The sequence below is a fragment of the Pinus tabuliformis genome, chromosome 7 (genome assembly GCF_031772625.1).
Source record: "Pinus tabuliformis cultivar Carrire ecotype Pingquan chromosome 7, CPIR1, whole genome shotgun sequence".
Lineage (NCBI taxonomy): Eukaryota > Viridiplantae > Streptophyta > Pinopsida > Pinales > Pinaceae > Pinus > Pinus tabuliformis.
In genome coordinates this window covers 1210770941-1210843029 of record NC_142293.1, presented here as the reverse complement: position 1 = coordinate 1210843029, position 72089 = coordinate 1210770941, and the positions used below count along the sequence as shown (strand labels likewise).

The 72089-nt window shown below is 38.7% G+C and overlaps 1 protein-coding gene and 1 pseudogene across 1 annotated transcript; one reads left to right on the top strand and one right to left on the bottom strand.

Moving 5' to 3' along the window:
* Window positions 1-18257: 18257 nt before the first annotated feature.
* On the top strand, window positions 18258-58705 carry LOC149251764 (uncharacterized). Its single transcript, XM_089459560.1, has 2 exons — window positions 18258-20623; window positions 57874-58705. The coding sequence occupies exons 1-2, from the start codon at window positions 18866-18868 to the stop codon at window positions 58258-58260; spliced, it is 2145 nt and encodes a 714-aa protein (XP_089315686.1). The 5' UTR covers window positions 18258-18865; the 3' UTR covers window positions 58261-58705.
* LOC149251765 (small ubiquitin-related modifier 1 pseudogene) lies at window positions 27858-28181 on the bottom strand (annotated as a pseudogene).
* Window positions 58706-72089: the final 13384 nt, after the last annotated feature.

Below are 72089 nucleotides of genomic sequence, written 5' to 3'. Positions count from 1 at the left end.
TTGAAAAACTGAAGGAAAACACAAACCCTAGCAAACCCTAATTCTACCAGCTAGTCCTATTGATGCAAAGGAGAGAATGCAAACCACTGAAAGAGATGCCATTACTTCTATGAAGGTAAAATACATGTGTCTATCCTACCTCTATCTGAAGAAAACATCTTTTTGTACTCTTGATTAAGTCGTCAGTTTCATCATGCATATGCTTTCACTGTTCTTTGACTGTGCAGGGGTGGATCAAGGAGGAGAAATGCTTGGAAGAGGTCGGGAAGGTTTAGAAAGGGTCTAAGGAGTCCCTAACACCCTTCCAGAGAGTTTCACAAAGTTTGGCTATCAAAAAACCTCATTTGTGAGCTTCTACAGGAAGTCTGCAGGGGTTCTACAGGATGTTCAGGAATTTCTACAGGATGTTCAGAAATTTCTACAGGATGTTTAAAAATTGGATTTTGGAGGATGAGTGAGTGAGGGAAGATGCATGAAGGGATATGGAGGTAGAATAGGGGTCTGAAGTGGCCCAGAGACTGGTGGATGGAGTGGTGAGAAGGTGTAGATGGCTAAATTGGCTCAAAGAAGGCTGAAACAATGATTACACAAAAAGGTAGGGTTACGTGGGTAAGAGGACAGATGTGAGACGAGGAATCTAGCTAGGAGATGGAGCAGATGGCTTTGATGAAGCTTAGGTGGATGAAAGAGTGGTAGAGATGCCCTGCACCGTATACATTCAACTGAATCAACAAAGTCTTGCAAGTAATCAAAGTCCTAGCTAATCTAATCTAACTAACAATAAAGTGAATGAACAACATCTTTATTTGGAAGAGAACCATGTATATCAACTATGCAATGAAACATTTCAGAGATCTGAACACATAACCAACTTCTGCAAATGAAAACAGTACACTAAGGATTGCATGGTCAAGCAAACTAGTGTTTTTGTTGGGGCAGCACTGTTTCTTCAATTCCAGCCCCTGATCCAATAAGGATAAGGCGAAACAGAGAGTGTTGTTGACCCTTTTCTTGGAGCTTTTTGCTGTTATTATCCTACCAACTAAATTTGAACATGAAAAGCTACTTTAGCCATCAAAAGCAATCTAAATAACAAAGCAAGATTTAAATCTAAATAACAGATTTTATTTTAAGAATGCAGCAAAGACACATGAAAGTAAACAAAGGAGGTACTGGGCACTTGAGATGGGCCCAACCCCAAGAGCTACAGCCTCCTAAGAGAGATTTAGAGCTGGTGCAAAGCTGGATTCATCTTTATTGAGCAAGAAAAGAAGAGTTACATCAAAACTGTCCACAAGGGAAAGCTTGAAAATGTGCTCAAATGCAAAGCTAATCTACTGACTAAAATCGAACTACAAACTAGCTAACTTCTGCCTACAAAGTGACTAACTACTGGCTAACAAAAATGATTCACTGAAATGAGGCCCTAAGCCCTCTTATTTATACAAATTGAGGACCCAACAGTCCTCCTAAACTTTAGGGACTCCGCTGCCCAAAACTTGCAGTTAACAACAGTCCTACTTGACTTGCTTGGCTGCCCTTGTGATAATCGATTTGGTGGCCCTTGAACTCCGAGCTGATGGTGGAGAATTCGAGGTAAGGGCCCATAAATGAAGGGGACACCTTCCTACAAATCCTCTCCCTTGTTCTCCCACGAATTTGGCTACCAAGTGCTCATTAAAACCTTTGATTTTGTCTCCAAATTGACCAAAAAGACTACACAAAGCACACATTAGACTTGTTGGCATAATGACTGTAGTGTCCTATCTAGGGTGCTAGATTAGGCTATATTTATTATCGACCGGGGTCAGTAAACTTCGAGGCATGCGTCTACATTCTATAGACATAAAGGATTCCTAACTAAGTGTTCGTGATGGTAGGTTACAGAACTTCCTTACGGAAGGTTGAGGTATGCTCCCTATCACCTGGACACTCAGATCACTCAATTCATCTACCTATTTTAAAAACACTGTGTATTACTTAAACCAAGATTTCAATCCCCTTACGAGGATGCTGTGCATAAAACCCCTGTTCAGTGAACACTCAGCATTCAATGTTTATCATTCATGAAAGATTGAAACATACTAAAATCATAAGCACACTTAAAATTCAAATATATGAGAAACAGGGTTCATGAATATGCTTTTAGAAATAACGAAAGATCAGATCCCTTACAGGATACAATTCAACGATCTCAGCGATGAATCCTTCAAGCTATCATCATAAACATTACTCATACAAATTTCTAATTAAATCAATGAAAACATAAACCAAACTCTAATCACTGTGCATACTATTGAATATTCAGAAGTTGCAAATGAAATGAAATGACAGTATACCCGTTCCACGCAGGGCCCGTCCGCGTTTCAAAGGTATACTGGACTGTGCTCAAGCAACTATAGAATCAACGCAACAATGAAATCGTGACTGCAACCGTGTTTTTGGTATTAAGTTCAAAAGCTCTGTTTTCAAAACGATACAATGATAACCCTCCACTAACAACACATAACTGTGTTTACATATGTTTTACAACGTTTACATTTCGGAATGAATGTACATTCGTTATGCGGCTGTTGCCGCTTTTGCTATGGCATAGTTTTTAAGTTGTTTCCATTCTGAACCGATTCCAAAAAGGAACAAAACTAAATCGGTTTAGAACCCTATGCTGTTGCTGCTTTTGTCGCCAACATGCTGTGCTTTGACCATCATTGACCGCGCATTCAGGAGCGTTGGTTCTGCTGGAGGATAGGTGTTCGTCCATGCTTGTACATTCTATTTTTCATCCCTACCCTTTGCTCTAGCTTAGTTGTCATGCCATATGTCAAACAATAAACCAATTACAGGATGTTGCAACTTCTTGTAGTCTTTTTATCAAAAATCCCTAATTCTTTAACATAAAACTCATAAATCAATTCTAATGCATTTAACAACTATAATACTGTTAACTAATCAATTTCAAGGGGTCTAAGAGATGTATGAAGGAAAAAGGTAGGCAAACGATGTGTTTTAAGAGGAAAAAGGAGGTCAAGGAATGGTACCAACATCTCTCCCTGACTTAATGAATTAGCATGACCTCATGCTAACCCCGATGTGCTTCCTCTGAACTCTGTCCCTGCCTGTACCTCTGCTGCCTTCAACAATGTATCCACATTCTTCTTCACCTGGGCATCTTTCTGACCATGGAGCTCATGCTTTAAACTCTTGTACTTTTCCTTGAGGACCTTCTTTTGGTTGTACCATTTAGTGGCCCACTTACAAATATCTGTTTGTTTAGCTTCAAGTTCCTTAATTTGTTCCCTTAACTTTTCATTTTTCTGTTGAGTCTCTTTACTCTGTGCTCTGAGCATTTCATTTTCTTTCTTGATAACTTTTTCCAGCATATTGGCCTCCATTAGTTCTTCCTTTAACTTCTCAATTTGCTTCTCCAGCTTCTTCTGTTTCTTTATGGCAGGTGGTGAATCTTTTTCTTGCCTGTTATTGCTTTCAACCTCCATCTCAGCTCCTGGTCCAGGTTGTGAGTGGGCACTACTTTCAATATCCATCGGCATAGGTGCATTTGATTCAGGCTGGTCTTCTTGTAGCTGGGCCTTTGATGTTCTCCTGGTTCTTCTTGAATAGGTGGTAAAATTTTTATCTTGCTCTGCTTTCCGAGCATCCTCTTTTCTCATTTTCCTCGTCCTTATACTGCTAACAGGTGGAGGCACCTTGCTTGCTTTGTGTATAGGAATTTCTTCATCGATATCATTCATAAGTCCTGAGTTTTCCTGTGGTTCTTCCTTGTCCTCTTCGTCTTTAATTTGGTTAGCAGTTAAGAACTCCTTCCACGTTTTCCCTCTTCTCTGTAATTCATACTCAATAAGAATTTTAATTAGCCCAAAGTGATATAAGCTCTTGTCTTCGTTACCTTTCTGCTTTTGGATGGTCTTCGACATTTTGGTTAGGTTTTGCAAGAGGAAGTATGGCAGACTGATAACACATTGCCCTTTCAAATGTAACAGTAACTTGATATGGTACAAGTAAACAGTACTGTAGCGGCCTTCACAAGTTACAAACTTTTGGATGATATAGACCATCTCGTCCCAGGGATGCACCAGCCAACTCCTTGGGACGCCTTTCTTCCAATTAACGGATGAAACCCTGGATCTGGACATAAATTGAGTCCATGATTTCTCTTTAAATTGCTTTGTCTTGAAGTACTTCTCCCCTTCTGGGCTGATCCCTAGGGATTGAGCTATGGTGTCTTCCGAAACTCTGAATGAAAAATTACCTATCAGAGCTTTCTCTCCGTTGAATGTAAAAGCGAACTGTTTGGTGAACTCTTCATTACTTCCACGAAATTTCTCTAAAAAGGGCAGCCACTGTATTTCTTTAAGAATTGAAATGCAATCTTCGTGATACTGGGAACTGTCAAATATGCTTGGTTCGACCCTATTGGTCATTTTGGCAGAGAGTTGTGCTCTAACTCTTCTTTGTTTATGTTTTGCAAATTCAACAAAGAAGTTTTGATTTGTTACCTTTTGTCTTCCGCCCAATACTGCTGACCTGGTGGCGTCCTCGGCTCTTTAACACTAGCTCCTTTAGTAACCCAAGCAATGCTCGATTGACTGTCTTGTAATTATGGTGGAGGTCGAACCCAGTTAGCTACATTTTCCTTTCGTGGCGCTTGCTACTTTCAGTCTTTACTGTTGAAGTCACAGGAGTTGAATGCTAACATAGAACAACTGAAAATGATAATGAAATAACTGGCTTAACTCAATTCATAACATATTCATCTTTCGAAACAGAGGAATGGTTGTACTGGTCGTATGGATGCCATCATAGAAGCGCTAGAAGCATATATGAAGTACTGGGATATGATTTCAGGTAGTCGTTTGCATCATTTGGCTTCGTCGGGTGGTTAAATCATAATTCGGCCATTTCAAACATAATGAACAAGCCCGCATGTCATTTGGTTTCCACACAATTCACCACGTGTCCTGCTTCTGTTGGTACCCAGCCAAATAGAAATGTTGGGATGGCTGTAGGGTCTAATTGGTTAGTAACAGAGATTGAAAAGGTGATATGAGAGGGGATTAACAAAATCATATAAGTATGAGATGGGTTGGAGTATTGGAAGATGATAGAGATTAACAATAGGATAAGGAGTGATAGGTATGGAGGTGTCTCTGAAATTGATCGTAGCAGTCACAGTTATTAAATTTAACATTAAAAATTAATCTAAGAATTTAAATGTTAAGAATAAGGAATACATTACACTTTTGTTGGTTGTTCAAGCGATGCATTGGCATGCTAGGTAGGACTAGTCTCTTTTGACTATTCTTTGCTGTTCATAACAGGTCCCCTGAGATAGATTCGAATGCAACAGGTCCCTCTGAGATCTGGAAAATGTTCATGCAGCTTCTTTGAAATCCGGAAAAAGAACTATATGTATACAGGTTCCTTGTTGAAACTCGATGAAGCTTTGTTGAGGTAATCTTGAAGTAACAGTCTCTTAACAGGTCCCTTTTATGTGTCTTGAACAGGTCCCATTACTGCTGGTGTTGGTAACATGGTCTTCTGGACAGAACAGGCCCCCCTGCATAATGTTTTTAACCAGGTCCCTCTAAGATAAAACAATGACAAAACAACTTCTTTATTGAAATATGGAGTGCTGAAACAAACTTCTTTGGAAATTTGTAGTGAAGAGATAAGAAATCTTTAAGAATTTACAATGGGGAGATAAGAAAACAAAATGTTGATGCTTCTCTCCCCCACTAAAGTTTTGACTTGTCCTCAAGTCATTATTCAGTTGATAAATCAAACAGGAAAGAAAAGAAAAGGAATTCTTACCTGCCAATGAATTGGTTTTCAAGTAAGAATTCGGGGTTAGAGTGTGCCAGAGTCTGGTTTTCACATCTAACCCATTTTTATTATTTTTTTGTTGTGTTTTTTTTTTAGATTTTGTTTTGTTTTGTTTTGTTTTGTTTTGTTTTTTGTTTTTTTTATTTCTTTTTATTTCTTTTGAATTTCTAAATTGAAATGAAATGAACTAAGGCAGGGATACTGCAGCTGGAGGCTGCAGTATCTCAACCTCTCTTTGTTGAGATATTGTTTGGAGAAAATTTTGCTTGCTGATGGGCTTAGTGTAAAGTTTCAGGCGATGACCGTTGACAGTAAAGGAATGACCTTCTCCATCAATAGTTTTGAGCTTGACTGAACCATTGTCGTAAGCCTGAATAATTTGGTATGGGCCCATCCAATGTGTGGTAAACTTGGCTTTATGATCTCTGAATTTAGAGTCAAAAAGTAAAGCCCAGTTTCCTTCCTTGAACTGCTTCTTCTTGATATGTGCATCATGCCACTACTTCCTTTGTTTTTGCATGAGGATTGTGGTTTCCTTTGCTTGCTGCCTCATTTCATCCAGCTGGTTCAACTGCTGAATTCTTTCTTGTTGTGCTTGGTCCAGGTCAATTTGCAAATCTGCAGCCAGTTTAAAAGTATGTATTTGAAACTCAATAGGAAGCATTACCTCTTTGCCATACACCAACTGATATGGTGTAAATCCTATAGTATTTTTCCACGTAATTCTGTAAGCCCAAAGTGCATCTTTGAGCTTCTCTTCCCAATTCTTTCTGTTCATTGCCACAGTTTTAGTGATGATCCCTTCCAAAGTTTTGTTTGTGGATTCCACCTGCCCATTGGCCTGTGGATGGTAAGGTGTACTTCTTCTGTGCTTGATTTGGTATTTGTCTGTGATGTCCTTCACTAACTTTGAAGTAAATTGGGTACCTTGATCAGTCACTATTTCCCTTGGTACTCCATACCTTACAAAAATCTCTTCAAAAAGGAAATTTACCACTGTTTGTTCGGTGGCTCTAACTAGTGCTTTTGCCTCAGCCCACTTTGTGACGTAATCAGTACATACTAAGATGTACTTCTTACCATTGGAGGTTGGGTTAATGGGTCCTATAAAGTCTAGAGCCCATTTTTCAAATGGCTCTAGGTGAACTTGGGGCTGAAGTGGCATCTCATCTGTAGCTGTTGGCCTGCCCATTCTTTGGCAGCTATCACAACTCTTCACGTACCTCTTGGAATCCTTAAAAATGGATGGCCAGTAGTATCCAAGACTAAGAATTTTGAATGCTGTTCGCTTAGCTGCAAAATGCCCACCACACAGTTCATCATGGTAAGATTTTAAAATATCAATTATCTCATCATTTCTTACACATCATCTAATAATCATATCATAACCAGTGTAAAATAAATCGCCATTAATCCATGAGTATCGAGCACTTTGTTTGACTAGTCTCTTCTTTTCCTTTGAAGTAAAGTATGGAGGTGTCCTTCCTGTAGACAAATAATTGGCCAAGTCAGCATACCAAGGATTCACTATGGAAATTGCAAATAAATTTTCATCTGGGAAAGAATCTTCAACCGGAACAACCTCACCTGGATTTTGCAGTCTAGAAAGAAAATCTGCCACCTGATTCTCTTTACCTGGTCTATCTAACACTGTGATGTTAAATTCCTGTAACAATAATAACCATCTGGTGACTCTGCCACTAGTTATTGGTTTATTCATTAAATGTCTAATGGCAGAATGGTCAGTATGTACAAAGACTTCATAACCAGTTATATAATGTCAGAATTTATTCACAGCATATATGATGGCAAGTGTTTCCTTTTCTGTGACTGTGTAGTTTGATTCTGCAGGTGTTAGATTTTTTCTAATGAAATAAATGGCATAATTACAAGATTCCTCTTTTTGGCCTAATGAGGCACCTACTGCAGTGTCAGATGCATCTGTAAAGATATGAAATGGTAGGCTCCAGTTAGGCCCTCTTAAGATTGGTGCGGTTGATAACTTCTTTTTGAGTGCTTCAAATGCTTGTTGGCAGTTCTCATTCCAGTTGAAAAGTACATCTTTTGTTAGAAGCTTAAACAAAGGTAAAGCTATTTTACTAAAATGTTCAATAAACCTCCTGTAATAGCTTGCATACCCAAGGAAACTTCTTACCTCTCTTTGATTCTTTGGAATTGGCAAATCAACAATGATCTGGATTTTTGCTGGATCAACTTTAATGCCTTGAAAAGAAATATAGTGGCCTAATACTATCCCTTCGTTTAACATCATAAAGCACTTTTCATTGCTCAGGGATAGATTAGCTTCAATACATCTTTTCAAAACTCTTTCAAGGTTCTCTAATGCATGTTCAAATGAATTGTCGTACACTGAAAAATCATCCATGTAAACTTCAACACAATCATGAACTAAATCAGCTAAAATAGCTAATATAGCTCTCTGAAATGTAGCTGGAGCGTTGCAAAGTCCAAATGGAAAAACATTATAAGCATAAGTGCCCCAAGGACAGGTGAATGTGGTTTTGTCCTGGTCTTCTGAGGCTATCCTGATCTGGTTGTAGCCACTGAAACCATCAAGAAAAGAGAATGATGATTTCCCAGCTAATGTGTCTAACACTTGGTCAATAAATGGCAGTGGGAAGTAATCTTTGAGCGTTGCTTTGTTCAATTGTCTGTAATCAACACAAATGCGCCACTTACCATTTTTCTTGGGCACTATAACCAATGGGGATACCCACTGACTATCAGAAATAGGATATATAAAATTAACTCTCAACAGTTTTTGCAATTCTTCTCTGACAATATCCTGGAGCATGGGGTTCATTCTTCTCTGCGGTTGCCTCACTGGTTTGATAGTACTATCTGTATAAATATGGTGAGTGCATGTGTCGGGGTGAATCCCATGCATATCGGTGTAGTCCCAAGCAAATGCTTTCTGGTATTTTCTCAATGGTTGAGTCAATTTCTCTTACTGAGATGAGTCTAGGTGACTGCCAATGTTCAGAGTTTTCCCTGGACTAATCTCTATGATCTGACTCTGTGTGTTTGTGATGGATTGAACTGGAAAAATATCGTGGAATGTGGTTTGCAAAGATTGAATGGTGCATGTTTCTTGAAAATTTTGGGCTAAAAGTACATCTGCAGCATGATATTGGTCGTTTCTCAAATTTTCGGAAATATCAGGTTGAGAAAGGAACAATTCTACCAAATCATTATTATTTTGTTCTTGGAAATCATAGATTTGGTCGATGCTAAAAACAGATTGTACTTCTTCTTTATCATTGTATTTATCATCAAGCCATAAATTGTGTGCTACTGCTAGTGATTGTGCCGATGGATAAAGAGTGAGTTGTTTTCTTTCAGTCCCTCTTGAAATGATCATGTTGCCTGATCGACATCCTACGAATGCATCAGCAGTCACTAACCATGGTCTACCAAGAATGATAGGGTGCCCTCCTAAATTGTATTTGGGTTGAAGAACTAAGAAGTCCACTGGGTACTCCCAAGAGTCTAGTGAAACAATTATGTCCTCCAAAATCCCTTCAGGAATCACTTTAGACCTATCAGCTAGTTCTAGAACAATCGTTGTGTGTTGCAAATTTATAAGCTGGAGTGTTCTCATGGTTTCAAGAGTCATGACATTTATTGCGGCCCCAAGATCTATTAAAGTGTTTGGGATCTGTATGTTGTTAATGATTGTAGTAACTCTGGGGATACCAGGATCAACATACTTCTCCATTGAGATGGTATTTATCATAAGGCCAGCTAAATGTCCTATAACATGAATGGTTTGTGGATCAATTCTTTTCCTAGTGGGCTTCTTAAGGTACATTTCTCTGATTGCTTTAGTATATATGGGAATGTCTTTTATGGCTTGCAGTAGCGGAATTTTTATATAGACATTCTTGAGCTCATCTAAAACATCAAACTATGGTATAGACATTGGAAGTTTCATTTGGACCAATCGGTCTGGAAAAGGTGGATGCAATGGTTGCATTTGCTTATCTTTGGTATCATCGTTTAGTTTTCTTTGATTTGTCGTTTCGTTTTCATTTTCTGTTTTTTCTTCTTGTTTATCAGTTATTGGAGAATCTTTGTGGAGTACCTTACCAGACCTCAAGTTGATATTTTGCAAGGGTAGTGTGGGATATGAGGTTCCCTCTTCTACATTGTAGGCTGGCCTCTCTGCTCTGTTATTTGGATTTGGGACAGTTTGAGCAGGAATTTGAGTAGGTCTGGGAGGTTGTGAGTTAGATGGAAATTGCAGTTATGGTGGATTTATTGATGGAGGAGCAGGCAGTGCTTGTTGAGTAGGTTGAGGTTGGTAAACAACTTGCTGCTGAGGATACTGCTGATATGGTTGAGGATGTGATGAGTATGGCTGATGATATTGTTGATATGGCTGCGGATATGGTTGGTATGATTGAGGATATGTATGATATGATTGAGAGTATTGTTGAGATGGTCTCCATTGTTGCTGTGGGTGATTTTGGTGCTGCCATGGCATGGGTACATTCCATGAATTCTGAGCATACATTTGATCATTTACAGGAAATTGCAAATTTTGATTTGGAAACATACCTTGAGGTGTTGGCCTTGGCTGCCATGGTCTCTTTGTGCCCATGTAATACACATTTTCGATCTCTACATTAGCTGCCATATTACAGTTCTGCAAAACCTTAACTTTAGGACAATTAAATATATCATGATTTTCAGTACAGAAGGCACAAACTTGGATGTTTTCTAATGGGCAGTCTTTTAAGGCATGTTTCTTCCGGCATTTTGGGCAGAAGATAGCCATTATCTGATCTTCATCTTCTTGTTTCTTCTTAGCTTTTAGAGTGTCAATTTGGTTCCCTAAGGTGCTTAACAGATCTGTTTTAAATTCTTCTAACAGATTCCCTATTTCAGCCCTTGTGACACTTGCTGAAGCAGATTTTGTGACTTTGGATGACAGGGTTCTTTTGCCAATTTTAGCTTTGCTCCTTGAATACTTTTCGCATAATTCAGCGATTTCTTCAAAAGGTAAGGTAGAAATGTCACCTTTGCCCATCAAATTAAGATCATCCATGTATTCCTCTCGGATGCCTTTCAAGAATATTGTGCGAATCAAATTAAGAGGCATAGTTCGATGTTTGGATTTTTGTAAGTTGTAGATAAACCGTTCTAAGTATTCCTCTAAGGTTTCATCCTCTTGTTGGCTCATTCTAAAGATATCATCTTTGGAATCTTTGGATCTACAATAAGGTTGATATTTCCTTAGAAATATTCTTCTCATGCCATCCCAATCAATTATCGCATGCTCACCAAGCCTCATGAACCATCTTAAGGCTGATGCCTTTAATGTCGATGGGAAGAGTCTAAGCCTATGGGCATCATCTGTGTAACCGTATGTTCGACATACAATGTCAAACTCGAACAAGAATGAGTCTGGGTCTTCCGAAGCCATACCATAGAAGTTTGGTAGCACGGATGGAGGTATGTTTTTCATTTTGATCTCATCATCTTCTTGTGGTTCATGAATAGGAAACTTAAAGGTTGACTCTTCTTCATCTCTTCGTCCTTGATTTGGTACTGATCCATCTCCTTCCTCAGCCATTTTAATAGGTTCCTCTGTGTCGGTGTCACTTGTTTTAAAGAGAAAATTAAAGAAAGATTGTTCGGTCACTGTGCTACTTTCTCCTTGTATAGAGGATCTAGGAAAGTGTTTCTTCTGCGATTTATGTGCTAATAAAGTTTGCCTTTCGATGAGAGTAAGTCTTTGCCCTGACTTTTGTTTATCCTCTAATGCTTGTATGGTGACTTCCTCAGCTGGTGTTGTATTTCCTAAAGAGTCTGCTCCTGATGATAGGTTAGTTTTTGGATGGGCGGTTTTGATGAATCTACCTTGATTATCTCTAAATCTAGGCATAAATGAACATGATTTCTAAATCTATGTTTTTGCTCGTTTTTGTTTATTGAATTTTTTTTCTTTTTAAATCCTTTAACTACGCCTCCCCGGCAACGGCGCCAAAATGTAGTGTCCTATCTAGGGTGCTAGATTAGGCTATATTTATTATCGACCAGGGTCAGTAAACTTCGAGGCATGCGTCTACAATCTATAGACATAAAGGATTCCTAACTAAGTGTTCGTGATGGTAGGTTACAGAACTTCCTTACGGAAGGTTGAGGTATGCTCCCTATCACCTGGACACTCAGATCACTCAATTCATCTACCTATTTTAAAAACACTGTGTATTACTTAAACCAAGATTTCAATCCCCTTACAAGGATGCTGTGCATAAAACCCCTGTTCAGTGAACACTCAGCATTCAATGTTTATCATTCATGAAAGATTGAAACATACTAAAATCATAAGCACACTTAAAATTCAAATATATGAGAAATAGGGTTCATGAATAGATCCCTTACAAGATACAATTCAACGATCTCAGCGATGAATCCTTCAAGCTATCATCATAAACATTACTCATACAAATTTCTAATTAAATCAATGAAAACATAAACCAAACTCTAATCACTGTGCATACTATTGAATATTCAGAAGTTGCAAATGAAATGAAATGACAGTATACCCATTCCACGCAGGGCCCGTCCGCGTTTCAAAGGTATACTGGACTGTGCTCAAGCAACTATAGAATCAACGCAACAATGAAATCGTGACTGCAACCGTGTTTTTGGTATTAAGTTCAAAAACTTTGTTTTCAAAACGATACAATGATAACCCTCCACTAACAACACATAACTGTGTTTACATATGTTTTACAACGTTTACATTTCGGAATGAATGTACATTCGTTATGCGGCTGTTGCCGCTTTTGCTATGGCATAGTTTTTAAGTTGTTTCCATTCTGAACCGATTCCAAAAAGGAACAAAACTAAATCGGTTTAGAACCCTATGCTGTTGCTGCTTTTGTCGCCAACATGCTGTGCTTTGACCATCATTGACCGCGCATTCAGGAGCGTTGGTTCTGCTGGAGGATAGGTGTTCGTCCATGCTTGTACATTCTATTTTTCATCCCTACCCTTTGCTCTAGCTTAGCTGTCATGCCATATGTCAAACAATAAACCAATTACAGGATGTTGCAACTTCCTGTAGTCTTTTTATCAAAAATCCCTAATTCTTTAACATAAAACTCATAAATCAATTCTAATGCATTTAACAACTATAATACTGTTAACTAATCAATTTCAAGGGGTCTAAGAGATGTATGAAGGAAAAAGGTAGGCAAACAATGTGTTTCAAGAGGAAAAAGGAGGTCAAGGAATGGTACCAACAATGACTAACCCAATTCACTCTATTAGCATAAATATAATAAAAAACATGCAATAAACTAATGAGAATGGTGGATTAAGTCAAATTAGGAGGTTGAATGAGCCCATATAATTATCCATTTTTGGGGATCATCAATTGTGCCAAGCGATTGTTGGGGATAACCACCCGAGGGTTTTTTGCTACCTTCGGGAGGCAATTGCCCTTCAATTTGGACTGCCATTGTGCCCCCAGAGCGGGAGAGGTGACTTGCTTGTTCTTCTGCTGCCATGCAAAACCAGAAGGGCCAGGAGCGGATTGTTGATTGTCAAGAAGCACAGATTTGAAGGAGGGGAGGGCTCCCCCTCCCCCTAGGGGAGTCAACATGGGTCCGATCAGTGAGTAAGAGAAAGTGATGTAGGGCTGAGAAAAAGACATGTACATAATGAAGATTCCCTAGCCAAAATTCAGAAATCTGCAAAACCCTAACATACCAAAAACTTTAGTAAAGCCCCACTGATTCTATATTTATTATTAATTTACATTTTATATTTTGTTTTTTGTTTGTTTATTTTACATTAAATATATATTTTTAAAAAATCGTAAATATATTATATTATATCATAAAGTACTATACATAAATTAATTAAATTTTCCCTTACAATTATTTGATTAATTATTTTTATATATTTTATTTATTAATATAATAAAACATGTTTTAACTTTATGAATATATTGTATAAAAAAATATTCTCATCTTTTACTTATTTACTTCCGCATATTTTATTCCACATAACTTTTTTGCTCCATACATATTTAGATTATTCTCATCTTTCTATTTTATATTCAAACCACATAAATTAATTCTCAATCATAATATCACTAAAGAAATTGAAAGTTAAATTGATTTTACATTTTGATCTTTTATTTATAAAACATCTTTAATGAGGCTTTATTCTAGTGCAGGGATATATTAAATAGCTTTGCCTACGCTGAAAAGACAAGTCACCGCTGTGTCCCAACAACTAAACCGAGGATGGAGAGGTGACGTCATGTTTAATCCTTGGTAGGTAAAACCTTACCCAGCAAGATAAATGTTATCATAATCTATAGTTTATATATTATTTATAAATAAATGTTATCATTATCTATAGTTTATATATTATCTTTCATATATATTATTTATAGATATTTTTGACGTTGAAGATTTAATTTATTATATATTATCTTTCATATATATTATTTATAGATACTTTTGACTTTGTAGATTAATTTAAAAATAATAAAATTACACAAACTTGTGCTCGTATTTGTTCTTTTCGTTAAAAGAGGTTTAAGTAAAAAACACCATGATTTGAGACACATTACGCAATTCACATAATTAAGAGTCAAGCCATTACAGCTAGAGTAATGGGAAATATAAGCTACACCTAATGAATCATATCATTAGGTTGGTAGGCTAGTTAGGTCTAAGTAGGTTAAATTTCAATAATTAATTACGGGTCACGTTGATAATAATGAGAGGATAAATGTTTTTTCAAATTATAGTTCATAAATTATATATGTGGTTTTATTATTGTTAAATATTAATAGTAAAAATTATTTTATATTATAAATTATGTTTAATATATATAAATAAATATTTGTTTATTATAAATTAATTTAATTTAATTTTAATATTTTTTTTAAACACTAAAAATTTAGTGAATTTCTATTGAATCTAAATTTTAATTTAATTTTTGCAAGCTAAATTAGTTCATAATTGTGTAAAATTTTTGAAAAGTGTTTCACTATGCACGCATCTTGAAAAAGGGTATCTTTATTTTAAGATTAACTTGTTTTTATGTGTTTTCTATAATTTAAGTATCTTAAATATATTATTTATTTTAATTATCTTAAATTTATTATTATTATTTTTATAGATTAAAATTTTATAATTTTGTATAATATAGGAAATTCTAGACTTCTTATGCTAGCTTTAAATTCCAGCTAAAACCATCTAAGGCTCAAACAAGGTTGGTATAAAGATATCAAGCCCTGATTAAACCATTGGGAGATTGACAAGAATGTTGCATTGCAAAACATTAATAACATTAAAAATATTGTTACTTCTAAGTTCAAAGAAAAAATGTGGTGTGAGAAAAATTTAGCAGCTAAAAGAAAATTAAGATATTATAAGGAGGTGATCAACCCCACCCTAGAAGATCAAAAGTATTTCTCTGTTTTAATTAGTTCAAAGGAGAAAATTAACATAGCCAAGATTAGAACGAACTCTCATGAGCTCCATAGTGAAACGGGTCATTGGGCAGTTCCTAAAACACCATGATGGAAAGGTTCTGCCATCTCTGTGAGAATACAAACATCGAGGATGAAAATCACTTCCTCTTAGAGTGCCCCACATACAACCACATTAGATTTGTGAGATTACAAACATCCGGGATGAAAATCACTTCCTCTTAAAGTGCCTCGCATACAACCACATTAGATCTCAGTTTCAAAATCTTTGTTGCAACACTGACCTTTCTAGCCTTATAAGTTGTCAAAATTACAATGAGCTCGTGAGACTTCTCTCCAAACTTTTTGAGCATAGGAATAAAATCTTAAATCAAACTAAATAATTTTTTTCTTTAGGTCCGATAGACCAAAGTTTGGTCCCGTGGACGTTAACCACCACCACCATCATCATCATCTTTATTTAAATTTTAAAATAATTTAATTAATAATTTAAAATGAAAATAAATAAATAGAAGAATAGATAAACATAAATTTTGATTTAATTTTTTACTAAATTTAATAGATAAAGTCATAATTTCTCTTCAATTTTGAATTATAAAATTTTGATCTATTTCACATAAAATGAAATAAATTAAATTTAAATTTTTGTAATTTATATTTTGAAAAGTACAAAAACTTTAGATAAAAATCACATCATAGAATTTTGTCCAAACATTTTAAACCATTATTCATCCATTTCAAACCATCAATATGATTTTTAGCCAAAATTTTCTTCCTTTTCAAAAAATAAATTATTTAAATTTAAAAAAATAATAAATCAAAATAAAATTTCAATTTATTAAAAAAAAATAATTCAAACACAATTAAATTTAAAAAATAATTGGCACTCAATTAAATTTACTTATTTTTTAATTAATTAATAAAATAATTTACTAAAACTAATATTCCAACACAATTAAATTTAAAAAATTTACTAAAACTAATATTCCAACACAATTAAATTTAAAAAAGAATTCTCTGGAATCTCTCCTCGCTAAAAGCCATTGGAAATGCAATTGGGAAATTTTACTGCAGGTGCCCAGAAACAGAGGAATATGCCAGAACCACTTATGCACACATCTGTGTGGAAATGGACTTCAGCGCCAGATTCTCAGCTGAAATAAACCTAACAAGTAAAGACTATGTGTGGAACCAGAAACTCGATTATGAAAGTGTCCTCTTCAGATGTCGATCCTGCTTTGAGACAGGCCATCTAGCCAAAAATTGCCTAAAAGCCTCCCAGAAAAATTCTGCTAGAAAAAACCACCACAGATCTACATGGTGGGAAGGAGCATAAAAAGAACACTACAGTGTCATCAAAGAAGAATACTCTAGAGAAAACTCTGAATCACCAGAAATCGGGCAAGAAAGAAACAACTCTCAACACAAGCGGGGAGAAAGTCCCGCCCAATAGATCAACAGTTATGAAGATTCGAATACCGCACAAAATAAATCTTCATTTAACAACAAAGCAAATCTCCTAGACCAAACTTCTTCTCCGACTATCCTCAAAAGGATGAACACAATAGATCGCGAAGCTAAAACACCAATGTCCCAAGAACCAGAAGAGATGAAAGAGATGCAAGATAAAGGAAGTTGGAAGACCGGAGAGAAAAAAAAGAAAGCTACATCACCAATCTCACCAAGAAAGACGAGGAGCCAGATAATTAAAAACTAAGAAAATTATAGGTCCGATAGACCAATTTGGTCTCAGTGGACATTAACCATCATCATCATCATCATCATCAAAATAATTTACTAAAACTAACATTCGAACACAATTAAATTTAAAAAATAATTCGAACGCAATTAAATTTACTTACTTTTTAATTAATTAATAAAATAATTTACTAAAACTAATTTTATTTATGAGAGATTTTTTGGCGAAAATCACATGGAATACCATTTGTCGACGCGTTTCGAACCAACTAGTGTGGTTCATCATTGGTTCGAAACGCGTTGACAAATGATATTCCATGTGATTTTCGCCGAAAAATTTCTCATAAACTAATTTTATTTATTATTTGATTCACTGATAAATAAATAAATAAATATCTAATATAACATCCGTCAACTACTTTATATATTTACAATTGAAATTTTAATTTAAATAAATATCTAAGATAGCATCCATCAACTACTTCATATATTTATAATGGAATTTTTATTTAATTTTGTAATAAATTATAAATATCTAATATAATATCCATAAACTAATTTATATATTTATATTAAATTTTTATTTTATTTTGAAATAAGTTAATAAATTAATTAAATATTTTTAATTTTATTTTGCAATATTTTGATATATTTATTTAAATGTTTTTTAAAAATATATTTTAATTTTAAAAAATTACCATTTTTATTTTATTTTGAAATAAGTTAATAAATTAATCAAATAATTTTTATTTTATTTTACAATATTTTGATATATTTATTTAAATGTTTTCTTAAAGAAATTACAATTTCGATTCCAAAAAATAATAGAAATTTCTACATGATTTAAAGAAAATTTGACATTGTTTTTTTGAAATCTAGAATACAACTATTAAAAAATAAAATTTTGTATGCTCCAAAAATTCTTGATAGTGTTGATTATGTTGTAGCCTCGCTAAACAATGCAATCAAAATATCTATTAATTAAATAAATTTCTTATTTTTAAAGAATATTTTAAATCTTAAGAAATGTAATTTATCCTAGTATTAATTTGTTCATAATTAATTTTGTGTTGACTTATTGGAGGGTTGAAAAATGTAGTTCTGGACCTAAAAATGTGGTTATTCCATTAGCACATATGAAAACTTTCCAAAGTCATGTGACCATGAACGAGCAGGCACGAGCCCCATGGCAATAAATTGAAGCCGGCTCGGTTAAGGGAATGTCACTTTTAATTTATTCGTGCCCCACTCGAACTATCTACAATCCCATCATATTGCTTACGAGTTATGAGAAAGAGTATTCGTCCATGCTCGACTGACTAGGAAGAATGTGAGTTGGATTTTGTCATAAAATACGGGGAGAGAGAAAGACTTGGTGCTGTAATTGTAGATCTGTGCTGCCAACTCAGCTGGCACACTAGATTGAGCTTTTGGTTTTCAGAAAAGTGCTGTGGGGACGAAGAGGCTGACAGACCTGAAAATGATACAATCGGATTGATAAAAATTGAATTGGAATTTGGATGGAACTCCCTTCTTCCTCCCGAATCGCGGGATCTTGGTGGTGGTGGTGATGATTATGCAAACACAATATATGTCAGCGAGTCCATCAATGGCGGGCACTTTACAACCAAGAGAGCCGAGGCACATCTGGAAGGGGCATGTGCTTGGTATTTAATTGGAAGAGAAGAGTCCCAAAAGGAAAGAGTAAAGCTTTTGTTTCAGTGAAGAAGAGGGGTATGGAAAGCAATAAGAACATGGCAATGGAGTGGATTTGGAAGCAATAGGGGTATGGGTTTGTTAGGATAGAATAGAATAGGGATTCGAACCTGGGACGCTGCGATGGAGCGACAGCAGCAGCAGCGACAAGAATTGCGCGCAGAGGAGATAACGAAGTATGCGCACAGCCCAGTGCACTGTGCAGTAGCGGGGCGGGATTATCCGGCGCTTCGGCGGATCCTCTCAACACTGCCGAGATTGCCCAAGGCTGGAGAAGTGACCACGGAGGAGGAATCGATATTGGCAGAGCAACGGGCGGACATCGTGTCTGGTTGCATAGATCGGCGGGACATCCCGGGGCGGGAGACGGCCCTCCATGTAGCCGTTCGGCTTGGGGATTGTACAGCCGTGGAGATGCTGATGGCTGCCGGGGCCGATTGGAGCCTACAGAACGAGCAGGGTTGGAACGCCTTGCAGGAGGCGGTATGCGCGCGCGAGGACGCCATCGCAATGACGATAACCAGGTATTATCAACCCCTCGCCTGGGCCAAATGGTGCCGACGCGTCCCCCGCATCATAGCCACTGCTGGGAGAATGAGAGATTTCTATATGGAAATAACTTTCCATTTTGAGAGCTCCGTTATCCCCTTCATAGGGCGCATTGCGCCGTCAGATACTTACAGGATCTGGAAGCGCGGTTCGAACCTCAGGGCTGACATGACCCTTGCAGGGTTTGACGGTTTTCGGATACAGAGGTCCGATCAGAGCTTCTTGTTCTTGGGCGAGGGCACCGAGGACCCGAGATTGTCTGCTGGATCACTTATCGTCCTTACTCACAAAGAAAAAGAAATCAGCAATGCGCTCGAGGGTGCCGGGACTCCGCCATCCGATGCCGAGGTCGCGCAAGAGGTTGCCCTGATGGCGCAGACGAATTTATATAGGCCTGGCATTGATGTTACTCAGGCTGAGCTCGTTCCTCATTTGAATTGGAGGCGGCAGGACAGGACTGAAATGGTTGGTCCCTGGAAGGCCAAGATCTATGATATGCTGCATGTGATGCTCAGTGTCAAGTCCCGGAGGGTCCCTGGGGCGATGACTGACGAGGAACTCTTTGCAGCAGAGAATGATAAGTTTGCGGATGAGCCGGTGGGTTATGAGGAGATGCTGACAAAGGAGGAGAAAGAACAGCTGGACCAAGCTCTGAGCATGGGGAATTCGGAGGCCATCGAAGATGAGGGGGCCATATTCTCTGGCCCTGTGGATCGGGATGAATGCCATCAGAATGGTGGGTTGTCGGGTTCTGCAGGGGATCCTGATGCCTCTGAGTCCTCCGAGGCCTCTGAAGCCAACTGTGATAAAGATAAGCGAGGTTGGTTTGGGTGGAGCAAGAAGATGACAAAAACTGATGGACTGAAGCGAACATCACTGAATTCACAAATTAATAAGCTTGATAAACAGCTAGAGAAACCCCTTCCTGAATGCAATGGCAGTGGCACTTTAGTTAATGAGGATTCGACAAGGATACTGAGGAAGTTCCCTAAGTTAGCTCCAGAGAGCAGTCAGAAATCAGTCGACCACCAACCATCTGAATTTCAGAAGGATGATGCTGTAGGTAGTAGAAAGGGAAAAGAGAAGGCTAGTAAAAGCATTAATAAGAAAGATTCAAGTAAAAAGAAAAGGTCCAGTGGAACAAATGACATTAAGCAAGAAAGTGAATACAAGAAGGGGTTAAGGCCTGTGCTCTGGCTGACACCTGATTTTCCTCTCAAAATAGAGGAGTTTCTGCCTTTGCTTGACATTTTAGCCAGTAAGGTAAAAGCTGTCCGGAGGTTGAGGGAGCTGTTGACAACCAAGCTGCCTCCTGGGACTTTTCCTGTTAAGGTAATTGCTGAATTCCTTTCTTAATGGTACTGCAAATTGAGTTATGTCTGTTCCAACAGATTTTCTATCGGAACCTTAATTGCTTTATTTAGATATACTTGCGAGATCCTCATGTGAAGCCACTTAGAATTAAAACATTCGAGCAGGAAAAGTCTCAATACAAAACCAATTGTAATTAATTTTTTTAGGATTAAACAATGTAAAGATAACAAACATGTAGTTACCATACTAAACAAGCATTTGGTTACTGGATCGATCAAGATAAAGGCTACTTCTAGTTGTTGATTCTTAGTTGATGTATGCCATTATGGGATAGAGTGCGGTCACAAATCTCTTCAGGACTAGGAGAAATTAAGTCTGCTTATCAAATGGGCTTTACAACTGGGGCGGTGACTGTAAGCGACTACCAGCTAGCTAACCACCAATCATTATTCAACACCCTTTGCTTTGCACTGACTCTTCATTTATGTTGACTTTCTCTGCTCAGACCAATCAGTGATCTGAATCTTGGACTACATTACCTCCTGCACCTCAAACATCCCTTCTCCATTTTAAAGGATGTTGTTGGCACATATAGTATTTATCTAGTAATATACCTGATTTGGACATTCCAATTGAAAGTTATGCCCAATTTAAGTTAATTTACTGTTTTTGTTCTTTCTGTGTAGACAGGTTTATAGGCAAACTTTTATTGATAATTTCTTCATAGCTTCTGCATCATATCTTTTGGAATTTCAGCTAGAAATAGAATGAAATGTATTCTTTCCAATAAACCTGCTTGCACTGAATTCGGATCTGCCAAATATGAGATATGCAGGATTTAACATGACGTCCTAATTTCTCAGGGTTTAATCAGATATCTTCTTTCCAATGGATTGGGTCTCATGAAATTCAGGCTTCCATAAATAAAAAATCTGCACAATTTATTGCAACCTACTTTTTTTAGTAATTTTTTTGGATTCGATTTAAACCCTAACTTCTATGGACTGCATCTCCTAGCGTTCTGGGCCAAATCTCTTGAAATTTTAACTAGAGATAGCTGGGAGATCAGTTCTCCCAAAAAATTAAGCGAAACTCAATTTGAATGTTCCAATAAAAAGTTGTAGTTGCAGGAAGTTAATATACTCCTTTAATGCATCGGTTTGGGAGATGTTTCCTCTAATACCACTTGTGATGATCCAAATTACTCAAAACAACATAATAAGTACTGAATACACCAAATTTAGAAGAGGGACATGAGTCCCAAAGTATGATATGTTAGATTTTCTTTCTGTAATAATTTCCAAATACACCATATTTAGAAGAGGGCTTGACTCCCAAAGTATAATGCGTTAAATTTTCTACAATTCTCAGTCAGTCTTCTCCAGTAGTGATAGCACTCTAGCTTCATTAATCTTGGTTTTTATGCACAACAGCAGAGAGAAGGCAGTGTGTGTGAGGGCACAACACTGGTAGATTAGAGGAGGTGCAGAACAGTTATTTAGGGGAGAGGAGAGGGTGCATGCATGCACCAACCTTCGAACATTTTGAGAGTCAAACTGCTGTTCAGATTTAGCACTTCAGTTAGCTCTTCTATTTCGGAGTTTGTTACTACATCCATTATCTATTGTCAGAATAGTGTAGAGATCCCTAGGGAGTGTTAGGGTGCTTACATAAGGAGTTGAGGAGGTCCCAGATCACAAGGAGAAGTGTGCATGCATGCATGCCACACTCATCCTCCAGTTGAATTGTGCACTGTCTCTGGCTCTTCTATCCATGCAACAGAGTGCACTGATTGTGTAGATTAGGGTTATGGTTTGACTGAGTCAGCATGGGTGCTTTGTGCATTTACTAGAAACATTGTATATTCCCTCTTCTTCTTATTCTGTAAAGGAGATGCAGTGTGTGCCACTTTGTTGGTTGACAAGTTTGAGTAGTTCTGGTTAGACCTACTTTTTACTGATGCAAGTGAGATCTCTGATATTGGCTAGAGGGCCATACGGCATAACCACTTCGCCCAAGGAAAAAATGAAAAACCTTAAAACAAAGAGGACATTATTGCTAGAGAAAAGGTGTCAAATATTAACTTGCAGGTGTGAGAGAGGGTTGGATGAGTGCAAGGTATTTTATTGTTGTACAACTATTGTTATTATTTTTTTAACCATAATTTGGAGATATTTGTGTTGGAATCACAATTGCTGTTACACCAAAACCTGCAGGTTTTAGTAAACGGACACATCGCCAGTGTTAACAGATCCTTGAGAGGCTGTTAGGCACATGTCACAAAACACATGGGGAGTGCTGGCTTTCTTTCATCCAACAATCTCCCCACCAGCGTGACCCAGGTGTGTTTCGAACTTGAGACCTTTGGCTCTGATACCACTTGTTGGAATCACGATTGCTATTGCACCAAAACTCGTAGGTGTTAGTAAATGGACGTATTGCCAGAGTTAACGGATTCTCGAGAGGCTGTTAGGCACATGTCGCGAAACACATGGCGAGTGCTGACTTTCATTCGTCCAACAATTTGCATTAAGCAACATGGGGAGTGCTGACTTTCATTCGTCCAACAGTTTGTATTAAGCAACATGGGGAGTGCTGACTTCCATTCGTCCAACAATTGTATTAAGCAAAATCTGCAACGTGGCTTGCAAGTTGCAGCACATATAAATTTGGCTATTTTGTAGATTTTCCACCTCCCTTCAAAGAACATGGGGGAGAGAAGACGGATTATCCTTTAACGGGGGCTTTTTATGCCAATTTCCTCAGTACATGAATAGATTCTAACAAACTGATTAAAGAGGTTAATACAGAAACAGAGCATAGTTAATGCATGTTTTTTCTAACCTCTAATTCGAGTGAAGCCAAGAGTTGCCTGATTGCTACTGCTTCATGAGCAATCTGGTCCCTATCAGATTCCCTTCCTTTTGTAAGAGGAGGTGCGAGATTTGGGGCATTCTTTTGCAGGACTTCAGCAAAAGAGAAGGATTTTACAGGCTTAGAGTGAACCTGCATTTTGGTTTCACTTGATTTTCTTCTTGCTGAGCTGATTCCGTTTCTTCCCCCTTTGTTTTCTCGGCATACTATTCTTCCTCCTCTGGCTCCTCTGCAACTTCTTCCTCTTCCTTTTCTCCTTCTTCTTTGTCTCTTCTGCTTGGGTATTAGCCACTAGATCCTGAGGGGATGGGTCTCAACTGATATCAGGTGGAGCTCATCGAGAGTTGAGATCCAATGCTGGTTCTTCTACTATTCCTTCTTGGTGTCTTCAGGGTTTATTGAGCCATCTAGATTCCCAAGTGCTTCAAATTTATTGATGCTTTTTGTTGATGGTCCCTCTTGTGATGGCTTTGGAGGGGATGGTCCCTACTGTTGGAATTTCTTATCCCTGTTTGTAACTCTCTTGAACTCAGGTCCCTTCCTTGATTGATACTCTGGAGGAGGTTCCTTAACTACTGCATTGAAGGAGGCTGCTCTTCTTGCATTTTGGACAATTTTTAGCAAAATTTTCATAAGCATGACATGCCATTTGTTGGAATTTCCTATCCCTGTTTGTAACTGTCTTGAACTCAGGTTCCTTCCTTGACTGATGCTTTGGAGTAGGTTCCTTCCTTAACTACTGCATTGAAGGAGGCTGCTCTTCTTGGATTTTTGGGCAATTTTTAGCAAAATGTTCATAAGCATGAGATGCCATGCATTAAAGAAGGAATCTGCTTTGGTGGTGACTCCACCCATCAAGATTGATTTGCAGGGCTTATGGGAGTCCCTTTCCCAAATCAAACTATTTGCATATTCTTGCACAAGAATATAAGTTCCCTTTGGGTTCTGCATGGTTAATGAACCAACCAATTTGTTTCCAATCATTCTAAGGGAGCTGTCATCCCAGGAAATTGATGCGAGTCAAGGTAATCTAACCCAAACTTCGGCCTGCTGTAATTTCCTGGTCTGGATTGAAATCAAGGTTCCACAAAGATAGTTACATTCCCCCGGATCCCATGAAGTATGGCACATATTTGACAATCAGACCCTGCTCTTCCTTATTTAGAAAGAAAAAGATATAAAACTCACGACTAGAGGCAAATGCTGTTACCTGTCCATTGATTTTTGAGGACCACTGTTCTGCTACCCATGTATCCACAGCGTTTGGACTAGTCCGGAGGCTTGTAAGTTTTCCAACTAAAGCCCTTGTAGATAGAATGAGTGCTTTCCTTCCTGGCTCGAAATACAAGAGTTCCAGATGAGGGAAAATGGAGTTGTTTTAGCTGATGTCTTTTGCTTGGGATCAGAGACTGGACTAGAGCTTTGAAAGCCTCAGGTTCCTTGTAGACATCTCCCATAGTTTAACCTTTACCCTGTGAGGCGGTAGCCCTTCTTTATGATTTGATTTAACACCTAATTCATGCAGAATGTAGTCTGAGGCTTCAGATTGTTGGCGGGTTCCTGGGTGCTTCAACGTAGCGGCTAAGATCTGAGGTGGATTACAGGTTTTCAGTGCAATGGTGAAGTAGATCAATGGTGGCTGGGGTAAGCCCTAGCTGTTGTGATATTGCTCAAACACAACATTCTTCCTTGATGCAATTTATATTAGTGTACAACTAGTAGTCAATGAACACATCAACATTGTTGCTATTTCTGCAACAAGTCTCTTACAGTATTTGATTGCTTTAAAATGCACACAAGGACTCAATTCTAGAATTTGATCTGATTTGAGATGCTGAAGTTAGGCCCCCCTCCAAATGTGGTGCAGGTAGTCATATGTGGCATATGTTTGTTATTCAGTTGGTTATTGTTTTAGAGTCTGTAGAAGCATATTTTTCAGCGCCCTATGTGCTAACACCTGGTAGATGTTCATGTTTGAATGTAATATCCCTTAGGGGAAAATTACCCTTAGGGTTGAAAAGTGTCAAGCCAGCGGTAACTCCACGAATGTGATTGTTGATTTGCATTAAGATAGAACATGGATATATACATGGAGAGGGAGACTATTGGGTTTCATCTCCCAATGTCTCTTTATCTTCCAATTCCCTTTATTTTGATATCTATAATATTCACATGGATTTACCTAATCCCAAAGATTAGGTGTCAACAGTCCCTCGCTTAATCTGAAGGGATGTTGGTGAGTCCAAGCATCATTCTAAATCTTTCAAACTTTTCCTTTCTAAGCGCTTTGGTGAAGTGTTGAAAGCTTGACTAAACTAAGAGAGGTGGGGGGGGTGGGGTGGGGGTGGTGAATCAATTTAGTATATTCAAGGACATTAAAATTCTTTTCATTTATCTCATTAACTGATACATAATATAACAACTTAACAAATAGTAACCAACATATGAATATGTGATCAACAAGTAATAAGCAAATCACACTAGATACATGAACACATAATAACAACACACATTGACACCAGATATATGTGGAAACCCATAAAGGGAGAAAACCATGGTTTTATTATTCTTGTGATTTAAAGGCAAGCTCCCACTGGTGAATCAATTTAGTATATTCAAGGACATTAAAATTCTTTTCATTTATCTCATTAGCTGATACATAATATAACAACTTAACAAATAGTAACCAACATATGAATATGTGATCAACAAGTAATAAGCAAACCACACTAGATACATGAACACATAATAACAACACACATTAACACCAGATATATGTGGAAACCCATAAAGGGAGAAAACCATGGTTTTATTATTCTTGTGATTTAAAGGCAAGCTCCCACTCCTTATTACATCTGATTTCCTGTAGGCCCCAACCTATAGGAGGTTGCTACCTCCATTTTCTGCAAGCTGCAACATGCAAGGAAGCTCCAACTCCCATGTGCTTTCTGTAGGCTACAATACACAAGAGGCTCCTACCTCAACCAACTCCAACTGGATATTTATCAAGCTTCAACTTGAAAGGAGACTACCATTCCCTTATGCAAACACGAAATAACAATGTACTGGTTTACCTGGTCATAAACTTTGCATATCTCCATCTTCATTTCTGCATCTTCTTCCCTTCAAATCTGCTTCACAAGTGCCAGGCAACTAATGCATAATAGCTCAATCAACTTCCACACCTCCTGCCAACATCAAATACCAATCTTTATCATTAATGCATCACAACAATCTTTGCCTTTGCCTTGGAGTCTTGCCTTTGCATCACAACAATTAAGCTTAATGAACAGTTTTACATCACAACAAATTCTTTAATATAGTAACCTCTGCAACATTATCAAAACATTTTAATGTATCACAACTCTTCCTCCTTCTGCTCCTTTGCCTTCTCTTACTGCTTGCTGCTCCTTGTGTTGCTGTTCTTTGTGCTTGTTGCTCCTTTGTTTGTTGATTTGCAGCTATAACAACATATGTCTACCTCTGCTTATTTAGCATTGATTGCAACCATGCATGCTTGTTGTTGCTCCTTGCCTGCTGCTGCTCCTGCATCCCTTGCTACTCCTTGTGCTGCTCCTTTGCTTGCTGCTGCTCCTGCATCCCTTGCTACTCCTTGTGTTGCTCCTTTGCTTGCTGCACATTTGCCATCAATGACAATATTGCCAACAATCTCCCCCTTTGGCATTGATGGAAACATATTTTTCCTCCCCCTTTCATTCTCAGAAGTGTCTTTCTTCCTCTGATTACCTCCCCCTTTGACATCAATGGAAAGGGGATTACAAATGTCTTGTAGCTTGGAAGAAAAAAAATCCTCAGTGTAGTGTAGCGGTCATCATGTTTTATAACTTGCAATGTATTGTTCTGCATGATTGAATAAATGTTGCTCCAGATGGCTTATTAGGGCTCCTTCATATTGGATGAATGCTGCTCCAAAGTTAACCCTACTCTATATGACATGGAAACATTGTAAGAGCGGTGCAAAATATTGTTGTGAGAACACTCTCAAAGCAAGAATACTGTTGAGAGAACACTTTGTAAGGAAAACATGGTATGGTTCCAGTTTATGACTGTATATTTGTTTATATTCTCATTATAGTTGCCAAAGATTCGTATTACTGCCAAAGGACCATCAAGCTGCAAGCTTTTGCATACAAAGACATATATCTATCTATCTATCTATATATATATATATATATATGTATATTATCTCTGGGCACATTATTTAGGCGTATATATATATATATATTATCTCTGAGCACATTATTTAGGCCTATGAAAATTAATATTACATGCCGAAACTAAGTTCAAAATAAGTTTTGACATATTTCCAAATTCAAACCATCGTGACAAGAGGTTGTCATCTAGTTGACAACCCACTTTAACGCCTTCCTCCTATTTGATGAAGCATGGCATCAATCTCATCTCCATCTTCCATTTCAAGTTCTTCAAGAGTTTGCTCCCCTTGTAAACGCTTCCCATCAAATAGAAAAACTATGGAGTTAAAATCAACGGATTGCCTATCACAGTAAACATTCATTAACTTCCTCAGTTGAGTACTAAGTTTGATTTTGCAAAATACTTCATTTCCATCCTGGCCCTTGATCTTGAGATTAATGCGTGCACCCTGGTCCATGAGCTTCTTCTCTTCCTCCACGCTCACCGCACCAGCACCCTGGTTTTCGCCATTGTCAACGCCAGACATGGTTGGTTCTTCTGCTACAACAATTTTTCCAAAAAAAAGGATTGAAAAATTCACTCAGAGTTGCTAAAACCGGTGGCCGAGATTTAGGTTCGTATCTCCATTTACCTATGATATATAATGCCACCAATTATAACGGATACCTCAGTAATAGATTCCCTTGGCCTGCAATTACAACGGATTCCCCTAGGCGATAACACACTGGCTCTGTAGGTGGCACTGACTATGTAACCGTTCTGAATACGCTGAATTTGCCAGTATTAACTTGTAATGATTAATGTGCCAACCCCTCCAATAACCCGTTATGTTGGTATTAACGTGCTGGGTGCATAATGCATTCATAACGTGCTGGCATAATGCATTCATAATGTGCGTGTCTATTGTGTCTATGGTTTCCTCTGGCAATGTAAGTAGAAACAATCCCTTTCACAAGCCAAGCTCCAGAGATATTAATGTTTTCCATGTCTTTGATCGTTGAGACTTTAAGAATAACAAATGTGATTTCCTTAGCTGTTTTAAGAAATAAAATATGGCAAGGGGTAAATTACTTGGAGATAAAATCTGGTCTTAGCGAATTAGAATAATCTTCATGATGCCGTTGTTGGAGTCTTCATTTGTAGCGTTCTGTAGAGACCGTTTGCAACGTTCTAGAGAGAACGTTTCAGAATTGATGAATCGTGCAGCATGGATTGCAGTGCAGTGGCAACGTTCTCAACGTTCTAGAGGCAAGAACCTTTGATCTGACGCTGCAATATGCTTCAACGTTCTTTGCAGCGTTTTTCAACGATGCTGGGTGTGTAATCAATGTAGCTTAGAGGTATCGGTCTACCTGATGTTGCTTAGAGGTATCGCTTTGCCTGACGTTGGTCAGAGGTATCATATTGTAACACAATTTAGAAATATAATGCTGCCTGCTTCAAAATAATAACGCTTCATGCTCCAGAATAATAATGCTCCATGTATTAATGATAATAACGCTTTGAATGCTCCAGAATAATGCAAATTTGGATGCTCTAGAATAATAACACAACCTCCATATCTTCTCCATATCTTCGGAATGTCGTGCATGCCATGTATTGGTCAGTGGTGGAAGATCACGCACAAATATCTTTGCCAGTAGAGAATTAGGCTGGGATGGAGTTTTTGTCCGAAGAATTAATTTGTTCTCAGTTCTCTCAGCCACCATAATCCCTAGTAACCGCGGGGATCGATGGTGGAGCTCTCTAGGACGAGAACTTGATGATTTTTGAAAACCCTGAGTTGGGCGTTGCGAATTTTGCATTTGAGGAGGGTACATCAGCGCAAAACATCAACTTAACATTCTTGGAAAACATCATCAAACGTACCATATTTAAGATTGTCTTGTTCATTCTTTCAACTACTCCATTCTGTTGGGGATTATAAAGCACGGTTGTTGGATGTTTGATCCCGTGCTGGTGAAGATAATTTTCAAATTCATTTGAAGTATATTCTTTTCCATTATCAATATGAATAGAGCCAATATGAGATTGTGCATCATTTTCAATCCATGTATAAAAGTTCTTGAATGTTTAAAAAGCTTCATAATTGTTCTTCAATCAATAAACCCAACACATTCTGGTGTAGTCATCATATATTTATTACCATTTGCAGAAGGAACAAACATTGGGCCAGACAAATTAGAATGGATGAGTTCAAGTTTTCTATGTGCTCTGGAATGAGAATCATGAAAACACTATTTGTTGTGCTTTCCTAAGATACAAACATTACATTGCTTAAGTTTCCTAGGGATAGTTGGCAAATCAATAACACCATTTTTTTTCAACAAACGAACGCTGTCATAGTTCAAATGTCCAAATCTAGCATGCCATAAAAGACTTGATGGAAGTGTACCTTCATCATAATGAGAACCGTATGAAAAGTTTTGTGCATGAGCAGAGGTTCCTTGCAGCTTCAAAAGTCTTTCTTCTTCTTTCCCAGTCATGACAAATGAGTGATTTGATGCTTTTCTGACCTCAAACTTGGCATCAAATATGTGAATGGAGTGTCCTTGCTGACGGATGTGGACCAAAGACAACAAGTTTCTCCTCAGTTCCGGGAGGTATAGAACATCATGTAGAAGAAAGTCTGGAAGACTAGGCAGTTTGAGCTTGATGGTGCTGAGCCATGATGGCTTGAATTTTGACTTGTTTACAAAGTATACTGCTCCATCAACATTATCAGTGAATTCTTCAAAAGAAATCTCTTTTGAAAGTCATGTTGCAAGTTGCTCCTGAATCAAGCAACCAATCATCTTTCCATGAAGCAACTGAAGCATTGAATAAGTCTTCAGTTACTCTAATGTTGCAATGTGCCACAACATAATCAACAGACTTAGGTGCTTTTCTTTTCCCTTTACCAGGTGTTTTACCCTTTTCTTCATTTCTTTCCTGCTCAATTTTGTTCCAAGGCAGTTTACATGTGGAAGCATCATGCCCATTTCTATCGCATCATATGCAATGAAGATCAGATCTTTCTCCTTGGAAATGTCTGCCCCCCCCCGCCTCCAAAATTCTTCCTTCCTCTTCCTCTTTGGCCACCTCTTCCTCTAGAAGAATCTTATCCTTGATTCTTCTATTTTTTTGCAAGGCACACAACTTCTTCAGAAGACTGAGGAGTTGTCTTCTTCCCAAAAGCCTTCTCTCTTTCAACAAACTTTTGCTCAAGGGAGTCAAAGGTAATCTCCTTAAGTTTGCCACTTTATTGTAATGACACAAGATAATGTGAATAAGTGGGATATAGTGCCTTGACATAAGCTATGAGAGGAATATATATTTCAACACCAGTGGCTTTTATGTCATGCATAATGGATCTTACTTCTGATGCTAAGGCAAGAGGGTCATCATTTTTCAACTCAAGATTGAACAATTAGATCACCAGTTGAACAATTTCAAGTTCAGAGTGTGAGTCATATAATTCTTTCAATTTCTTTAGGCTTCAAAAATATTTGAAAATGGCGAAATATGACGACTCACCTCTTCATTTACAGACGCTGCAATCAAGGCATAAGCTTTGCTGTTGTTGTTTTCCCAAATGACAAGCTCCTTGTTTGAAGTGGGATTTTCCGGTGCATTGCGTCCTTCTCTTTCGCAAACTCCTTTCGACAACTCATTGAAAATCAAGGTGTGTTTAATCTTCTTGGGCCACTCATGGTAGTTCTCTTTTCTAGTGAGAACTACTCCCACTATAGATATGAGTGAATGCATCATCAAAAATACTATCTGCTTTTGATTCAAAATCACAACCTTACTTGATGTCTTCCATTAGGTAAAAGATTGATTTAATATACAAAAGGGAAAGCTTTAAATGTAGGCATCACCACTTATAATATGTCACCACTCATCACTCATAACATATGACATATAATATATACTCCATACATACTCATATCACTCCATAAAATATATATGCCATAACCTTCATAAAATCTTAACCTCACATATTAATACCAAACCTTTTAAAAACTACTCAACGCACTTTATATGTCACTTCATGCATACCACTCACACCGTTTATTCCTTTTAAATATACGGATTTTAAAAAGGAAATGAACGCTCATATATGGCCATTAAAAGGAGTTCAACGAATTTCTTATTCCATCCACGACCCTTTTAAAAATCCATTATATCATTACTTGGAATATGGTAATAAGAAAATCTAAACACAGGTGCACCGTTTCACCGTTTTGAGGGGAGACAACGCACAATATTCATTTGTTTTTTTTAAATCAACACAGCATACCATGTATGACTATTCCATTAACAAGCAACACCATTAGGCCCTCGTATCATACAATCTTCAAAAAAGGAGCACACAGCAAGTTTGAATTAAACACCACAGTCACGGTTTTCAGCCCTCAACAAAAAATTGTTCAATCACAGAATGCCTAGTCTCCAATACATACATTCCATGGATTTGCATAAGCAGTATCAAATGAAATTGCAACATATACCATATCGCATACCAGCCAAACGACTTTACGGTCTCAGCATTCGACGCGCAGAGATAAACTGCTACTCCTTTCAACGCATATGAACCAGCACCATTCCAAGACTTCAAATTAATGCCTCTGCTCTGATACGGTCATTAAAATATGAACCGTTTTTTTTCCAGGAGCTCAATGCACAGGTGCAGCAGAAAATTCAATGCAGCCATTAACACAGGCAAAGAAAAACGGATACACAGGTTGACACATCAAATGAGGACAATGGCATGAGGTACAGCAAAAAGCTAATTTGGGAGCTGGCTGTGATACCATGTCAGGCCAGGAGTAACTCCATGATTGTGATTGTTGATTTGCATTAAGATAGAACATGGACATATACATGGAGAGGGAGACTGTTGGGTTTCATCTCCCAATGTCTCTTCGTCTTCCAATTCCCTTTTTTTTGATATTTACAATATTTACATAGATTTACTTAATCCAAAAGATTAGGTGTCAACAAAAAAAGCACATGACAAGATTTGTATGGTAACTAGTATCACAGTATTCTTTTAATTTTTGCAAACAGTGGCAATATTGAATTCAATAAACAGTGTAACCAGTATTTAACTCCAACAACTCATGCACATGAAGCTAATCCAGCAGTACATAATGGGTTATAAACCCACAGTCCTTCCAATCTCACACCGCAGTTTAGATGCACAACAATTGATAAAACCCTACTGTCCTAATAATCTTGGTGTGAACTGACAGCTGGCCTCAGTAATCAGCCAAGACTTTGCTGCCTCTTTGCTGCCACAGTCCAATCAGCCAGACTTTGTTGCCACAGTTCCTTTCACTGAGATGTTCTGATGCTACAAACACACCTCAGGGGCATACCGCTGCCACAGTTTCCTTGGACAATGTGAGTCGCCCCTCCAGCAAAACCTTGAACCAGACTATGCTGCCCCAAACAGTCCTTTGCTGCCGAAACTAGACTTCAGGAGGGTTTGCGGTCACGATTGTTACCTCAGACAGATTCTGCGGCCACAGATCAGATCTTGGAAATGAGACACTGCCACAGTTACACCTTCAATATAGGCTGTAGAGTCTAAGAAAACCCTCAGTAACCCTTCGCTGCCACCAATTTGGCTTCTGGAACCCTCTGCTGCATCAGATCCAACCTCAGAAACTTCACAAACCTCAGGAAACTTTGCTGCCAAAGATTTATCCATATAAACAATTGCGTTGCCTCAAGAAAGTCTCCTTAAAGGAAGGCCACTGCCTCAGGTAGGGTTTCAGGGCTATTTTGCTGCCCAGTCTTCACTTGATGTCCCATTTTGCCCTTGGAAAGCCTTGAACAGGCCTGCGATGTCACAGATTAGCCTTTCGCTGTCCAAACTTTCCTTTGCTGTCCCTTGCTGTCCCAGAATGGCCTTGAACAGTCCTTTACTGCCCAGACGACGCCACAGAATTATACCCTCAGAAACCCTTGTTGCCATAAAATAGATGAAGGATGCCTTAGAAAATTATGCTAGATAGAATAAAGAGAAAGGATTAGATAGGGTGGAATCTTGATTCTTTCACCACCGAAACCATTCAGAGAAAAGGGGTCTTAAAACCCTCCAAGAGCCTGAGCCATAAAATCAGAAAGATCCACAATCTACGATGAGTAAAATGAATCTCATCTCTCCTTTTTATAGATCCCCTTTGGGGTCTTCCCTCCTAATTTCAATTTGAGGGGCTAACAAGTTTCCCTCCTTTTTGCCCCAAATTTGGCTTTTAACGCAAGCTTTCTTCCAATTTTCACAAATTATCCAATGTTACCCCAATCACATCAAGTAATGTGTTTCCCTTTTTACAAGTGATTATAGCCTATGGGGTTGGATAGGGTAATTCGCCCTTGGGTAATTTAATTAGAAGAGGGCATTACATTGAATTTGATAATAAGTTTGCCAACAACAAAAATATGATAAACTTCTCAACAAAGAGAATTAAGTGAAATTTGTTGTAAGTTCATATATTCGAACGGAAGTCAAATATAAATATTCTTACATTCAAATTCGATCCAAAATATGTCAAATTATTTGTCAAGACTTGGAATATCGTAAAACATCATTGTATTTTTAAAAGCATGATATTATATATATATATATATATATTTGTATGTGTGGTTCACATACACTGGAGATCGGTGGCCGCTACATCCACGGAAACTATTTGGGCAGATCCTCCTGAAGGGATCACTTCCCGCTGGCTTATTAGCAGAGCCTAACCTCGAGAGTGTAGAGGAGAATTGACCCCGTGACCTCCAATTAGCAAGGTGCTTTTAACAACAAGAATTTAACCAATTGAGCTAACCCTCGGGGCTATATATATAAGGCATTCCTGCTATAGGCCCAAAAAGCCCCTGACAGCTTCCCATAAAAATAGATCAGCAAGAAAAGTAGGATCTCAAAAAAAGAAAATACGTTCTTTATCCTCAAAAAGACTCAAAACTTTGCTAATACAGTCCTTTAGCTGTGCATATGAAGAGAAAATATAATCTGCCGAGAACATAAACTTTCCAACATCTTTGATGAAAATATGCATTATCTAGGTCCGATAGTCATGAAGAAATTCTGTTTAGTGATCTTCTTTGCTTGTTGTAACCTTCCATCTGCCGGAGTCCATGTCCAAACAAGCTTACCGTCTGCTGTTTGATTCATGAATAAGTGATATGTGAGAAAGAGGAAACTAGCTGTTGCACATTCTGGAAAAGTGGCTGGAGGGTGTAATTATGAAGGCTGGAGAATTCTTTCATCCAGTTAAGCACAAGCAAAGAGTGTCCATAAATGTGAAGATGTGAAACCCTTTGTTCTTGAAGAAGATGAAGTAAAAGCTTTAGGGCCATAAGCTCTGCAAAATTATTTGTAGCTGGTCCCAGATTTGCTGAGAAGGAAATATGATGGGAGAGAGAGAAAAAGACTACCCCTAGCTTTCCCCTCGGGTGGGAATTTCTTTGTGCAGCCCCATCAAAGAAGACCCAAGGGTTGTCAGATTGGATTTGTATGTCAGGGCGAGAAGGCTGCAGCTGGGATCCTGGTGAGGACGGAAAAGCATTTATGACAGCCAGATTCAGAACTGCAATTTTGAGGGATGAAGGCGCTCTATTTTCAGAAATTGCTTAGTTTCAATCCCCAGCCAGAACCCTCGTGCAACAGAAAGAGGGAGAGCTTTGTGCTGTGTGCTGATAACCAATTTGATAAATCTTCTTCAATAGTAGATCCTTCCCATACATAGGACTGACCTTCGAAGAGATGAATTTTTGTCCACAACACTTGCCTAAATGGGTAGTGGAGAAAGAGTTGACTGACTGATTCAGCTTCACGAAAGCACAGTATGCATTGACTGGGGCTATGGAAGGAGTGCTTGTGGATATTATCCTATGTTGCAAGAGTTTCCAGTAGCCGCGTATTTTGGGTACGGGGGAACAAGTATCTGGTACAGCTAGAATCTTTGCCCAAATTTACAGGAAATGTCAAGTGGGGAGAAACAATAATATAATATATTAAAATTTAATATATATTAAAAATAAAAATAAAATAATTAATTTATTTCCATCCAAAATTTGCCAATTAAATTGCATCCTGCAAATTCCATCTTGCAATGAAATATGTAAAATATTGAAATTTGAAACACTGCCAGAAAAATTCAAAATATGAATCCATCAACAATTTGCCAATCAAATTCCTTGCCAGCAAAGAAACATGCGGAACTTCCTAACTGGAAAAAATGTTGTTATTACTTGATTATTATGTGATTTCATGCAATGCTATATATATTCAACTTTGAAATTCAAGTTTGGAAATTTATAAAATGAAACTGATTAACACGCTACTCTCTCTCTCTGACCATCATTGTAATTCGTTAAATCTTATCATTAAAGATTCAAGATAGATTTCAAGAAAGTAGACTTATTTGCAGTTGTTGAACTTAAAGATTTGCAACAGAAGCTGCCAAGGGATGACCGGCAACTGGCTATATTTTGTTGAAACCTTTGCTACATCTCCACATCTTTGTCACTTTACAGAGCTCATGCAGTCCAGCCCCTGACCTGGCCGAAACTTGAAAATTTTCTCAAAATAGGTACCCGAAACGTCAAAATTTGTTGCAGTGAAGCTCCCGAAAAGCTCCAAAGTACCCGCTAAAGCTCCAGTGGTTTTGGAGTGTTTCCTACAAGCTCCCAAGCTCCCAGGAGCGCGGGAGGCTGGGGGCCGTGCTTTCCAATGCCTGGGAGCAGTACCCATGTAACTATGATATTATCCCAAGTTTGTTCTCAAGGAGAAGCCACATAAAAAGTTTTGCTTTTGCTGGGCATTTTAGTTTCTGAAATTTCTTCTCCCACCGAGGATCAGAGGGCTGCTGGTTCCTCTGAGCCATATAGAGATAGCTTGTTTTGGAAGGATTATGTGCCCAGACCCCCCATGCAACAGAGATGAAGAACTTTATGCTGTGCTGATAAATAATTTGATAAACCTTCTTCAATGGTAGATCCTTGCCATACGTAGGATTGACATTCTAAGAGATGAATTTTTGTCCACACTGCCTGCATAAATGGGCAGTGGAGAAAGAGGTGACTGGCTGTTTCAGCTTCATGAAAGCACAGTATGCATTGGCTAGGGCTATGGAAGGAGCGCTTCTGGAGATTATCCCAAGTTTGTTCCCAAGGAGAAGCCACATAAAAAGTTTTGCTTTTTCTGGGCATTTTAGTTTCTGAAATTTCTTCCCCCACCAAGGATCAGAGGGCTGCTGGTTCCTCTGAGAATGATAGAGCCTGTTTTAGGAGAGTATCCCCTGGAAGGATTATGTGCCCAGATGAGTTGGTCCAGTTAATTAAAGAGGTGAACAAAGGAATTATTGAGAGAATGGATGTAAATATCCCAGGCATTTGCCTGATCCCCGTCTAATCGAAGGCCTGAAGAAGAATCCCATCTTTGAATGCCTTGAAAAATGTCCCTACGGGAAACTTGGTTTAAAAAGTGGAAACCCTCTCTGTTTAGCCTACTTATCAACTGATCAGGAAGGATATGATTATTGAGGTTTCCAATCCATGGGTCCTTCCCCATTAGGACCTGAGATTCATCACCAATTTTCCATCTCAAACCCTGTCCAATGAGTGGGAAAGCCTGCATATAGCTTTCCATATAATGGAACTATTCCTTGAAGATTTAATGGAGTCCTGTTCCAGTTTGATACAGTGAAGGGACTTATATATTTGCTCTGCATAACGTGGGCCCAGAGATCAGATCCTTGTCTTAAACACCAAATACTTTTGGCAGCAAGTGCTTGTGAGCAGTGTTGAAAATATTGGTATTGGGAAAATATCGGAGAGGGTCCAGAAAATATCTTATTGGCAATATCGGCGAAAATATCGACAAAATATCGGCAAATATCAGGAAGCATAAAAATTGTATAATATATTGATTTTTTTCAGATTTTTAAACATATAAAGCAATAACAACATGAAATAAACACATTGGCACATAAATATGAAGAAAGCACTGATATATATGATGTCAAATAGAAATGATACATCAAAGGCGATACCAAATCTTGCTGATCCCTGATAATTGTCCATTCAAGGACTCAAATGTGGAGAACCAATACAAAATAACATCACATATATAAAAGTATCTCATCATCATGAGTTATATGTAGCGTAACAAATAAAACTAGCAGGCTAGCAGCTATCTATCTGAAATCACTGCCATCTCCCCCTTTTACGGGAAAACATGATGGGCTGTTTGCCAGGCCTGCCCCTAGTAGTAGAAGGCCTTGACCCTGCCTCTGCACCTAATGGCAAATAATGAGTTCTAGGTATGGGGCTATGCTCTCCTGTATCTATAGCAGATGGTGTTGATGCTGATGCTTCTGCAGTGTCCTCCTCCTCCTCCTCTTGCTCCTCCTCTGAGTGCTGCTGCTGCTCCTCCGAGTCCTCCTCCTCTTGCTGCCCCTGTTCTAATGGATCATCTGCCACTGGCTCTAACCATGAAGGTGACTCCTCCAAGATGGGCTCCTCAGACTCCACCCTCCATTGAGACAATACATCAATATTGTCTAAGGAAATAGCATCTGGATCAATTGGTGATTCTATTTGCCTCACTCGGAGTCGGATGTTATAATGCACATACACCAAATCGTTGAGGCGTGCAAACTCCAACCTTTAAGAGTGTCAAAAAGAGTAATGAGTCTTGACTTTCGACTCTTGACACTTGAAGGTCATAAATTAAAAATTACAATAAGTGTAATTGCTCAACTGAAGGCTGGAGCCCAAAATTACACTGGTTGCGCTTTTTTGCGTGTATTTTCTCAAATACACTCCAATTGCGCTCACACCCTGAAGAGCTACATGTTTGACTCAAGATTCGTATGGCCAATTTCTGCAAATTTGGTGCCCTTGCACCATAGCTTCGCCACCAAATATCTACAACAAAATAATGAAATAAAAAATTCAAAAACTTAAAACATAATTAAACTTTCAAATAAAAGTTACATAATTGAATTTAAAAAAAATAGAATTATAAGTAAGGAAATTCTAAATTGAAAATTCTAATTTCTAATGAGTGATGACTTGTCACTTACGTGGCATGAAGAGGGTCCTTTCCCTAATAGCATCATCAAAGCCAAATAGGCCAACACAATCCCGATAACACTGTATCTCACAATTTATTTTACTACGAAGTTCAGGATCAGGTACCATCCTCTGAATACAGGAATGGAATGAAATTGTCTCATTGTTCTTCAAGCTTAGATCAATGAAATCTTTGTTGTTGGTGGTGATAATAGCTATGGAACGCTCAAACACTCCTTGGCAACAAGCACATAGCTCTCCCCTTCCTTCTCCAACAATCAGAAATGAAAATGATTCATAAAAAACTAAAATCCGAATTTTATAACTCGCGTGGATATTTTCTACTGTTTCCCGGCGATAAATTGCATCGTCGCGTGATATTTTGCTCGGCGATATTTCGGCTTGCCGAAAATATCGCGATATTTACGAATATCACCGATATTATCAACACTGCTTTTGAGAACCAGAAGAGATTTTTTAGCCCCCATCCTTCCTGGGCCTTAGGAGAAGCGATCAATTTCCATGAAGCTAAGACAAAGGGTCTTTTATCCTCCTTTCCAGCCCATAGGAAATGAAGGGAAAGCTGTTGTATGTTATCAAGAATCTTTTTTGGGATCCAAGCCAATGAAGATTAGTAAACTGGAATGGCCCCAACAATGTATTTCACAAGTACCAATCTGCCTGCCAAGGAAAGCCGCTTGTTGCATGAAACATATATATGTTTCTCAATTCTTACCAGAAGAAAATCCCAATCTATGAAATCTACAAGAGATGTGCGTATGTTTTGTACTCAATGGCATTGGCAAGATTCATTGAGATGACATTTTGTCAAACCTACAAAAGATGTGCATATGTTTATTTGCCACACCTCCTTAGCTATATATAGGTCTCACATGATAAAGGAATTCCTCAAGCTTTTATATACCATACACGCCAGCTACTTTTATTGGAGAGGATGCCTGAGGTGCAGCGGATGTTGTAATCTATGGTTACATGTAGTGATTGGTCTAGTTTGGGAGAGTCTAGTGATGGGAAGAGTCTGAAGTAAGGGTGGGACTGATGATTGTTGGGTAGATTGCAAGTGCTTAATTGCATTCACAATCCCAGTTATAGAGGTCATCCGATATACAAAGCCGATTCTCCTTTTATTAGAGAGATTTATGAGACATTTGACAATGTGTTGTTGTTAAAATTGGCAACTAGGGCCAAACTCCATACGGGTCACCTTATTTATGGCCGCTGATATTTTTCTTGGATTCCTCTCTTCGAGAGGTGTAGGATTGATCTAAATATCATCTGATTCTGACATGTATATATGGAGATATGAATTTATTTATATTCTTGACAATTTGACAAGGTCGGTCAGCAAGCAAAACAATCATTTTCACTCCCAACTTAACCTCAACGTTGCATATAAAAGGAGGAGACCTCGTGGCATTATTTCACCATCTCATCTATTCATCCTTCTCTCTCCTCTATTGTTTGGGTACGCATCGCTGGAGCAGAACCTCTCACACGTGCAAAGAAGGAAGTCTGATTTTCTGTTTAGGGCAGCATTGACCGAGTTTGACCAAAGCTGCAGGAAGGTTTTGGACAACCTTCTTCACCTCTCTTTGACCCTGTGTTGACCAGCGTTGACTGTGCTAGGGCTGGCTGCAGGCTTGACTGCTGTTGACTAAAGTTTGACAGGGATTTTTGGACTGTTTTGGGCTGCTTCTCCTTGCTGTTGGAGGCCGAGTTATCTGGGCTATTGACCGAGCTGATTGAAGGTCAAATCTGACCTGTTTGACCAGCTTTGACTTTGCTGGTTAGGGATCGCTGCTGCTGTCGTAAAATATTAGTTTTGTATATTTGTACTATCTCTCTCTCTCTTTGCTTAACTATTGAATATTATAAGAAGAATTGATCAAGGGTTTTCCCACATTGGGGTTTGTACTTGGCTGGTGCCACATCTTGTAAATTGGCAACTAGGGCCAAACTCCATACGGGTCACCTTATTTATGGCCGCTGATATTTTTCTTGGATTCCTCTCTTCGAGAGGTGTAGGATTGATCTAAATATCATCTGATTCTGACATGTATATATGGAGATATGAATTTATTTATATTCTTGACAATTTGACAAGGTCGGTCAGCAAGCAAAATAGTCATTTTCACTCCCAACTTAACCTCAACGTTGCATATAAAAGGAGGAGACCTCGTGGCATTATTTCACCCTCTCATCTATTCATCCTTCTCTCTCCTCTATTGTTTGGGTACGCATCGCTGGAGCAGAACCTCTCACACGTGCAAAGAAGGAAGTCTGATTTTCTGTTTAGGGCAGCATTGACCGAGTTTGACCAAAGCTGCAGGAAGGTTTTGGACAGCGTTTTTACCAAGGTTGACTCTTCTTGAGTGCGGATTGGGTTAGGCTGCCTCTCCTTGGCAGGCCGCAGTTTTGGACAGCCTTCTTCACCTCTCTTTGACCCTGTGTTGACCAGCGTTGACTGTGCTAGGGCTGGCTGCAGGCTTGACTGCTGTTGACTAAAGTTTGACAGGGATTTTTGGACTGTTTTGGGCTGCTTCTCCTTGCTGTTGGAGGCCGAGTTATCTGGGCTATTGACCGAGCTGATTGAAGGTCAAATCTGACCTGTTTGACCAGCTTTGACTTTGCTGGTTAGGGATCGCTGCTGCTGTCGTAAAATATCAGTTTTGTATATTTGTACTATCTCTCTCTCTCTTTGCTTAACTATTGAATATTATAAGAAGAATTGATCAAGGGTTTCCCCACATTGGGGTTTGTACTTGGCTGGTGCCACATCTTGTGTCCTCTTGCCTTGGCTTGTCTTCCACTGTTTATGTCTATGTTCTATCTGCGTTATACTATCATGTTGATGTGATTGCTAATCTGGAAATTGATATTGGGCTAATAAGAAATTTGAAGTAAATTGCTCTTAAGCATAAAACATCCCAAAATTAACATGGTATCAGAGCTAAGGTGAAAACAAAGCCCAAGCAAGAGTGAAAAGCAATCACCGAAGACAGTTGGAAAGGACAAAAGGCTCAATGGGTTCCTCATTCCACTTACCGGTTGAAGACAAGCTCCGTGAAAAGTCATGACAGGGAACTTACTATCACTACCCTTAGAGGGCTCCCACCCGAGTGGTATATATTTAGAACCACTATTCTCAATAATGATCGAATTCTGGGATTTGAAGAATTGATGTCAAGATGCATTCAAGAAGAGACAAGAATGGTGGAGCAAGAAATGCCTTCAAATAGAGGCAACCCCACTGCTTTCTCTGCTCATGCCAAAAGGAGAAATAATACTAGGTCTAAAGGACATTTCAATGGTAAGCCCGAATCTAAGGGTGGAAGGAATGGCAGATGCTTTGTGTGCAATAAGTTTGGCCACTATGCGAGGGAGCGTCCAAATAGAAAGGACACATCACATGATGATGATCACAATCACTCTAGGGGCAACTTCAACAATAACAATCAAAGGAATGGCAGGTTCAATAGCAAAGGAAAAAAGAATGCGGGAAATCATGGAAATGGTCAACCCTCCAAGAAAGCAAGGAATTCTAGGTATGAAGAACCAAATGTTGTTAACAATAAGCAAAATGAGTATTATCTTATATTGGCCCTCTCCACTACCTCTCCTCCGGACACTTTGGGTAATTGACTTATTGATACCGGATACAAGGAAGCTTTCTCTAATTTGATAGAGAAGGAGACAAACTTGAAGATTATTCTTGGAGACAATGCCACCTATTCCGTAAAGGGTGTAGGGAATGTTACCCTTCAATTGAATCAGGGTAACACGATTCATTTACAAGAAGTTCTATATGTACCTGATCTCAAGAAAAACCTGGTGTCCATTTCGGCAATGGAAGACAAAGGTTATAAGGTGGCATTCATCGATGGAAAGGTACATGTTTGGAAAAAGAATTTTAAAGATGCTTTTACCCTTGGATTTCGGGTTGACACTTTCTATCAACTTGGAGGTAGTCCATTGGGAGCCATGTCTTGCGACACATCTCTACAATCTGAACTATGGCACCAGAGGTTTGCCCACCTTCATTATAAGGCCCTACCTGATGTGAGACAGATGGTGACAAGGATGCCCGAGTTCAAAGTAGAGCATGAAGGTATATGTCGGGATGTGCCGAAGGAAAACTTAAAAGGGGACCATTCCCCTCAAGTAATAGCAAGACCTCAGATATATTGCAATTGGTCCACTCCGACATATCTGGTATGCCCATAAACTCTTTGGGAGGACATCTATATTATCTCACTTTTATAGATGATTATTCTCACCTTGGATCTACTTCTTGAAAAAGAAGGATGAAGTGTTCACCTGGTTCTGTCACTTCAAAGTTATGATCGAAAATCAATCCGAGAAGAGAATCAAGATATTGAGGACTGATAATGGGACCGAGTATGAATCCAATGAATTCCATGACTTTTGCAGAGAAGCTGGCATTAAGAGGGAGACCACTATACCATACACACTCCTGAGCAGCATGGTGTGGCTGAAAGGAAGAACCATACTATTAGGGAAGCTATTCGTGCCATGCTTCATGATCCAAGGCTTTAGAAGTTTCTATGGGCCGAAGCTGCGAATAGGGCCGTGTATGTTTAAAACTGATGCCCTCATCAAGCATTGGACTCCAAGGCTCCTGAAGAAATGTTCATTGGTAAGAAACCCAATGTTTCTCATTTTAGAATTTTTGGAAGTCCCGTATACTTTCATGTGTTGAAAGAGAAAAGAATCAAATTGGGTGCATCTGGAAAGAAAGGAATCTTTGTGGGCTATAGCAAAAATTCTAAGGGTTATAGAATTTATGTGGCTGGTCAAAGGGAGGTTGAGATAAGTAATGATGTCACCTTTGACGAAGATATGGCTCTTAGGAAGTTTGACAACCTTCCTATACCAAGGAAAGATAAAGGCGCTGACACCGGAAAACCGGATGAAAAAGAAGATGAAACGATGCCGGATATTGATGAACCTAAGGATCCTATTGATCCTCCTCCTCAAGAGCCCTCCTCCTCCAAGGAGAGGTCCTCTTGGCTTAGGGAGACTCTTGAAGATGCCGAGAGACATTGCACCAAGGGGGCCTTTCCGTGAAAGCAAGAAGCCGACCAGGTATCAGGGATAGCTGACCATTATGAACACTATCATTCAAAACGAGCCTACATCATTCGAAGAAGCCGTGAAGCATCAAGTATGGAAGGATGCTATGAATGAAGAATACGAGTCCATTTTGAAGAATGATGTCTGGGATGTGGTCCCTAGACCCCAGAACAAATTGATTGTCACCTCTAAATCGCTTTACCAAATCAAGCATGGAGCTGATGGGAGCGTAGAAAAGTACAAGGCTTGCTTTGTTGCTCGAGGCTTCTCTCAAAAGGAAGGTGTAGATTATGATGAGATATTTGCACCTGTTGCCCAATACACCACCATCCGCTCGATCATAGCCCTTGCTGCTTCGCAAGGATGGAGCCTACATCAGATGGATGTCAAGACCGCTTTCTTGCATGGTTCGATTAAAGAGGAAGCCTGTGTGGAACAACTCGAGGGGTTTGAGATTCATGATCGAGAATCTCATGCATGCATGTTGAAGAAAGCTCTCTATGGGTTGAAGCAAGCACGCCGAGCTTGGTATGAGAGGATCGATAGCTATTTGATGAAGCTGGGATTCACTAAGAGTGAAGCCAATCTGAACCTTTACTTTAAGGTTGAAGATGATAGACTTCTCATGCTGGTGCTTTATGTGGATAACCTCTTTTTGACTAGTGCAGACCCTCTCATTCACAAATGTAAGAGGGAGTTGGCTTCCGAATTTGAGATGGACTTAGTACTAATGCACTACTTCCTAGGGTTGGAGGTTTGGCAAAAGGCAAGAGAAATTTTCCTATCTCAAGGAAAATATATTGTGAAGATATTGGGAAGATTTGGGATGGTAGACTGGAAGCCCGTGACTACCCCGATGGAGCTTAACTTTAAGAAGTTATGCGGTAGTGTTGCCGGACCTGAATTGGGAAATGCTTCTGAGTATCGTCAACTCATAGGAGCACTGATGTTCTTGGTGAACTCCCGTTCGGATATATGTTTTGCAGTTAACATGTTGAGCCAATATATGGTTGAGCCTCATCACTCACATTGGATTGGTGCCAAGAATCTTTTGAGATATCTTCAGGGCACAATCACTCATGGACTGAGATACACTGCCGGAGATGTGAGGCTGCATGGTTATTCTGATGCTGATTGGGTAGGTAGTGTGGTGGATCGCAAGAGCACTTCTGGGTGTTGTTTCTCTTTGGGTTCTGCTTCGATATCCTGGATGAGCAGGAAGTAGAAGTCGGTTGCTTTGAGCACTGTTGAGGCCGAATACATAGCTGCGAGTATGGCCTCCTGTGAAGTTGTCTGGTTGAGGAAGCTCTTCAGTGAGCTGTTTGGACATGTGCTAGATACCACCGTGATCCTTTGCGACAACCAGAGTGGGATCTGATTATTAGAGAATCCCGTATTTCATGATCGCTCCAAGCACATCGATATCAGGTACCACTTTATCTAGGATATGGTACAATGAGGAGCAATAAGGCTCCATCACATTGGGACTGATGAGCAGGTCGTCGGCATTCTGACGAAGCCCTTGGGAAAGGACAAATTCTCGACTTTCCGAATAAAACTAGGAGTCGTGGAGAGACCCTCTTATGAGGGTCCTGTATGATATGGACATTGAGTTTTGAGAGCTCCGGGGCGCTTGGGGTACTTCTTGGAGCGATGAGCAACCATAGGGTGAGTGGTTCAACCTTCCCCTAGTGGTTTGATGTGTACAAGGTGAGTGGTTCAGGCTTCCCTTGGTGGTTTGCTGTGTATAGGGTGAGTGGTTCAGCCTTCCCCTGTGATACCTCGTGGCGACATGTAGGTAGGATGAGTGGTTCATCCTTCTCCTGCTGAGACATCCTACCCATGCAGTTTGGGACTCATGGGAAGTACCTCTCATCTGGCCAATGAGTAGGGAAATGAGGATAGGGACCATAGTACTACCGATGGATGCATCGTGTACTACTGTACTCCCTATGCTAGGATGATATTGATCTGGGATCAATTGGAACTGATTTCGGGTCAGTAAGAGTGGTATGACACTCTTTATTGGAATTGACTTCGGGTCAGTAAGAGTGGTATGAGATATTCTCTTCTATCTGGGACTAACTTTGGGTCAGTAGAGAATGGTATGATACATTCTCGATCACTTCTTCTTCTTCATAGTTCAGCAGAGCAGAGCAATGCATTGATGGCTGAGATAATACGGACTGACAAATGGATTCGCAAATGGAGTTCTCCCTAGTTGAGAGGGAGTGTTAAAATTGGCAACTAGGGTCAAACTCCATATGGGTCACTTTATTTATGGCAGCTGATATTTTTCTTGGATTCCTCTCTCGCAGAAGTGTAGGATTGATCTAAAGATCATCTGATTCCGACATGTATATATGGAGATATGAATTTATTTATATTCTTGACAATTTGTCAAGGTTGGCCAGCAAGCAAAGCAATCATTTTCACCCCCAACTTAACCTCAACGTTGCATATAAAAGGAGGAGACCTTGTGGCATTATTTCACCATCTCATCCATTCATCCTTCTCTCTCCTCTCTTGTTTGGGTACGCATAGCTGGAGCAGAACCTCTCACATGTGCAAAGAAGGAAGTCTGATCTTCTGTTTAGGGCAGCGTTGACCGAGTTTGACCAAAGCTGCAGGAAGGTTTTGGACAATGTTTTGACCAGTGTTGACTCTTCTTGAGTGCGGATTGGGTTAGGCTGCCTCTCCTTGGCAGGCCACTGTTCTGGACAGCCTTCTTGACCTCTCTTTGACCCTGCATTGACCAGTGTTGACTGTGCTAGGGCTGGCCGCAGGCTTGACTGCTGTTGACCAAAGTTTGACAGGGATTTTCGGACTGTTTTGGGCTGATTCTCCTTGCTGTTGGAGGCCGAGTTGTCTGGGCTATTGACTGAGCTGATTGGAGGTCAAATCTGACCTGTTTGACTAGCTTTGACTTTGTTGGTTAGGGTTTGCTGTTGCTGTCATAAAATATCAGTTTTGTATATTTGTACTATCTCTCTCTCTGCTGATCTATTGAAGATTATAAAAAGAATTGATCAAGGGTTTCCCCACATTGGGGTTTGTCCTTGGCTCGTGCCACGTCTTGTGTCCTTTTGTCTTGGCTTGTCTTCTACTATTTATGACTATGTTCTATCTACATTATACTATCATGCTGATGTGATTGCTAATCTGGAAATTGATATTGGGCTAATAAGAAATTTGAAGTAAATTGCTCTTAAGCATAGAACATCCCAAAATTAACAGTTGTGTAGAGTCAGAGCAATAGCTTGTGGGAAGGAACACATTACAATTCTACCAAAAATGGATTTGACTCTTTGTTTAGCGAAGGTGGGATAATATAAAAGACACCATTACACATGTGACATAACATAGTTTGCACTAAATCCTAAATGGTATGTAGGCAGGCATAGGGGAGTCAAATATTGAAGATCAAGAGGTAAGGTGGGGGGGGGGGGGTGGGGGTGGTTTGGTGCTATCATTGTGAAGATGTTTGGTGTTGATGAAGGTAGGATACTTTGAAAAATAAACCTTTCTGTTGTCAAACTCAGTGGCCCATGCAAACTGTTAGTTTTTGGTACATTGAACTTGGCACATGTGGCAGAAAATGGTACAGGTACAGATATAACAGTTCAGTAAATGATGTGCTGGAATGGGTCTGTACTGCAACAGAAGGTAGATCGGGTACTGCAGATCTGTACAGACATGTAGCAGTCTCAACAGTTCCGTTCAGGATTGATTTCCATGCAGCACGAGGGTCTGTGGGTGTGGGTGCAACAATAGAGTAGACTAGAGTGTGCATCAATACATTTGTAGGAACAGGTTTGTACTACAACAGAAGGTATATCAGGTACTTCAGATCCATACATGCATGGAGCAGCCTCAACAGATCCGTTCAGCATTGATTTCCATGCAGCAGGATGGTCTGTAGATAAGGATGCAACAGTAGAGTAGACTAGAGTGCACATGAATACTTTTGTAGGTTTCCAGCATTGCAGGTGCATAAATGCATGCACCAGCAATAAATAGAAATGCATAATGTTATCCTCAGCAGTTGCATGCATTAGACAGTTTGCATGCCATTTCTCAGTTAAGTAAAAGAGGGTGCATGCAGTTGCATGATTTCTAATTTTAGCTTAAGTATAAGTTCAGTTAGGTGCATGCATGCAACGGTGAAGATCTCTAGGAAGATTCATGCTTGGATGCCTCATAATCTCCTGTTGAGGTGTTGTGCATGTTTCCAGATTCACTTTACCTACTCTTCTTCCTAGTTTATAAAAGCGAAAGCAGGGGTAGAGGTTTATTATTAAGTTTTCAGTCAGCAGTTGGCTGTTTTCTTGTAGCAGATTTTTCATTTTCAGAAGTAGTGAAAAACAGTAACAGGTTTTGACAGTCATATATTGATTTTCCATTATATATCTTCTACAGCATGTATTTATAGAACCTAGCATCAATTGCAGAATGCAGTTTTGAGTGGTTTTCAGTTGTTGGTAGGAATTCTTTTAGTGCAGGATCTGTTCAGATGTTTTAGAAAATTTAACATAAATGAGGTGAGGAAGGATTGACATAACACAAGGAAATGTTTGATGGATGATGCATGGGGATAAACCTTCAGAGTGCCATCTTGGTATTGCATGCTATTACAAATTAGTAGTTTATGGTTACTTAAGTAAACATGTCTGATCATAGCTTTGTCCACACTATTGAGAGGAATAGAGCTATTATTGTAAGGAAGGGTTCAAAGCTATCATTGTGAAGATTTTCACTGTTGTTTAGGGTAGGATGCCTTAAAAAATAGTTTCTTTCTTTTGTATGCCTTTCTTTTGTATACATATATAAGCCAGGGATTTCTTGAACTTGAAGGTGTTGATTTTTGAGTAGCTTGGGAGGCACTCCAAGCCCTAGGGTTCGGAGTTTGGAGGGTGGAGCACCACAAGAGTCACTTGTGGGCTTGGAACCCAAGGTTGGGGTTTTGCACCCATCGTGATTTGGGCTAAAACCATGGACACATTTCGACATGTGATGGATGAGGATGATAGAAATCGTCTATGTCACATGGTTCGAGTTCGACAACGATTAAGTTCGATTCGAATTCGAATTTTCCGATCAGGTTCGAATGAGGTTCGGCATTAGGTTCGACTATACATATTTTTCAATATATATATATATATATCTATATATGACCTCAGTCTAATGGAGCAGGAATAACCTTGTATAATGGACGTTGCAAAGATTGAAGGATTAGACATTCTCGGCATATCTGTTTTAGCATACAAATCTACCTAAACATATCACAGATTCACAATTGCACAGCTAGTGATCTCGACATACCTGTGAGGATCTCAGCTGAATGGAGTAGCAAAGATCTAGGACAAAGGCACAGTGTCAATGGATCTCGCATAGCAGTCTTGGCATCAAGGCCTCGGTGATACTCCTGTAGAAGTCTAGACTCTAGACAAAGAACAGCAGTGATAGAACCTCTCTCTCGGCCTAATAAGATTGATGTTAGACGTTGTCTCAATCACACACACATATATATATATATATACTACAATTGTGGCACAATAACAAAGCCGCAGAAATGATCATTCTCGGAGGATACAATCCCTGCATAACAAAGAGCCACAATAACCATTACAGTCTCGGAATAAATGAGACAGTAAGGACCTCAGTATAGTGAGGAATAGTATCTCATCTCGGTGGATCTATTTCTTAACAGTCAATGTATATATATATAATATATGTAATGGAAAGATCTTCGGATCCCTCACTATCTTTACATGATCTCACTGTCTTGGTGTAAGAAAGATCACAATGATCCTGCAGTCATGGAATACACTCTCGCATGATCACAGTCAACATGATGGTCTAGAGTACAGTGATGAAGGTAGGATAAAACAGCTATCATGGCTGTCATAATGAAGTTCTCAGTGCATCATTAAAAAAATCGAACCTTAAAAAATTCGTTAAAATTCGCCTTCAGGTTCGTTGAGGTTCGTTTAGGTTTGAGTTCGTTCAGGTTCGACTTGAGGTTCAAATTTCAGGTTCGGCGAACCTGAACGAATTTCAATTTTTTTTTCAGGTTCGCTGAATTTCGAACCTGAACCTTCAGGTTCGCCGAACCTTGTGACATAGGTAATCGTTGAGACGGATCCGACACAACAAAAATCATCTGATTTCGAGTTGTAGAAATGGAGTTATGAAATTTTGAAGTTTAGAAGTGGGTTTGCACAAGAAGAATTAGGGCTGGCTTGATGATAATAAGCCATGTGACAGCTTGTCAAGCCCTATGTTGACGTTTGAAGAAGCCCTTGTGTTTGATCTAAATACAAGGTGATGTTAGTGTCAATTCTCACATCCACAAGTGCATAAAACTCATTGAGATACACTTCTGAAGCAACCGCAGTTAATTGAGGACAAGACGTGAGGAATGATATGACTGTTTTGGGTTAGTTTCATCCTCTACACAGGTCTGAGTTGAGGAGCAAGGAAGCCACAGCTCATGGAAGAATTCTGGGCTGTTTTAGGCTCACTTAAGGGCTCATTTACCTCTTCTTTAAGAGCAGCAGGGTACTCAAGTCTTCAGGCTGCCGCAGGTCAGTTTGGGCAGCTGTAAGAGGATGCTGAGACTCTGTTTTAGGGAGCAGTTCAGTGCAGGAAGAAGAAAAGGTAAGGCCGCAGCAATTTCAAGGAAGTTTGGGCATGTTTGAGTGGACTGAAGATGACTGTCATCTTGCCCTAACCAGACCTTAAATTGCAGCAGAGATGTATCAGTCAAGAGGAAGATGTGTGTTGTATCTATGTTGAGTTTGTGCTAGGTGAAAGGCTGTCCTAGTGTGGACAGAATTATAGCAGCCTGTGGAAGCCATTTGTTGGGGTTGTCTTGGGTGTTAAGAAACCCCAACTAGGAGCAGATTTCACAGGGGTTGAGTATTAGTTGGATTGGGCATCATTGGTTTGTTGGAGAGCAACGTGTTGATGGCCCAAAGTAGCCCTCGACAAGCCATCATAAATTGACGTTGATAGCTGAAGGTTGGGTGAATATTGGATCCTAATGTGCAGCACTTTGATGGACAAAAGTGACTGCTAGATTGGCATATTGGAGCTCAGGTATTGGCCAGCCTAGAAGAGCAGATTGGATCAGCGCGTGTTCATTGAGGCAGAAGTGACTTGCAGCAGTGATAGGAGGCAGCCATCCTGGAGACTCTATGTGTTGTCCTTTGATGCACTAAGGGGCAGCTAGAGAGCAGAATGGGAGTGAAGGACCGAGAGGACAAAATACGACATAGAGTCTGCAACATTATTGTCATTGTATCTTGTATTCCATAGGCTGTTGTATTATTCAGATTGGGTTGTACATTATTGTACAATATTTTGTTAAAAATTGTCTATAAATGTGCATGTGTGATTTACTGCGTGCATTTGTGATTTACTGCTTTATATTTTCAGCTGTGCAAAGTATAGTTTGGTTGTGATTCTTGGTTTGGTAGCGTCGGAGATTCTAAGATTTTAACCTAGACCCAAGATCGTGGAAATTCAACATGGTATCAGAGGGTGTCTGAGCTACTTTGGAAGACAGTGAGTCAGAGTTGTGCACAACGAAGTACAACTTAAGAGGGAGTTAGTCACATTGTAGGTGACAATTTCGAATTCACAGGTTGGTCTCCGATATGAGGACAGGGTGGAGGGGTTGTCCAACTATAGTCCATGGAAGGTAAGGATCAAGTTGGTCTTGCAGGTCAACAGGATCTGGGAGTTCATTGGGAAAGCCATCAAGAAGCCAATTGACCCAAAGGAGCTAGAAGTGTACGACGATTTGGATATGAGGGCGAGATTGATCATCCTTGATGGTGTGAAGGATCCCCTAATACCTCATTTGTCCAGGAAGAACACTGCACATGAGATGTGGATGGCTCTTCAAAATTTGTTCTAGAATAAGAATGAGAACTGGGTACTAGTATTGGAGGATAAGTTGAAGTCCACCAAGATGATACAAGGTGAAGAAGTGACACGTATCTAACGAGATTATCTTAGGTTAAATATGAGCTTGCTGTTGTCGATGTGACTATTTCAGATTTTGATATGGTGAGGATTGCTTTGAAAGGGTTCACCGAGGAATGGAAGCCCTTCATCAAGGGGATCGTTGCCAGAGAGAAGTTGCTAGACTGGAATAGGCTGTGGGATGACTTCATTCAGGAGGAGTTGCGAGACGAGGATCTTCATCTGAAGAAGAGGGCTTTAGATGATGACATGGCACTTGCAGCACAAATGAAGGGTAAGTAGAAGGACTTGAGTAAAGTCAAGTGTTTCAACTGTGGCGAGATGGGTCATTTTTCGTCGAGATGTCCGATGAAGAAGAGAGATGACGAGAAGAAGAAAGGGAAGTAGGTCGCCGGTGTTGCCACTTCTGCTGAGATAGATGCTCTCACCAGGAGATTAGAGGAGGACTTTGCTATGATCTCTCATTTCTTGCAGGGTACTATTGATGAGGATGGATGGTACGTGGACAATGGTGCGTTGAAACATATGATAGGGTCACAGGGGGTTTTCAAGACTCTAGCTAAATGGGACTCGAAGTTGCACATGGTGTTGGGCGACATGAGTTAGAAGGAGATCCGAGGATCGAGAGTTGTGCCATTCAAGATGGAGACAGGACGGGTGATGTGGGTCCAGGATGTATTGTTTGTACCAGGACTCAGAGATAGCATGATATCTGTCTCAATGATCGAGAAGAAAGGGTTTGAGGCCTTGTTCGAGGATGGGAAGGCAAGACTCAAACCTAGAGGCTCTAGTTTCATAGGTATTAGACTTGGAGTTAGAGAGCGTGGTCTATACAGGCTGACGGGCAAGCCTATGGATCATGGGAAGAAGAAGCAGGTGGAGCAAGTGTGGGTTCCAGAGAAGCAGTTGCAGGTACATGCTTCAGAGGGGCAGGTACAGGTTCTCTAAAAGAAGGTCCAGGTTCCAGAGGCTTAGAGGGAGTCGAGTTCTAGTAGGAGTTTGCAAGTTTAGAGGGAGAATTTGCAACCCAAGAAGAGTGCGTGGTCAGTGGGGAACAAGGGTGCTCCTACAATTGCCAAGAAGGAATCATGGAGGGAATGGAAGACATTTCAGGTGAAAAAGAAGAAGCATGATGCTTCCAGTGACAATGACACTTCGGAGAGAGGCGTAGTTCATGCTACAGGGATTGTTGCAGTGGTGAGTGCTAAGAGTTGGATGAGTGTTGCGAGTAGAGATGATGATGAGTTACTTCCTAGTCTTGGAAGTACCTCCCTCCCTAAGAGGGAGTGTTGATTTTTGAGTCGCTTGGGAGGCACTCCAAGCCTTAGGGTTCGGGGTTTGGAGGGTGGAGCACCAAAAGAGTCACTTGTGGGCTTGGAACCCAAGGTTGGGGTTTTCACCCATCGCGATGGACACATTTCGACATGTGATGGATGAGGATGATAGTACTCATCGAGATGAATCCGACACAACGAATATCATCCGATTCTGAGTTGTAGAAATGGGGTTATGAATTTTTGAAGTTTAGAAGTGGGTTTGCACAAGACGAATTAGGGCTGGCTTGATGATAATAAGCCATGTGACAACTTGTCAAGCCTTATGTTGACGTTTGAGGAAGTCCTTGGGTATGATATAAATACAAGGTGATGTTAGTGTTGTTTCTCACATCCACAAGTGCATAAAACTCATTGAAATACACTTCTGAAGCGGCTGTAGTTAATTGAGGACAAGACGCGAGGAACAATACAACTGTTTTGGGTTAGCTTCATCCTCTACACAGGTCCGAGTTGAGGAGCAAGGAAGCCGCAACTCATAGAAGAATTCTGGGCTGTTTTAGGGCCACTTAAGGGCTGATTTACCTCTTCTTTAAGGAGCTGCAGGCTACTGAAGTCTTCAGGCAGCCGCAGGTCAGTTTGGGCAGCTGTAAGAGGAGGCCAAGACTCTGTTTTAGGGAGCAGTTTAGCTCAACAAGAAGAAAAGGTAAGCCCACTATAATTTTAAGGAAGTATGGGCATGTTTGAGTGGGCTGAAGATGACTATCATCTTGCCCTAACCAGACCTAAAATTGCCGCAGAGATATATTAGTCAAGAGGAAGATGCATGTTGTATCTATGTTGATTTTGTGCTAGGTGGAAGGCTGCCTTAGTGTGGACAGAATTATAGCAGCTTGTGGAAGTCATTTGTTGGGGTTGTCTTGGGTGTTAAGAAACCCCAAATAGTAGCAGATTTCACAGTGGTTTTGTAGTAGTTGGATTAGGCATCATTGGTTTGTTGGAGGGCAACGTGTTGATGGCCTAAAGTAGCCCTTGACAAGTCATCATAAAGTGACGTTGATAGTTGAAGGTTGGGTGAAGATTGGAGCCTAATGTGCAGCACTTTGATGGAAAATAGTGACTGCTATATTGGTGGATTGGAGCTCAGGTATTGGCCAACCTAGAAGAGCAGATTGGATCAGCCCGTGTTCATTGAGGCAGAAGTGACTTGCAACAGTGATAGGAGGCAACCCTCCTAGAGACTCTATGCTTTGTTCTTTGATGGACTAAGGGGCAGCTAGAGAGTAGAACGCGAGCGAAGGACCGATAGGACAAGATACAACATAGAGTCTACAACATGATTATCATTGTATCTTGTATTCCATAACTGTTGTATTATTTAGATTGGTTTAATAAAACGAAGATTGGGTTGTACATTATTGTACAATATCTGTTAAAAATTGTCTATACTTGTGTGATTTACTGCTTTAAATATAGAGTGCTTGGTGCTCTTGATTAAATACTGATTTCATACCCTTGTACATGACAAAATCCAATGGAAACATTGCAATCCCCCCAACCTTGAAATCCTGAAAAACTGTTAAGTTTGCTGGATTTTGAGTGAGATCTAAAATTCTACTTTCTCCATATGACATCCAATGAGGTCGGAACCACTCTCAAACATTCTGAGTCATTTCATGGTAATGTTAAAAATTTAACTAAAAAGATGATTTTTTCTACGTTAATAATTTAACACTACCATTGATTACACAGTATTAGCAGGTTCCTAGGGTTGAATATTAAGCTTCCCCACTCATAAATCATTGTTTTGAAGCAAAATTAAGGGGGGATGCCTAGCCCTTTTTGAGGGGAGACGCCCACAAGCACCCCTTTTGGGGACACATGTCCCCTACATTGGGGAAAGGTTTCCCCTTGCGTCTCTCTGAAAGGGGGACATGGGGAAACATTTCCCTAGGCGTCCCCCCATCCCAGGTGCGTCTGAAGCATGAGGTGCATGCAGCCAACCCTGGGGGATGCGTCCCCATGGAACACTGAATTTGAACACAGAAAATTTCTTAAAATGATGAGAAAATACCCTTGCAATGGAAGATCTGTAAACCAAAAACTGTGATCAACTTCACCACTTCATCATTTAGTGCTGTCAACAAATTTGCTCCCAAGAAAAATGGAACTGAATTCATGTGTATGGGAAATGAAGGTTTAGGGTTTGGGACCTACCTTTATTTATTTTTTATTATATTTTTTGGCTTTTGCCCCTATAATGTTTTTTTGTCGATGCAAAGGATCCCTCAGAACCAAATTCAGGGTTTGGGTACCCAAATTGGCCAAACATCTCCTTTTGGGCAGAAGGTACCCTGAAGAAAACGGGTAGTGTGGGTACTCCAGGGTTATTTGGGGTGCGTACCCAATCCCATACAGGGCACAGAGTTCACAAACCAGCAGTCAGTTCGTGCATCCTGGGGTGGGTTTACAAACCCTGGCAATTGAGTAAAAGTATTTTTTGGGCTGGTAAATACGTATATTTCATTGATGCTGTAAAGTAATACATCATATAGTCATACATGGCCAAGCTATGAAACATGTGGATTGCCCAACCCTCCATAGGTGTTGAAAATGGTTTGTGTAAAGGGAGGAATGCCCCTCATTCTAATACTGAAACTTCCCTTCCATTTTACTAACTCTTGTTGGTTTTTGGGTCTCTCAGAATTGCTGTCTCCCTAGGTTGTGCACAGGCTGCTTAATACTAGCCTCTCATTGAATTGTGCAATTTCAAGACGTCTTTGTTTAGGCCTTGGGGCCAAATTGTTCAGGAATTGTTATTAGATTTGAAGGAAAATCAAATAGGGAAGGAATCGGGTTATAACAGAGAGTGTAGTTGTCTTGTATGATGGAGATGCATTCATTTGTGCATGCTTACTAAATGTGACAACAAAGAACCAAGATGCTGACAAATTAAATTCGTTTCTAGCAAAATAAATATTCTGTGATAGCATAATTTATAGCTTGGAGCATTAGATGTAAATTCAGTAGGTTATGAAACCTTTTGCAGGAGAGGATGTTGCCAAACAGCCTATAACTGATGCCCAGTGGAGGTGATGGGGATGTCAAATGCTGATAGACCAAGATCTCTAGAACTCACCAGCTTTAGGACAATGGCATGAATATTTTTTATACATATTGATAACTTAAATCTTATAGCAGTTGCATTATTACAGTAATACACAAATCATTTGTTCGTTCTCCTGTACTTTTTTGTATTATATCTGCCTTATGCTCAACATTTCCCATGGCCACACAGTTTTGGTTTGTGGTCCTACAGGGCCAGCTTGAAGCTTGCAGTCCTGCAGGGCCAACTTGCAACTTGTGGTCTTGGAGAGTCAGTTTATGGCCCTGTATTTTCGCATAGTTTCACCTCATTAGTATTGAAAGGTAATATTTACCGTACTTTATCAGTTTATAAGCTGTAATTCTCTGGTCATATTGACACAAAATGCACAAAAGGTTTGCACACTTTTATATTTACTTGGAAAAAAGTCTATACAACCGACATGTATCAAAATGATGGACGAAACTGGAGGTAAATAACTTGGCTTATCAGGGAAGTGGAAATAGGATTGGCAGAAATATATATCTTCAAGGGCAATATAGAGCTATGTACAGGTAATTAGAAGCAACGAAAGGAACCATTACAGGAGAAATAGTTGGATTCTAAGAACCTTTGAAGGTTGAGTTTAATAATTTTGGAGTTTAAGTTAAATTATTTTAGGATTGGATATGTAAGTGGAAATAGCGATCTAGGATCAAGATTTTGCCAAGGCTATCCAATTTTTTGGCAATTATTTGTCTGTAGTTGGAAAAATCATTGGCGTACCTTGGTTATTCATATTTTGAATGTAAGGTAAAACACCTAGCAGTCACTAAGTCAAGGTAAGGCTTCTTGTTACAGCACTTCCAGATGTTTATTCATGCCAGTGCGATCATGCTGTTTATTATCTTTTACTAGAGCATATTGGCACGTGGCCAGCAAAGCAAATACATTGGTTTTAGGATGTCTTTGCATGGAGTGCATATACTTGTTCATACCCTTGTGTTCCCATATAATCCTCCCACAAGTTTATAAATCGAGTTTGGTTAAGCTAACATAAGATCTGCTTATAACACCAACCTTAGCCTTAACTGGTTCACAAATTCACAATTAGAATAACATCTTGGAGTTTTAATAGTGTGTATACAAGTATAGGATGTTCTGTGAGGAAATTAAGCATTTCAAAATAGTGTTTTTATGGTGTATCAGTGCACTTTCATTGTGATTCTAGGATGCCTTTCCATGGAATGCATATTCTTGTTTATACCCTTCTGTTCCCGTATCATCCTCCCACAAGTCTGTAAGTCAGGTTTGGTCAAGCTAACACAAGATCTCGTTAGAACACCAAGCTTGGTTAGAACTGGTTCACAAATTCACAATTAGGATAGCACCTTGGAGCTTTAAATATTTTGGATTCAAGTAATAGGATATTTTGAGAGGAAATTAAGCATTTCAAAATGGTGATTTTACAGTGCATCAGTGTACTTTCATTGTTATAAACTAAACAGTGAATAAAGAAAGTGAGAAAAACATTGCATGTAAGATGCATCAATATTGTTCATGTAAACACTTTCTGACTTTTTAAAGGAAATATAGAAGATTGTTTCTTTTTGTGTCCAAGTATCCAACATCTTGGCCAATTATCCAACAGGTTTTATTTTTGTGTGAATTCACAGGTGGCTATTCCACTTGTACCCACAATAAGGGTTGTGATCACATTTACGAAATTTGAGGAACTGCAACCTGTAGAAGAATTCTCAACTCCTCTTTCAAGTCCAGGTCATTTTCAGGATGCAAAAGGGAAAGAGACACAGGCTTCTAATTCATCAGTTTCATGGATGTCTTGGGTGAGGGGGTCTCATAGTCGTACATCAAGTGAACCAACAAATTTGGAAGATCATTTGAGAGATGATTTAGATCCTTTTTACATACCAAGTAACTATACCTGGGTTGACATGAATGAAAAGAAGCGCAGAATGAAAGCCAGAAAGTCGAAAAACAGAAAAGGAAAATCACATTCTTCCCGGCTTGCAGATGGGTCGTTGACTGATATTGATGAGTAATCATTGTAAGAATTATAGCCAAAGAAGTTGTCTGAGATTGCTGGAATGGAGCATTTCTCCTCGAGTGCATTGATCCATTATTATTGTATGTTTTTACCTTTTTCAATTTTTGTAGTTTTTTCTGCTAAATATCTTGTGAAATGGTAAATTGATAAGTTGGTTTGGATAAGCAGATATTTGCAGAGAATCTGCACATTTTTCTGTGTTCAGGTTAACATAAATTCTTGCGCCATGTTCCTATTGTCGAGGCATATGGGATAAATAATAAAGAAGTCGATGTAAAGTTAGAAAAAGTTATGTGCTATCTACTCTTGTCGAGAGTGCTATGTTCATGCATCCATCCTTTTATCCAGCTTTTGCTGCCTCTTTAACAGATTCTGATGTATTCACTTGAAGTCCCCTTATGCTTGTGTCTATACAGGAAAAGTCATATTTTGGTTCACCATGAGTCAATGTGCTATTAATGCTTCTTGAAAATGTTTGATCTGTACAATAATTCTAATTTTCTGGTTACATGTTATTACGCTGGTCAGCGTTATACATATATGTTTTAAACAGGAAATGATGAAATATGTTATCGAAAATGGTTGCAGCAGAGACAACAGCACTAGCTATACATAACAATGTCTGCATGATTGAAATTGTCCACATTTGACCAAAATATTGTACAGAGTTTACTGATATCCTTTAGCAGAATTTTCCAGATGTATTGACCAAGTCACCAAAGTAAATCCTATTAAAAACACCTAACAAGCCGATTAAAAAAAACATATGCTAAAAGGAATGTATGATGTTGTGTGCTGGTTCCTTGTCTACAATGCCCATGGCTTCTATCATCTGTAGCATTGTGTTCTAATCCTTATTTTCCCCGTGCTCTGACATCCTCTTGTTCTAAGCCATCAAATTTGCATCTTTGTTCAATTTTTCTACCAAATTTTTGAGAAGATCGCACTCTGCCTTGAGGATGGCCAATTGCTGCTTGACTTGTAAAGACTGTTTATAATCTCTGCTCTTTGTGCCAGTGTTTTTCATATTCATTGAATTCGGTAATGAGAGAAAGAATAGATGCTCTGTTTCCTTGTACCATATCTTCATTAGACCTTAAAATTCTCCTTGGTTCAAGTATGTCGCGGTAATCCATAGTGTGCAAATGAACTGATATAAACAAGGTTGAGAATTTACTGGCTTCCAAATTTAAATAAAAAAACCAGGAAGATTAAGTTATTTCTGTCAAAAGGCAGTTGGGCCTTTGGAATGAGACCTACAGGAGAGGTAAGGAAATTTTCAGCACCACTTCCGGGAGTCTCAGGGTAAAGAATCTTTCCCAGAAAATGAAACTTAACAGCAGTAGGAGAAGTGCAAAGTGACTGAATGTCATACAAAGAGTGAAAATGAAACCAGAAGTCTGTCTGTGAGCCAAGACTGAGGTTGAGAGAAGGCTGAGAGAATATAAAACTGGAACCAGGATGTGAGAGCCACTGCTTAAACCTTGGTCTTTGAGTTATCAGAAATTCAATTTTGAGAATACGATTGCTATGTCCAGAAAAAATCAGAGATACAATCGATCAAAATGTGAGCTTCGAAAGACTCATCTGAAATAGGCCAACCTGAGGAGAGACATGCACAGGAGCCCATGATCCTCTGTCTGGATGAAATCTGATTGATCACTATCCCATCTGCCACGGAGAAGATTAAATCCATGGCTTCAATATCTCCCGTCCCTGTAACCTTAGACATGTGCGAGGGAATGCTGGGTCTTGTTGTGTTTATGGCTGTCTAGGTGGATACAACACCTGCTTTTGAGGGACACATGGTATGGTATGATTGAGCTACTTGTCATTAAATCATCCTGGGTGAATGATGAAATCACTTGGGAAGGTAGGATCCCTTTTACCCAGAGCACTCGTATTTTTAATTTTATTGCCATATTAGCCATTGAATCAGTTTGTCTCTTGTGGTTTCACCGTTCCGGAGGACATGGAAGCAGGTGATTTCTTGGAATTTTGAAGCCTCATAATGTGCTTTACTCAGGAATGAAGCAAGTCTGTGATGAGCTGGGCTTTTCTTGATCATAGACCTGACAATTATGCTGGAATCTCCCAAGATGATGATGAATGTGTTTTTCTGCGGCTAATCTTAGCCCCTGTAGTAATGAACAGGCTTCTACCGGGTTGGTAGAGAGCGTTCCCAAGCCCCAAGCATAAGACCATTCCAGTTTTCCGATGGGGTCAATGAGGATCCATCCCAACTCCTGCCACCCTGCTGGTCAGGGTTATATCACTGGAATTTGTAACTTTATTTTTGATTTAATACTACTACTGTTAGCCCCTGGGGGGCAGCTCAATTGGCGATGGCCGTGAAAATGAAGTGTTATAACTTATGTGTGAGTAGGTTCGAGGTTCAAATTCCCCTGATTCACCTGTGCTTGTAGAAGGGGCATATGTAGGTACCTAGAGGTTATAGTGGTAGTGGTTGGAATTGATCCCGTGTCTAGTGAGTATGAGATCAGCCCAGTTGCTGATTCCTCAAGATACAAGAAAAAAATATCACTTGTATATTCAGGAGTATTCTGATTTAAAATAAAATACCGTGACAAGTAGTTTTTGTTGACCCGTCTGCTTTTCTTGGACTGATAGTTATTGTGTAATGAAACAACTGGTTCATTAATTAACATATCCATTGAAGAGAGTCCAAAGACTCATAAATAGATTCTCGTGAAGTCAAAATATGAAATAATAATATAAGATTGATATGAAAGTGATGACTGATACAACTATTCGTGATGTAATAAATACCATGGAATGGTCATCAGTATTTATGTATATTTATATATCTATAAAATTACGTTCATTGCTTTTTGCCTAATTTGAATTAGAGTAGATAAGTAGGGTTTTCTTCGGAAAGGTAGTACGAGGGGCAGCGTTTCAGCCATATCATTTGTACACTGATCCTTGATTGCATTTAGCTATTCTTTTTATGGGCCATGAGGAGTCAAGGAAAAATGAGATCCCACATGCATATGGGTTCTGTTATTCTGTTGGTTATAACTTTAGGGCTTCATTTTGTGAACAGCAGACAATAAAAAGCCCTTCCATAAGAAGTTGGGAAAAGATAGTGGCTTTGAAGCATATATTTTCTGTAATTCTGTTTGGTTATATCTTGAGGGTTCCATTTTGTTAACGGCAGACAATAAAAATCCCTTCCTATGTTGTGAAATATTTTCTGTAATTCTGTTTGGTTATATCTTGAGGGTTCCATTTTTGTTAACAGCGGACAATGAAAATCCCTTCCTATGTTGTGAAATAACAGTGGCTTTGAAACATATATCTCATGTGGGAGAAGTTTCTCATTTGTTCGAGGACAGAATGACTGCAGATATTACGAGCAAAGTAATATTTGAGACTAGTGAGTGAAGGTTTGGGACCTGTTTGCTGCAATCTTTCCATTGAAACTATTGCAGAATTTAGATATTAGATTGGTAGATAGGCGTAATATATATTAACTCTCAAATATATGTATATTTCTTATGGCCATGTTAATAAAATTTTGGAAAAACATTTTTTTTTTCTTTTATGAAGAAATAGTTGTAGGTGTTGGAAAGGAAATCATGGTTTATGCTTTGAACTTGCTCCTGTATGAGTCATGTCCCTGGGATGAGGTCTGGGTCAACTTTGCCAAGTCTTGGGGCTCTTTAAATTCACTTTGTTGTGCAAGTCTGAGACAACCTTTTGCATTCGGTGGGATTTTTAAAATGCAAGTTATGTTTTTATTCACTCTTGTCCTGATTTGCCTCTGTATTGATTATCAGCTTCCCTCTCCAGTCCTTTGTTTTACTTCTTTTGATTGCATTTTGTAATATAGTTTGTGGACATTTCCCTGCCAACTGGTGTGTTGCCTGTCCTTGATATCATGTCAATGCCCAAACTCTTGTTTCTCAGCAACGTTTCCTTCCCTCCCCCCCCCCCCCCCCCCTTTACGAAAAGATTTTTAAACATATTGCTATCCTGCAGGGACTAAGCATGACTGCCAGGACTGACCGTCCAAAACCAATTTGAAATGGACTATTATAAAAATTCCCTGTAACAGAAACCAAAAAATATACTGAGGATACTGAGAGCATTAACGATAAACTTTGCTAGTTGTAGCCCAACAGCGGGCTTCAATACTCTCTGAGAACTGTTCATGACCATACTGATTCATACTTCAAAGCTCGGATATCAAACTAGAAAAGACTAAAACTGATAGTGGATATCCATAGCATCTGCTTCATGCCTATCTCTAAATTCATAGAGGCCAAAGGAATCAGCGGGCAGGACTGCCTTTTTTGATAATTCATCTGCTTTTTGGTTTCTTTGTAAATATGCATAAAAGAACTGAAAGGATTGCAGCAAATAGAGAATGTCCTGAAGCAAGGGACTGAGACACAATTTCCACCTCATTTTTTTTGGAGTCCAATCAATGATGATTTCTGAATCCCTTCAAAACCTGGATTTTGTTAACATCCTTTTTAAGTGCAGAAATACAAGAGTCCAAAGCACACTGAATTCTGCTTTTGTATTCGTACCTCTGCCCGGAGCATATCTAATGTGAAAATAATGATTTTGATTTAAGAGAATAACCGCCCCAACACAACTGGGCAGATCTCCTTGGTGAGCACCATCAAAGAAACCCCGAGGAATATCATAATCAATTTCAGGCACGACTGGAGATCTCTGCTTCTTCTGCTTCGGTTCCATTTTATACTATCTGGTCAGCTTCTTGATCAGACCAGCCATTAGTGCTACTGCAATATCTTTGTCCTGAAATATGCTAGAGTTACTAGCCCATCATAAACAATAAACCATTATGCCAGAAAAAGATCTAAATTCCTTAACCGCAGCATCTTGAAACTTTTCCTCTAATAATATTTCATATCTTATTCAATCTTCTTCTTTGCTGGCCATGCCATCTTGTGACCTTGTATTTTCTGGATGTTTAGGTCTTCCCTTCATCCTTCTTGTTAACATGGTTGAATATCATTTTCTGCATTGTTACAGTTTTTTTTTTTAAGCTTCAAAGGTTTAGCTTTTGTTTTTCCTTCATTTTGACTCACATGACAGAAGGCCATGGGACCCGGAGGACATGTAAATACAAGTATTCAACACGAGACATGGCGACCTCAAAAACAAGACATGGGGACACATTATATATATATATATTTTAAAAAAATACAGAAATATAGTGCTTGATCTACATATTTTAGAAATTAGAATATCTATAAATATGCATCGTGATGATATTTTTTTATTGTAATTTACTAATTTAGTATTTACAATTTTACAATTTTACAATTTTACAATTTTAGAACTAGTTAGTTTATTAATTTACTACATCAATGATGTTCACAGTGTTCATTTTTCATGTTATTAACAATTGTTCAAGCACTTAAAAAACTAGAAATTTAGAAATATCTTGATCGATAAAATAAAACTAGAAATTTAGAAGTAGAACTTAAATATCAAAACCATAAATTGCAGATTTTTCATTAATTTATCAAACTCAAAATGTATTACATAGATATTGAGGGAATGCCACTGGAAAATACAAAATAGAGTAGATACAAAATAGGTAGGAATATCATAGCTCGTCAGTGGTACTGGTCATGACTCACTAGTTACAGCTCTATCAATAGTCTAGGTCCTCCATGTCAAAATCAATATCACTACCACTGCCATCTAACTTTGCTCCATCCTCCTCCTCTATGCCCAATCCAAGATCTCTTGTTGCATTTGTTGGTGTGGAGGATGACCCCTTAAGAGATTCATCATCAAAAGTCACGGGCTCTAGCACTGGGTCATTAAGATCCATGATCGCTAACACCTCACTAACAAACATGAAATTGACGTCTTAAAATCAGTGCATGTGAGGGCACGTGTCCGACAAGGCCAAAACATGTCCTAATTTTAGGGCACGTTGAAAAACATGTTGGACATGTTTTATGAGTTGTCATGTTCGGCACACAAAATGCGGGACATGGGACTTGTAAGGATGTATCATGTGACTTAAATTTTGACCCAATCTAGCAATATTTTCTCTCACCTGGTTTGTGAATGCCCTATCGCCATTAGGTTGCATCTCTTGACCTTTGATAATCAAAATAAAATCTATCTTCTATTGCTTTATGAAGTTTTGAACTTTGTATTCTACATTCAATTGTCTTTTTCTTTATCTAGATTTCCCTCCCAAGATTTCCATATGTAACTTGACGTTCTTCCATTTTCTTTTGTAAAACCACAATTCTCAAGTTTTTGACCATAACAATTGAATGTGAAGATGTCACTTTGAACATTGGCATTATTTAGATGTGAGCTTTAGATTTTGTTCCATTGGAGTGGACAAATGATTGTGTTTATCCATGCCAAACTTGTTCAACAATTCTCCATTGTACTTTTTTTGAGAGAGGAATATATACTTTGGATGTTGGGTCACTCTAATGCCCAAGTAGTAGTGAAGGTGTACCAAGCCTGTCCTCTGAAATCCTTTCTTCAATTCTTTTTTTATGGATGCAATACAATTTTCGTTGTTCCCTGTTATCAATAGATCATTTACATATATCACAAGATAACAATTTTGCCAACTTTCGTGGCAAATAGAGTTGCATCTTCAAAATTAAAGTGTTTGAAATTTAATTTTAGAGGCTGCTCAGTGAATTTTTCATACTAGGCTTGTGGTGGTTGTTTTAGGCCATATAAGGATTTGATGAGTTTGCATACTTTCTGTTCTTGTCACAAAGCATTCTGTGTGAGACATGAATACATTTTCTTTGAAGTCCTCATTCAAGAGAGCAGTCTTCACATTCATCTGTTGGACTTTCCATCCATTTTGAGCTGCCAAGGCAAATAGACTCTGGGTGGTAGCCCATTTTGTTATGGGCGCAAATGTCTCTTCATAATCAATACATCTATGTGCAAATCCTTTTGCCATGCGCCTTGCTTTGCGCTTGTCAAGTGAGCTGCTTGATTTATACTTGTTTTTATAGACTCATTTGCAGCCAATTGATTTGGTTCCAAATTGAGGGTACTCAAGTTTCCATGTTCCATTCTTTATGACAACATCATACTCCTTTTGCATTGTTTTTTCCCATTCATATGAGAGGCAACTTTGTTTAAAAGAAGTTGGTTCAAAATTAGTAGACAAATTCAATTCACTGTCATATGAAACATCCATATCATCAACAAAATTAGAATCATCTACATCACCTCCATTTTGTCTGGTGGAACTTCTAGTCCCTGTCTTTTTGACTTCATCAAGGTGAACACTCTCATGTGTTTTACTGAGCCATTTTGGGGGACCTTTCTAAGATGGTCTATGTTGTTCTGTTAATTGAGATGAGGTCACCTAAAGATTTGACTTTCTAGTCCTCTCAATCACATCACTAAAAAGGGTCTCCTTGATTTGAAAGAGTGGTCAAGTCCTTATGAGGGGTAGATAGTGCTTCGAAAGAAGATTCCATAGATTGATCTAAAATAGGGATTTTCCCTTCAAGATGTGGAATTTCATTATCAAATTCATCATAAGTTTTTGCATGACTGAATCTATCTAAATGATCAAGTTGCCGCTCAACAATATTGTTAGTCCCTGAAGATTCAAGAAAAATTATATCTCTAGACAATATAAACTTTTTATTTACCTCATTGTAAATATGATATGCTTTGGTGGTATCCAAATACCCTAAGAAGATGCATTTTCAACTCCTTGCATCAAGCTTTCTTCTTTGTTCCTTGGGAATCAAGACATAGCAGGTGGAACCAAAAACCCTGAGGTGTCTTACCGAAGGAATGTGGCCATACCACATTTCATAAGGTGTCTTGTTTTTGTGAGCATGATATGAACATTTGTTTTTGATATATATTGCACATAGACATACATCAACCCAAAACATAAACTTTTTGAAAAACATTAATAAGCGAACCATATTTAAGACAATCTTGTTCATTATTTTAGCTACACCGTTGATGATTGTATGGAACAATTGTTTGATGTTGAATCCCATATTGGTGAAGATGGTTTTTAAATTCATTAGAAGTATATTATTTTTTGTTATCAGTGCAAAGATAGCAATTATGTAATTTACTTTTCGACAAATATACCCAACACATCCTAGTGTAATCATCAATAAAAGTCATATATTTATTTCCATTTGCAGGGGGAACATGCATAGGGCCACACACATCAAAATGAGTCAATGCAAGATTTCTATGTGCTCTGGAAGTAGAATCATGAAATGATTGTTTGCTATATTTTCCTAGGATGCAAGCATAACATTGCATCAGTTTTCTTGGAATAGTTAGCAAACCAGAGGCACCATTCATTTTCAACAAATGAAGACTGTCATAATTAAGATGTCCAACCCTTGCACATCTTAAAACACTAGATGGCAATGTATCTTCATTATATTAAGAACTACATGCAAAGTTTTGTGCATGAGCAAATGTTCATTGTAGCTTCAATAGTCTTTCCACTTCTATTCTAATCATGAAAACTGTGTTGTATGATGTTTTTTTCTTTAATCTCAACTTTGCCATCAAACTTATGAATGGAGTGTCCCTGTTAGTGAATGTGAACAAGGGACAACATGTTTCATTGCAGATTGGAAGCTAGAGTACATCATGTAGAATAAAGTCAGGAAGTCTAGGAAATTTAAGCCTGATGGTGCCAAGTCCTGATGGCGCCAAACCCTGATGGTTTGAGACTTAATTTCTTTGCAAAGTACACTGCTCCATCTACATTGTCATTGATGTCTTCAAAACAATATTTCCGAAGATCATATGGTAGGTTGCACTTGTATTAAGCAACCATGCATCTTTCCAAGAAGCAAATGAAGTATGAAACAAATATTTAGTTACTCCAATATTGCAATGGGCAACAATGTAATGAGCAGATTCTAGCAATTTATCTTTCGCTGGATCTAGAGTTTCACCTTTGTTCTTTGCATTTTTGCTTGATTATTTTCCAAGGGACTCTGCATGTGGATGCATCATGTCAGTTTCTATCACAACGAATGCTTTGGAGATCAAATCTTTCTCTTTAATGGTGTTTACCCCTTGCCTATGTGATTCTTCCTTCCACACCTTCTTCTACCATGTCTTCCTTTAAGATTCTTCTTGTCACCGATTCTTCTCTTTATGTGCAAGTCACACTACTTCAGAGCACTGAGATGCTGTCTTCCACTTCCCAAAAGCTTTCTCCCATCTTGCAAACTTCTCCACAAGAGTGTCAAAAGTAATGTCCTCGAGTTGGGCACTTGCTTGTAGGGATTCAAGATAGTGAGAGTATGCAGGATAGAGGGCATTGAAGAAAGTTGAGAGGAATGTTCATTTTAACTCCAGTGACTTTTACATCATGCATGATGGCTCTAATCTCTGAGGCTAGGGACATGGGGTCATTACTTTTCAACTTTAGGTTGAAGAGCTTAATCATCAAGTGAACCACTTTCAATTTTGAGTGAGTCATATGTTTTTTTTAATTTCTTCAATGCATCATAAGCATTTTTCAATTGGAATAATATGACGACTCATCTCTTCATTTACAAAAGCGACAATTAGGGCATAAACCTTGTTGTCCTTGTTCTCCCAAGTGGCTAATTCTTTGTTTGATGTGGGCTGAACAACTGAATTGTCACCTTCTCCTTCACAAATGCATTTCCATAAGTAATGAAAGATGATGGTGTACTTGATCCTTCTGGACCATTCTTGGTAGTTCTCCTTGCTAGTGAGCACTATGCCAATTATATAAATGAATAACTACATTTTAACAAAGCTCTACAGATACCTCATACAATAACAATGGTAATTGACCTAAACAATGAAATTTTTTATGCTCACATAAAAGACTACTTGAAAATAAAGAAAAAACTACTTGAAAATAAAGATGTTGATAGAGAATAACTAGAAAGAGAAAATAAGTTGGTAAAACTCCCAAACGCAAATGTAGTTATAGCCCTCTTGCAAGGCATTTCTAGATCATACCTCACATGCGTTAGTCTTAACATAAGTTGATATGGTTTTCCACGCTTAGGTTGCACTAACAAACCTTTTATCAATTATTTTCTCTCACTTATGGCCAAAGATATGGCAAGAAAAGCCTCAAGACAACCAATGTTGCATAAGTGCATGCAACTTCACTGACTGAGATCTTGATGAAAAAAAACATAAAAACCTGTTGGGCAATTTTTCCTTGTCCTCTTAAAGGCGTTGACTAGTGTCAGATCACAAAGAACAAGATGCAAAGAATGAGTAAGAACAAGATGCAGAGTAAGAGCTTGGTGTGAGGCTTTGATGCAGCAGTGTAACGAGGTTATAATTTTGCTCATAAAACTATGGAAATTCTTATAAATTTTTTAAGAAATCAAATTACAGCTGTCAAATTTTAGGATTTTGGGTACGCCAGGGATTTTTTTGATGATTTTGGGTATGCCAGGGATTTTTTTGATGATGCTAGGTCATTTCATTCATAAAAAAATGATTCAAAAACTCAAAAAATTGTATTTCTAAAATTATTAAATTTCAGCAAAAATTCCACTGTCCAAACATAATTGTAGCCTCAATAAACAAGGACGACTTTGCTTACTTGAGTGTGAATCCATGGGCCCGACTCTGATTACTTGGGTGTGAATCCATGGGCCCAAGTACCAAGTGGTTACTTTAATCAGAACCCGTGAACCCGTGTGAATCCATGAGCCCAAAGTACCAAGTGATTACTAGTCGACGAAGTCTTTATATAAGAGCCGATCAGTAGTTGATGTGACGTCCAGGGAGAGTTTTTCTAACCGAAAGACCGTGGAGTTCAAAGTCGATTATATGGATCTAGTCATCGAAATATACAGGCTGGAACGTATTTCGTAAATGATAGGCATGAGTTTCATGGGGCTCGAGCAGGGGACATATGAAAATCGATCCACATTGTCATTTCAAACAACAACGGATAACCGAAATTAACTAAAACTGTAACAGATAACCGAAATTAACTAAAACTGTAACATGTACAAGGAGAGCAAGAATCTACGAGCAAGAATCTACAAGTAAGGAAAGCAAGAAGCAAAGTTCGGTAAGTCAGGGTAGAAGCATTCCAACGCCGGAAAACCATTGGGACAACTCAATATTTGATTGATTTGCATTAATGTAAACAACAAGACTATAATATACCAGTGTTTGCACGGATGTGCAAAGAAACACTCAAGGTGTTAAATGGAGAGGGACACTCAACGCGTTAAATGGAGAGGGAGGGACATGCAAGTGTAATGGTCACCTGTTCAGATTCTGTTAGGAGGATGAGGAAGATTAATCTGAACAGTGTCTTGAGAATAAATCTCACTGTAGAAAAGCCTCAGGCTTAATAACATGAAAATGTATTATTTTCAAAATTCATATTTTAAAGCCTTTTCATATTATTATTGTTATTATTATTTTTCTACATTTTTCCAATTTGACTCACCTAATCCACAAGGATTAGGTGTTTAACACTAATAACATAATTTTTTAATATAATAAATTTAACCCAATTAATTATAACCTCGTATTTATATTTATAAAATATAATTATTGTTCATTACTTCAAAAACCCCAATATTAACAAGTGTAGCATGACATCTTATGCTTACATAAAAATTGCAAATTGATATATGAAATGAAAAAAATTAATTACCAACTAAAAAGCAATTACTTGCATAAATTTTGATGGGTAGTAATTAGTATTAAAGTGATAAAGAATACATAAATAATGGTGCAGCAAATCTTGATTAGTATATTTGTTTACATCTTGTTCGTTTCATTTTTTATGCAAATATTCGTTTAAATTATGGTGGGTAGTAATTGATTGTAAACATGCTATTTACTTAATATGAACTATTTTAATTTTTTTAAAATTTTGGTTGGTTTTCCTATGAAATTTAACAATGAAAAATCACTCCAAAAATAAATTCATGGCATAAATATTGCAACTGCTTCAAAATATTATGGCCCAGAAATTTGAGGTAGTTACCCACATGGCTCAAAGGCTACAATAAGACCTTCAAGTTTATGTTCTAATAAAAAATTTGATTTTTTTTTGCAATAATATTGAAAAATAAATATTTGTTTTTCAAAGTTATTCTTATAAGTTGCATTGGTCAATGTTAAACTAATAGTGATCAACAAGGAAATAAATTGCTAGAGCCCTGCCTTGGTAGGGACTATTTTTTATTTTATTTTATTTATTTATTTATTTTTTTCCAAGGAAAATTCGTCATTTTATTATTGAAAACAAAATTACATGTTGTAGATGCTTAAAAGCATTCCATCATCTAGTCAATGACCGATGATCATGAGTTCATACAAAAGACAACTAAAATACAGATGAAGAGAAAAGTTAAGCTTTTCTCCATTTCTTTTTCTCAACCTTGCGCCATTCTAAGCTTTTCTCCATTTCTTTTTCTCAACCTTGCGCCATTCACCTTGAGATGGCGTGGAAGAGACAAGAGCGAGCTAATTTCCTTCTTCTGGTCTTGAAGTGGCCTTGTCTGAATTTGAGTTGTCTGATGTATGTTGACGTTTGTTTCCGCTGGTATCCTTTACTTTTGGTATCTTTGTTGGCTGAACCAAGGTGTTTTGTAATTCAAATGGATCTTGTGAGGCTTTCCCCTGTGCTTTTGTTTCATTTGGTGTCTGGTTGTTCTCATTAGGTATGGGATCTTCCCCTGCTTCGTCCTGTTCCTCATCAGGCTCATTTGGGGGAATTGCCATCCTTTGGGTTATTTTCCTACTTTCTTCTTTCTTCGGGTGTCTTTCTTGGCTTCAGGGCACATGTTTTGTAGGTGTCCTGTTTGTCGGAAAATTCTGCATCTGAAAGTTGTGTTCTTGTAATATAAGAGTTGTGTCCAATTCCGCTGGTTGTGAATCAGTTGTATGCGATCTGGTAAGCCTTTGCTGAGATCTACTTCCACACAAATTCATGTGAAAGTATAGATTCTTTCCTCCAATCTTTGTGTATCTATTTTGATGTATCGCCCTATGATATTCCCAATACCTTCTAGGACTTGATTGTGCCAGAAATGTAGAGGGAGATTATGCAACCTAACCCATAACGACATTCTGGATACTATCATGGTATTTGCATCAAATTATGGAAACCATGGGGTAATGATGAGACCTGTCGATCCCCAGAACCATAGTCATTCTTGAAGATTAATGTCTCTTGTCATCAATGATGGGAATTTTACAATGATAAACCCTTTGGAGCAGAGATTTATTTCACAGTGTAAAGTCTAGTTTGTGAAAATCCAATGAAAGCGCTGCACTGGTTTTGTCCAAAAGCTGTTGAATCTGCATACAATGGCTTGTGATTCATATGTAGTACACTGATAATATGTTTTTGGAGTGTTTATATTCAATTTTGGAATGTAATTCAGTTGCTCCACTATGTAAGGGCCGAGGGAAGTGCATGCTTGACCTAAAGGTGTTGTAGCTGCATTTTTTCCCTGTAAAATATTCTTGTAGGAGAGTCCTCGAGTCCTCCATTTATGTGTTCATGTTTTGTTTCTGTGCTTTTAGATGTATTGCTTCCAAAGCCTCCTCCAACACTTTTTGTTTTACTGGAACCCGCTGCTCCACCTCTCAAACGCAGATTGAGGGTTACGGAGGATGTTGATATGATGTTGTAATCCTGCAAAAACCGACTAGCCTGCATAGATCTGTCCCCACAATCTCAATAGAGATGACGAGAGATGACGGCTGGAAAATCAGTAGTTGTTGAATCCCTGCCCTGTTGTCTTAGTCTTTCCCTTTCCCCCCTTTTTGTTAGCTTTCTGTGTTCCC

Coding starts and splice junctions, on each gene's coding strand:
- LOC149251764 (XM_089459560.1), top strand. CDS start 18,866: ATGGAGCGACAGCAGCAGCAGCGACAAGAATTGCGCGCAGAGGAGATA. Junction 20,624..57,873: donor CTGGGACTTTTCCTGTTAAG/GTAATTGCTGAA, acceptor GTGAATTCACAG/GTGGCTATTCCACTTGTACC.